The sequence below is a fragment of the Ursus arctos genome, unplaced genomic scaffold (assembly GCF_023065955.2).
Source record: "Ursus arctos isolate Adak ecotype North America unplaced genomic scaffold, UrsArc2.0 scaffold_6, whole genome shotgun sequence".
Classification (NCBI taxonomy): Eukaryota; Metazoa; Chordata; class Mammalia; order Carnivora; family Ursidae; genus Ursus; species Ursus arctos.
This window is the reverse complement of record NW_026623078.1, coordinates 23,969,252-24,028,863: the sequence shown is the minus strand read 5'-3', so window position 1 is coordinate 24,028,863 and position 59,612 is coordinate 23,969,252. Positions and strand designations below refer to the sequence as shown.

Below are 59,612 nucleotides of genomic sequence, written 5' to 3'. Positions count from 1 at the left end.
GGGGTCTGTGCATTGCTCATGTTTGAGAAGCACTATGATAGATACTGCTCAACTTCTTCCTTGGATCACAACGTGGAATACCTTCATCTCAATCCCTTGGGACTCTCTGCTGAGCGCCAATGTGCTAATGCATTAACAAGCTGCTTCCCTCGGATCCTTCTGTAGGTAATGCTTGACCCGACGGGTGGCTTCTGGCAGTGGGGATTTGAGGGCTTCTTGTTGGATAAAGTAAGAGATCATTTTGGCTAGAGGGTTCTGGACATTTATGTTACACAATAGATGCTGAATTTGCCCAAGAGTGAGCCGTGGTCTGTGTAAACTTTTAACGTATTTCTTGGGAGACAGGGTGACCAAATCCTTATGAAGCTCCATGAATGGACGCAGTCCTCATCTCCCTGGACCACCCAACATGAATATCTAGAAGGTTTGTCTATGGCCTCCAATGTAGGCACCACCTAGGCCCTGGTGTCCAATCCCGGCTCCCTCTCAGCCTACCTTGGATATTGGACGTTCTCTCCACACTGCATGACTTAGGGCTGGCAGATGATTTGGGGACTTTATTCTAAGTGAAAGCGGCTGGTCTCGGGGGACCAAGGGAGAAGTCCCTGTGGCTCAGGTCTTCCCCAGGGTCCGTCTTTCCCTCAAGGTGCCATCAGCAAGCGAATGAGCTTAAATTCTGTTGTCAGTGTCTCCGTGAGCAACAGCTCTGGATACTCAAACACAACAAGCAAAGCAAAATAAAATATCCCTTCTTTTATCTTATTATAATAATACGAATTTATCGTGGGTGGTAAAGAAAACACTGATGTAAAAGTAACAAAAGTTAAATCATCCATAATCCCATATTCAAAGATCATATTATGCACGTTTTAGTGTCATTCTTTATCTATTTCTTTTTTTTTTTTTTAAGATTTTTATTTTTTTATTTGAGAGAGAGAGAGAGACAGCCAGCGAGAGAGGGAACACAGCAGGAGGAGTGGGAGAGGAAGAGGCAGGCTTCCAGCGGAGGAGCCTGATGTGGGGCTCGATCCCGGAACGCCGGGATCACGCCCTGAGCCGAAGGCAGACGCTTACCGACTGAGCCACCCAGGCGCCCCTCTTTATCTATTTCTAAATATAAAGTTAGATTACATCCTGTTTCTATTCTTCATTCATATATCCAACAAATACTGGTTGAGAGACTCCTGCGTGCTCTTGTTCTCAGCAGAGTGAGGCACGTCCCGGCCTCTCCGGAATTACAGTTTGGTAGGGGAGATAAGACGTTTCGACAACTATCCCACCCCGATTTCAACAACTCCCGAAGCGGCCAGCACGATGCTCTCTGCCGGGTGGTCGGACACCCACCCACGTCATGAACAAATAGTGTGCTGGGGGATACTGGCTCTGAGAGAGGTCATCCATGTAGAGGGGGATTAATTTGCTGGGGCTGTTACAACAAACCACCACGGACTGGGTGGTTTAAACAACAGAAGTTTGTTTTCTCACAGTTCTGGAGGCTAGAAGTTTGAAATCAAGTTGTCAACAGGTTTGGTTTCTCGCGAGGTCTCTCTCCTTAACTAGCAGATGGCCGGCTTCCCATTGTGTCCTCACATGGCCCTTCCTCTGTGTCTTGCAGCCCTGGTGTCTCTCTTCTTGTAAGTGCTATTGAAAGAGGGTCCCAGCCTTATGACCTCATTTAACTTTTATCACCTGTGTAAAGACCCCATCTCTAAATATAGCTACATTCTGACGTACTAGGAAGTTCGACATATGAATTTGGGGGAACACAATTCCGCCCATAACACATGGGGTACTTTAAAAATTGTCTATCTACTTATTTATTCTGTGAAACCAAGCCTGTGAATTTGCTACAAAAGAGGCACAGTGACTATGGAGGGGAACAAGCACACATGGGGAGCCTGCCTATCTCCACCCCAAATATCTCCTCTACAGCCTGTTACTTGCTCAGAGTTTCAACATTTGACTACAGGCCCTGAGCTGTGGGAAGCTAACAGTTTCTCAGTGTCTAGAAGATTCTCTACAGGGAAACAGAGAAGTTGTTTTTTTAAAGACATACCAGCATTAATGCATGATCCAGGTGTCCTCTGAGTCTATGATTCCTGGGACTTTTCACTGATGACCACCCACTGGCATCGCTCTATGTGACACAGTCTCCCCAGCATATAAATTCTTTAGGGTAATTTTCCTCAAAGTGAAGCCACCAACATTGCCACAAGAATTTTTAAATTCTGTAATTTTATTTCAACAGATAATCTTTTTTTATTTTTTATTTTTATTTTTATTTTTTTAAAGATTTTATTTATTTATTCGACAGACATAGAGACAGCCAGCGAGAGAGGGAACACAAGCAGGGGGAGTGGGGGAGGAAGAAGCAGGCTCCTAGCGGAGGAGCCTGATGTGGGGCTCGATCCCATAACGCCGGGATCACGCCCTGAGCTGAAGGCAGATGCTTAACCGCTGTGCCACCCAGGCGCCCCTCAACAGATAATCTTTTTTTAATTGAAATTTTAGGTAGTGAACATACAGTGCAATACTGGTTTCTGGAGTAGAATTCAGTGATTCATCACATATATACAACACCCAGTGCTCATCACAACAATGGCCCTCCTTAATCCCCATCACCCTTCAAGACCCTTTCTCCACATCCTCGCCAACATCTGTTGTTTCCCAAATGGTTAATTTTAGCCATTCTGACTGGTGCGAGGTGGTATCTCATTGTGGTTTTGATTTGTATTTCCCTGTTGCCGAGTGATGTTGAGCCTCTTTTCATGTGTCTGCTGGCCATTCCTATGTCTTCTTTGCAGGAATGTCTGTTCATATCTTCTGCCCATTTTTTTTAAAAGATTTTATTTATTTATTTAACAGAGATAGAGATAGCCAGCGAGAGAGGGAACACAAGCAGGGGGAGTGGGAGAGGAAGAAGCAGGCTCCTAGCGGAGGAGCCTGATGTGGGGCTCGATCCCATAACGCCGGGATCACACCCTGAGCCGAAGGCAGACGCTTAACTACTGCACCACCCAGGCGCCCCCTGCCCATTTCTTGACTGGATTATTTGTTCTTTGGGTGATGAGTTTGATAAGTTCTTAAAGATTTTGGGTAGTAGGCCTATATCTGATAAGGCATTTGCAAATATCTTCTCCCATTCTGTCAGTTGTCTTTTGGTTTTGTTGACTGTTTCCTTTGCTGTGCAAAAGCTTTTTATCTTGATGAAGTCCCAATAGTTCATTTTTACCTTTGTTTCCCTTGCCTTTGGAGACGTGTCTAGCAAGAAGTTGCTGTGGCCAAAGTCACAGAGGTTGCTGCCTGTGTTCTCCTCTAGGATTTTGGTGGATTCCTGTCTCATATTTAGGTTTTCCATCCATTTTGAATTGATTTTTGTGTATGGTGTAAGGATGTGGTCCAGTTTCAGTGTCCTGTATGTGGCTGTCCAATTTTCCCAACACCATTTGTTGAAGAGACTTTTTTCCATTCTTTCCTGCTTTGTTGAAGATTAGTTGACCACATAGTTGAGGGTCCATTTCTGGGTTCTCTATTCTGTTGCACTGATCTGTGTGTCTGTTTTTGTGCCAGTACCATACTGTCTTGATGATTATAGCTTTGTAATAAAGCTTGAAGTCTGGTATTGTGATGTCACCAGCTTTGGTTTTCTTTTTCAACATTCCTTTGTCTATTCAGGGTTTTTTTCTGGTTCCATACAAATTTTAGGATTATTTGTTACAGCCCTGTGAAAAAGTTGATGGTATTCTGATAGGGATTGCATTTAATGTACAGATTGCCCTAGGTAGCATAGACATTTTAACAATATTTGTTCTTCCAATTCATGAGTATGGAACATTTTCCCATTTCTTTGTGTCTGCCTCAGTTTCTTTCACGAGTGTTCTATAGTTCTGAGTACGGATTCTTTGCCTCTTTTGTTGTTTATTACTAGGTATCTTAGGGGTTTTGGTGCAATGGTAAATGGGATCAACTCCTTAATTTCTTTTTCCTCTGTCTCATTGTTAGTGTATAGACATGCAACTGATGTCTGTGCATTGATTTTATATCCTGCCATGCTGCTGAATTCCCGTATGAGTTCTAGCAATTTGTGGGTGGAGTCTCTGAGTTTTCCACATAGAATATCATGTCATTTGCCAAGAGTGAGTGTTTGACTTCTTCTTTGCCGATTTGGACGCCTTTTATTTCTTTTTGCTGTCTGATTGCTGAGGCTAGGAGGATATCCCTGCTGTGTTCCTGGTCTTAGGGGAAAAGCTCTCAATTTTTCCCCATAGAGAATGATATTTGTTGTGGGCTTTTCACATGTGGCTTTTATGATATTAAGATATGTTTCCTCTATCCCTACACTATGAAGAGTTTAAGCAAGAAAGGATGCTGTATGGGGTCACTGGGCAGTTCAGTCAGTTAAGTGTCTGCCTTCGGCTCAGGTCATGATCCCAGGGTCCTGTGATTGAGCCCTGCTTTGGGAATCCCCACTCAGTGGGGAGTCTGCAGAGGCTGAACCACCCTTGCGGCCCAGGAATAAATCCCACTTGTTCGTGGTAAATAATCCTTTTAATGTACTGTTGGATCCTATTGGCTAGTACCTTGGTGAGAATTTTTTCATCTATGTGCATCAGGGATATTGGTCTGTAATTCTTCTTTTTGTGGGGTCTTTGGTTTTGGGATCAAAGTAATGCTGGCCTCATAGAAAAAGTTTGGAAGTTTTCCTTCCACTTCTATTTTTCGAAACAGCTTCAGAAGAGTAGGTATTAAGTGTTCTTTAAATGTTTGGTGGAATTCCCCCGGGAAGCCATCTGGCCCTGGACTCTTGTTGTTTGTTAGGAGATTTTTGATTCCTGCTTCAATTTCCTTGCTGATTATAGGTCTGTTCAGGTTTTCTATTTCTTCCTGGTTCAGTTTTAGTAATTTATATGTCTCTAGGAATGCATCCATTTCTTCCAGATCGCCTCATTTGTTGACATATAATTGCTCGTAATATGTTCTTATAATTGTTTGTATTTCTTTGGTGTTGGTTGTGATCTCTCCTCTTTCATTCATGATTTTATTTATTTGTGTCCTTTCTCTTTTCTTTTTGATAAGTCTGGTCAAGGGTTTATAAATCTTATTAATTCTTTCAAAGAACCAGCTCCTACTTTCCTTGATCTGTTCTACTGTTCTTTTGATTTCTATTTCATTGATTTCTGCTCTAATCTTTATTAATTCTCTTCTCCTGCTGGGTTTAGGCTTTATTTGCTGTTCTTTCTCCAGCCCCTTTAGGTGTAAGGTTAGGTTGTGTATTTGAGACCTTTCTTGTTTCTTGAGAAAGGCTTGTATTGCTATATACTTCCCTCTTAGGACTGCCTTTGCTGCATCCCAAAGGTTTTGAACAGTTATGTTTTCATTTTCATTTGTTTCCATGAACTTTTTAAATTCTTCTTTAATTCCCTGGTTCACCCATTCATTCTTTAGTAGAATGCTCTTTAACCTCTGTGTATTTGAGTTCTTTCCAAATTTCCTCTTCAGATTGAGTTCAAGTTTCAAAGCATTGTGGTCTGAAAATATGCGGGGAGTGACCCCAATCTTTTGGTACTGGTTGAGACCTGATCTGCGACCCAGTATGTGATCTGTTCTGGAGAATGTTCCATGAGCGCTTGAGAAGAATGTGTATTCTGTTGCTTTAGGATGGGAAGCTCTGAATATATCTGTGAAGTCTACCTGGTCCAATGTGTCATTCAGAGCCCTTGTTTCCTTGTTGATCTTCTGATTAGATGATCTGTCTATTACAGTGAGTGGGGTGTTAAAGTCCCCTACTATTATCAGTATGTTTCTTTAATTTTGTTATTAATTGGTTTGTATAATTGGCTGCTCCCATGTCAGGTGCATAAGTATCTACAGTTAGATCTCCTGGTTGGATAGACCCTTAATTATGATATAGTGCCCTTCTTCATCTTTTGTTACAGTCTTTGGTTTAAAATCTTACTTGTCTGATATAAGGATTGCTGCCCTAGCTTTCTTTTGGTATCCATTAGCATGATAAATGATTTTCTACCCCCTCACTTTCAATCTAGAGGTGTCTTTGGGTCAAAAACAAGTCTCTTGCAGACAGAATATCTATGGGTCCTACTTGTTTATTCAATCTGATACCCTGTGTCTTTTGACTGGGGCATGTAGCCCATTTACACTCAGAGTAACTACTGAAAGATATGAATTTAGTGCCATCGTATTACCTGTAAAGTCACTGTTTCTGTATATTGTCCCTGTTCCTTTCTGGCCTATGTTACTTTTGGGCTCTCTCTTCACTTAAGGGATCTCCTAAATGGAGGGGCGGGTAGCTGCAAGGCTTGGTGCTTGTAGTTGCAGTGATGGAGGCCCTTGCCCAGAGCATGGCACTCAGTGACACCCTGGCCCACGGAAAAAAATGTGACCCCATGGCTGGTTGTGCCTCTTAGTAGAAGAAACTCTGGACAAAGGACATGGAGCCTAATTTCAGGGGAATGATGCTGTTATGGGCTGAACTGTGTCCCCCCCAAAAGTCACATATTGAAGTCCCACCTCCCAGTACCTCAGAATGTGACCTTATTTGGGGATAGGGTCTTTACAGAGGTAATCAAGTTAAATGAGGACATTAGGGTGGGCCCTACTTCAGTATAGCATGTCCTCATAAGAGGGGGAATTTGGACACAATTGAAGGGAAGATGGTGTGAAGAGATGGGGAGGGAAAACCACAATCTACAAGCCAAAGAGAGAGGCTTGGAACAGAGCCTTCCTTCGTATCCCTCAGAAGAAATCGATCTTACTGATATTTTTACTTCAGATTTCTAGTCTCCAGAACTGTGAAACAATCAATTTCTGTTGTCGAAGCCACCCAGCCTGTGGCACTTCGTTACGGCAGCCCTAGCAAACTAACACAGATGCCCACCCTACTGTGGTCCACTCTGCTCCCCTTCAAGCAGTGTTTCTAAAATTTCAATAATGCATAGATTTATTTTAAGGAAGGAGGGACATCCTCTTGCTCCACACCTATCCCATGACAATTTAAATCATTTTGAAATTATTTTGAAAGTAGTGTAATTAGTTACAAACATAAAATCAAGCATAAATTTATATTTTTGCTCTTGTAGAATTATGAAATCAAAACCAAATGTTCTCTGTATTAAAATGATCAGTTGAGAAGATACTTGCAAATGACACATCTGATAAAGGATGAGTGTCCAAAATTTATAAAGAATTTATCAAACTCAACAAGCAATCCAGCTAAGAAATGGGCAGAAGACATGAATAGACACTTTTCCAAAGAAGACATCCAGATGACTAACAGACACATGAAAAGATGCTCAACATCTCTCATCATCAGGGAAATAAAATTCAAACCCATGATGAGATACCACCTCACACCTGTCAAATTGGCTAAAATAACAACATAAGAAACAGCAGGTGTTGGCAAGGATGTGGAGAAAGGAGAACCCTCTTGCGCTGTTGGTGGGAATGCAAACTGGTGCAGCCACGGTGGAAAACGGTATGGAGGTTCCTCAAAAAGTTGAAAATAGAGCTACCCTACGAGCCAGCAATTGCACTACTATGTATTTACCTCAAAGATACAAATGTATTGATCCAAAGGGGCACCTGCACCCAATGTTTATAGCAGCAATGTCCACAATAGCCAAACTATGGAAAGAACCCAGATGTCCATCGACAGATGAATGGATAAAGAAGATGTGGTACATATATACAATGGAATACTACTCAGCCATCAAAACCCCCGAATTCTTGCCATTTACAACAATGTGGATGGAACTAGAGGGTATTATGCTAAGTGAAATAAGTCAACCAGAGAAAAACAAATACTATATGATCTCACCCATATGTGGAATTTAAGAAACAAAACAGAGGATCATAGGGGAAGGGAGGGAAAAATAAAACAAGATGAAATCAGAAAGGGAGACAAAGCATAAGAGACTCTTAATCATAGGAAACAAACTGAGGGTTGCTGGAGGGGAGGGAGGTGGGGGGATGGGGTAACTAGGTGATGGACATTAAGGAGGGCACGTGATGTAATGAGCACTGGGTGTTATATAAGACCTATGAATCATTGACCTCTACCTCTGAAACTAATAATACAGTGTATGCTAATTAATTGAATTTAAATTAAAAAAACCGCCAAGTATTTATTAGGTTCCTACTTAAAAAAAATTATCATTTAGTGAACACCCCCCCCCAAAAAACATGTTAGATAATTGGCTATCCTTACCGTATATATTATTATCCCTATTTAATAGGCAAGTAATCTGAGGTGAAAGCCTCTGATTATCTGCAAAGTATGATCAAGATCATTCTCCGTCTTTCTCCCTGCTCACCATCCCCTCAAGTTCACGTTGACCTGTAGTGTCATTTCTAAACCCCATGACAAAGAGTCCAAACATCTTGCCCAGGAATGCTACCTGCTTTCACAGTAAGAGAAGTCTCCTTGAGCTGGTTTCTTTGCCCTTTCCTTCAAGTTTTTTGTAACTGACTTACCTTTGGAAGGCGCTCAGGCCCTTTCCCTTTCTTGGCAAAACTTGTCCTCATCCTTTCAGTACCCACCTTAAATGTCCCTGACTCCCCTGGTCAGATGCTCACTCCTTTATCTTCCCTTAGCCTCTGAACGCCTCCACTGTGACTTGGATCAGCTGGTTTTTGAACTGGTTTATGTCAGTATCTTCCACTAGACTGCTTCAGTCTTCAAGGGCGGGGACTGTCTTTTTCATTTTTGCATTCTCTGTGTCTGGCACAGTTTGCTGAATGGTCAGTTTCTCCTTTCTGAAATCATCCTGCTTTCCGATTCTAAGCTTCTTTAAACTCCTGGTCTTTCCTATTTTTCTTCCTGACTGCCATCACACATTCTCACATCTGATTCCCTGAACTCACTAGCTCGCATTTCCTAACGTCCTATTCCTCTTGCTTGCCCAGTAATTCCAATACAGGCGCTGGGCAATTTGGTGTTTCCTTAGGATCACTTTTGCATTTGGTTGTCGTACAGGGAAGGCAGAGATGGTACTTCAAAACTCAGTATTAAATTGTAGCGGGGGATGGTGCTTCTTATGTCCCTGTCACAAATCCAAGTTTCATGTGAGGAAGGGGCTTCATTCTGGAGATCCTATGCAGATGACTTGGGTGGGAATTAAGGCCATGGTTTTGTATTCATTGCATTTCCAGGCAATGTAAGGGCCCTAGAGGTGTTCCGAGGCTGGGGAAATGTTCTCACATCAAGAAGCCTACCTGTTTTATTCTGTGCCCTGCCCACTCCCAGCACACATGATACAGGAATTTTATGTGAGGGAGCCTGGGGCACTGACCTGAACACCCTCGCATGCACTGTTTGTGCTGTTGCCCTGGACACTGGGACTACAACCACTGTCTTTCGCAACCAGCTCACCTGCTGAGTAATAGGCTGGAACACCAGGCAGCATTTCCTCCCTCTGAATATTAGCTGTGGTTCTGGTCAGGAACAGTGGAGTTTCTACCCTTCTCTTGGTCCTTAAAATGAAAGACTATCCAACAGAAAAGATGATCAGAAATGTGGAAAGTATCCACGCCCTTTGCCCTGAACCCAGAGAAGCAGGTAGGCGCCGTCTTCATGGTGCGGACGTTGTATAGGGATGACACTTTAGGAGCCAGGACAGTCGCGAGCTGGGGACACCACCGTTAGACTTGGCACTTTTTCATACTTCCCTCCCTCCCCTGACCTTTGTCCAGCAATATTAACTAGTGCTAGAAAAGTCCCCGCCTTTGCAGAGGAAACCCAGAGTACAATGACCATTTCTTCTTTAGAGTGATTGTCTATTGCAATCAATAAAGCGTGACGAGCCCCTGCAGGCAGGAGCCATGGGAGCTGTTTGCTGTGGGAATGGTGGGTAGAGGCAGGGGTGTAGTGTCTAGGCAGTGAGAACCTGAAGGCCAAGGCATCGCTGCTTATGTTACCTTTTCTGCTGGAACTCCCAAGTGGAGGTTGGAAGGTGTGAAGCGACCCAGGAAGCATATATCCACTAGGAGGGAACCCGCCACTCCCCGGGAAGCACAGAGCACCTGGTATTTCTGAACAGTGTGCCTGGGTGTGTCCAGACTCCCCAAAAAGCCTTACTCTAGTGCTTCTAATGGCAGGAGATCATAGAGTTATGCCCTGGGGGCCTCCAACCTAAGAGCAAATTTTCTTTTGCGGATCATGTTTGGTTTGTGTGTGCTGTCTTGTTAATTTTTAAGACATTTTGAAACACTCCCAAACTTACAGAGAAATTGAAAGCACAATGCAAGTAACTTTTTTCCTCTGCACTGTGTAAAATCAATTGCCTATATATTTGTTTTTTTTCAAAAACAAAGTATATTTGATTAAACTTTTTTGATTTTAACAACCAATGTAATGAAAGTTTAATAATAACATTTGTTTTTATAGTGAGAATTCAAATTTTTAAATTATTTTTTTCTTGGCTATTTTTTTCAGTTTTATTGGCATATAATCGACATGTAACATGGTATTTATTTAGGGTGTACAACACAATGGTCTGATATATGTATAAGTTACAAGATGATCACCACAATAAGCTTAGTTAATATCCATCACCTCAAATAGTTATAATTTTTTTTCTCGACTTGAAGATCTAGTCTCTCCCTCACGCATTTGTGTTCTATGAAGATACCACCTCAATAATACTGGTGGCTTCTGAAAAAGGCACTGATATTGAAAGGGAGGGAAGGATGCTTTCATTTTTTAATGAATAGCTTTGGTATTGCTTGATGTTTTTTCACAGTGAGAGCATATTTATGCATTACTAGGTTGTTTTAAAAGTAAATGAAAAGGGGATCTCTTGGCCTTAGCGCCATCTCCTTGGAAACCTCTGCACCATGAGAGCCAAATGGAGGAAGAAGGAAATGTGCGGGCTGAAGTGAACAAGAAGAAAGATGAGGCATAAGTCCAAGTAAACCAGCAGCTTGTGCACTCATGGAAGCCACCGCAGAACTAAGGAAAGCCAGAGGCCAGGGACGCTGGTACAAATTGCTGGACTGCATGCCTACTTTCTAGAGGTCAATTCAGTGGATCTAGGACATCCATCCATTTCTGAGAGGCTCACCTTGCTTACACCAACACAGTGCATTTTGGTCCTTTGCCCTGGACCTGTGACTTTCCGGACTAATTCTGTTTTCATTTGTGGCTGAGTGTAACATGTAACAACAAATCATCTCTTCTGCTGTCTTAGCTGAAGGAAGAAAAGTAAACAAAGAGGTAAAACAAGTAATGAAAAACATTTTAAAAGAGTAAGTTGCTGGCATCATGTGCCCCCTACAAAGACGTTCCCCTATAAAACCCCAACAGGTGCACCCAGTCAGGAAACTCACAAGGATATATGGCTGCCATCTATCTGCATACCCCACTTGTGTTTCTCTAGTTGTCCCGGTGGTGTCCTTTATCTCAAAAGGTCCAACCTGCCTTCTCTCTGGGTCACTGTGGCTCTGCCCTCCCACCCTGCATGGAGGCCTAGCTTGCTCTGCCGGGCCAGACTACCTTAGGACTGGGTTGTCCACGCAGGGAAGAGCAAGAGGAAGAATGAATATATGTAGGGTGTTATTTTATATATAAAATAATATGTTATATATTACATATTTTACAGAATATATATAATGTATCTTGTTTGATACAACCCGTCCAAAGACACCTCAGGCTTTAACTGAGATATTTGAGTGAATTTTGCCTCCTCTGCTGCCCCTTCAAGGCAAGCCGCAAGGCAAGTGTGTTTGTGTGTGAAAGCCCCCGTGCCGGGCACATGACACTTGTCCCTGTTAAGGCCCCTGAGAGCACTGTACAAATTGGACATCTACATGTAATGGGTTTATGTCCAGGCTGGCCAGCCATGGCTGCGAGGTCTCAGACAAGCAATGGACTCTCTAAGCGGAGGGAGCAATTATAGCACTGTTGGACTATTGCATGAGCTCAGGCACTTTAAACACTTAGCACAGTGCCTGGCATGTGGTAAACACCCAAGAAGTGTTTGCTTTTACGCCTGCACTTATCTTAACGTAAAGAAGTCTACCACACCATGCTGGAGGGCCGGGGGAGAAATGTGTGTTCGCCTGTGGCTTCGGGTAGCGCCTGGCACACAGCCCCGGGCAATGAACTGCAAGTGAGTTTCTCCAGTTTCTGAAGCCAGGATGGCTCTCTGCCCTTCCCCTCCTCAGGCTGGAGGAGTAGAGAATAAATAACCAGAGCATCCAGGCATCCCTTCTCCTCTCCACGTCCTACTTCTTTCCCCAGTCTCCACCTCTCGCCACATCCTGAGGAGGAACACAGTAGCAGATGGGAGAAGTGAAACAGGATGAAGCTGAGTGGTCTCAACAGCACCCGGCTCCCCAGAGGCTGTTGGAGCAGAGCGCTGACGGCTCAGAGCCTGGCCGGGGGCCCTAGGAGAGCCAAAACGACAAAGAGCTTTGGCTTTGTTTTGGTTTCTTTATGCTGTGGCAGGAGGGAGGACCCGGAGGTGGAAATCCCCCCTCCCCCTCCCCTACCCCTCTGCCTTGGAAGGTGGTTTCTCCAGACAGCAGGAAAAAAGCTACCTCCCTGCTCCCAGCCCACTTCCAGACTAGCCACCTGCTCGCTCTACAGGGCAGGCCACTCTGGGACTTTTCATGACAAACAGTCTCCTGGGTTGTTTGGGGATGTGGGGTTTGTGTGAGAGACTGGGGAGCCTGCTTTCCTGATGAGGTCACTGTTCGTGAGCTATTACCTTGCTTTTCTTGGCCAGAGCAAGCAGCAGGAATGCCTTGGAGCGGTGTTTGTTTGTGAAACATCAAATCCCTGCCTAGTTACGCCCAAGCAGGCCATCTTGCCTCCAGACCCCAGTCCCTCAGTAGTTCTTCTGTCTTTAGTCCTGTGGGTCCAGGTGTCTGTTACCTGCCTCGGAACAAAAGGGCTGCAGCACGGCTGAGGCAGGATGGGCAGGGGCTGGCTTCCCTCCGGGAGCGGGAGGACATGGGCAGGGCCTATGGTCTCCTGGGCCAGCGTGCTTTGTAGATTTCATTTGCAGGCTAATTTCGCTAGTAGGGAATATGGGCAGGAGGCCAGGGCAACGTTTGGCAGTGAGGGGACATCTCCCAGAGAGGGAGAGCTGTTTGAATTCACAGTGAAACCACTGTGAATTCCTGCCCTCCACTTCCTGCCTGTGAGCCGGTGGCCGTTGGCCGGCACTGACCTGGCCCGAGTGGCCCGAGTGCAGTCATCGTGGGCTGCAGGCACTAACCCGCAGGCCACACGGAGAGGGGGGAGTGGGGAGCAGGTAGCCTGGGCCCCTGCCAGCCTGCAGTTCCTGCCTGCCAGCTGCTGACGGCCTGGCCCTGCAGTCTGGCCCCAGGCTCTGCAAACGATTCTATTTTAGGTTGCTGACTAGCTCTTCAGCCCTCATTCCTGTCTTGAGCTTCCTGAGTCACTTCTCCTCACTCCCCACTCTGCTTCTTTCTGAATGGAGTGGATTAGCATAACACCATATGTTAGAAGAGCAATTCACAATTTATAAAGCCTTTTTGTGCACCAGTTCTCTTCTGATCTTTCATCAGCCTGTGAGGTCCACCAGGCAGGTAATTTTAATCCATGTTTCACGGATGAGCAACAATGGAGGCTCAAAGAAACTCAGGCGGCTTGATGGAGACACACACACAGACACACAGGCACACTGTAAGACTCTGTGGAGTTGAGTCTTAAGAATCAGGCTTCCTGTCTTGAGTCTGATGCTCACCCCCACCACCCTCCATGTCTGGGTTTCCATGGTATAGGGCACTGACAAATGAGACCCTGCCGGACCACCTGTGGTGGCCGTTTCTTTTCTTCTTGATGGAAGACGCTTGCTTCTGGGGAGCATTGCACTTTGAATCCAAGGCATTTAAAATGCTGATGGGGGATAAGTGGAATGCTAGACAAAGTAGAGAAAGTAGCCTGAATTTGCTCCCCAATTAGGGGCCCTTAACCCCCTCCTTTCACCTTATCTCCAGGTGCCTAAGAAAGCCTTTCCTTCATTCCTTGGAGAAATAAAGGATCGATAACAGTTTACACTGTTTAAAGGGCTACCCCTCCGGACCTTAGCTCACCTTACAATTATGTGGTCTATGCGTCAACTTACAAGACAGGCACATCCAAACGCATTGTCTTCTGAGAATGAGTTAAGGAAATCTCACTAAAATGGAGTCAGGAGTTTGCACCAGGAGCTCTCACACCCTTCCGCTCCTCATCTATTGCTAATCCAATAGGAAAAGGTGAGTTTTGCATGTGGGTACTACTTGACTAACCCAGCAAGAGGAAAGAAGGCTTTCTTCTTCCCTCGGCAACAGCCCAGCCAATGAGAGACAGGCATAACTCAGCCAATGAGAAGCCACTATACTTCAAACCCCCAGTTTACTCCAGTGGGCTTGTAGTTTATAACAGCCCTTCCACCTTCCCGCTTCCTCTGTAAAAGAGCGTTCTTCTCCTTTGTTTCCTGGACTTACCTACGGTTTTGATGTAGTTTGATGTCCTAGAGTGCAATTCTCTGCTATTCCTTAATAACCCCATATTTGCTAGTAAAAGAACTGGCAGTTTAATTTTTAAGGTTATTAGCCTCCAGGAGAAAGAACAAATTTTTAACAACTGGCACAGCACGGACAGACGACCAATGAGAACAAACATGGGCCTTAGCACTGAGTGGGTCTTGCAGCCCCCCTGCCCCTCCATAGTGCTAGGCATTACGTACAGCTGCTGATCCACGGGGAGGTCTGCAGGAGTCCCAGGAGGGGCGCTGGACAACCAGGCCAGGGAGGGTACTGTGGGGAACTCTGGGCATTGGCCGTTGCCGGCTAGTACAGAAGCACTCGGACATTTCCACACATGCACCACCACACTCGTGCACACCATTGTCTTGTTTAATCTTTTCGAGGACATTTGGAGGAAGATACTATGTTTTCTTTTCAACGATGGAGGAAACTGAATCTCCGTGACTTTCAACAGCTTCTCAAGCTCTCGCAGCCAGTGAGTTTCTGGTATTTGGGCAAGTTCACCGCATGGGGTACGCAGGGTGGGAAGCCTCTTGTGAGAGAGAGGAGGTGGGCGCCCTGAGCAGGCCGGGGACACCACTGAGGGCTCAGACCCCACCAGATGTCGGGGAGCAGGGTGTGGGAAACAAACAGAAAGAAAGGTGTGTGTGTGTATTGATGCTGACTGGGAAGATGAAAGGGGGTGGGGGGAGCAGACACGGAGAGACTGGGAATAAGGCTGCCCTCCTCGCAGGTTTGCTGTGGCCAGAACTAGTCCCGAGAGAAACAGTCATTTTCATTGTTCGTTCTGCCTCCTGCCCTACATGTGAACATTGTCACCCAGAGAACGTGACCACGTTTGGAGCACTACCTACGCCATTTCGTTTTAGAAATGTGTCTTGTTCGTCAGGGTCTGCCGATGAACAGCTGATGCCTGCCCCCCACCTGCGGCGATTGCCAGGCTGCAGAGAATCCTGAGCTCTGCGGATCGTGATGTGAGCGACACGCTGGTTCTCCCTGAAGAATGCGGGGTCCAGGTGGTCGAAGAGTTGGAAACCCAGTTTGCTCTTCTGTGGATGGAGTCTGAAATGTTAATCAGCGCTTGCCTAGAATTCCGGGTACCCCATCCCCCCACCCTGCTGTTTGGGGCTGGCAAGGATCCAGATCCCTCCTGTTCTTCCTGGAAAAGCACAGACCCTTCTCAGGCCATCAGGCAAAGGTCTGGTGGCTTGCCCCCTGGGAGGGGAGTCCAGCCTCTTGGCAACCTGTGCTCCAACGACCCGGCCCAGGACTCGGGATTTACGAGGTCTCCAGGAGTGGCAGCCCTGTGGGAAGGGCTTATGATGTGAAGTGGTGCGAGCCTCTCTGCTGGGTTTTCCCACAGACGCCAGCTAGGGGCTAGGGACCAGGTTGACATAGGCCCAGCTGCCCTATCAATAGCAGGGCCCATGTCAGGTTTCTTCCGCTGCCGCTCCCTTGACAGCACAGGCCTTTTCCCAAACTAGATGCTCCTTCCCAACAAAGGATATTAATATCCTTTGTGAGTTGTACCAAGTCCAGAGTGACCAAAAAACAAAACAAAACAAAACAAAAACCCCAAAACCCCAAATAACAAACTTCTTTTCTAGGCACGTGGCCCGTCTGCAAAATGAAATCTTCCTGTGCACGTTGGCAATGCGTTCACCACAGACCTCTCAACAGAGGCTGACATTACTTATATTTAAAAAGAAATGCAATTCCCGAGGATTAGAAGCCTTGGGAGAGTGATCTCCTTGTGTTTTTCCTTGCTTGTCCCTAGGTCTCTGCCAATTTAGAGTCAGAGACAACATGTCACATGATTCCTTTTAAAATTGGGCTCTGGCTGCCGCGGCTCTGCCTACCCACTGCCCATCTGCCTACTCCGAAGGCAGCACAAGGATCGGGGTTGGGGGGGGACTGCCAGAGAGCACACAAGTAAGAACTGAAATATGTGACTGGACCTGGTCCTAACAGAGGCGATTTTATTACCCTAAATGTCCTGGAAACCCTGTTGCCTCTGGCGCGAGAAGACTCCAGGCTCCGTCATCCTGGACAGCAGTCTGAGCTAGCCTTGGCGCCCTTTTGCAGTGGCTGTAACGTGAGTCACAGCGGCAGTCTCCAGGGAGGCTGAACATGAGGTGGGCACGGAGGAGAAGGGCTCTGTCTTCCCTGGCCTCAGGGGACAGAGGCCAGCAGGCTGGGATGGCCACTGGGCCCCCCGGGATTTGTGGTAGGGACTGAGGGCTGGGTATCAGGGAGGAGGGGGAGCCCAGAGACGACAGGTCATGCCAGGCCAAGCCCTGTCAGAAATGGCCCGGTGTGGACTGTTGGGCAGGGCCCGTAATATCAAAACCAGACATTGCCTTAGGATGGAAAGAACATTCTGGATTCTTTGTCACAATCCTTTGCATTTAGGTAAAGGAACAGTGAGGTCCAGATTCATAATTCTTTCCCTTTGTGAAAGCCTTCTCTCATTCGATGAGTGAGCCTCATACTTTTGTGGTGGTTTATTGATGTCACAAACAAAGCATACTTTATTTTTATTTGAACTGGTCAGTTAATACATTTTATGCAAGGCAAACACTTTGTCATGAAATATTTAAATTAAAAATAAATAAGTTAGTTCCATCCTACAGAAATCTCCAGGTGCCACATACAAATGGAGGATATCAGCTATAGACTAAATAAGTTGAAATAAATAGTTTTAGGATACTCTGATTGATAGGTCCAGCATAAATCACCTGCTTTGTCCCTAACTGTGCTCCAGGCCCCATTTTCTAGACTGTGCAAGACTATTTGTCCGTTGAGACTAGGCCCTCATTGAAAGAGCACTCGATGTCCGAATCTCCAAATCACATTCCAACGTGAGGGTTGGGTGCTGAGCATCTAAAATAATGGCTGAAGGGCAGGGATCAACAAGGCCGAAGCCCAGAAGCCCAGGCCTCTTATCTCTCCATGCCTCCTTAACGGTTCACCTGGAGATGTGGAAACGGGTAACTTAGCAAAAGGCGACACGTGGCCAGAGTGGTAACCTATGAATAACGGTTGAGACTGGTAACGTGGCCGAATTCTTCATTGTACCAAGACGTGGCGATTTCCAGCTGAGTCTTAGACTAAGTTCCACCATGGAGTGTTTGATTTTGCTAAATGGGTTAGATTAATTTAAGCTTCTGAATTAGAACACCAGCCTTCTGGGGGCAGAGTTGAGGCTACAAATGACAGATATGCAGGACATGTGCCACTAATGACCTCCACAGGCCGGCATTTCTAACTGACCACTAACTGACCACGCCTGCATCTCAGACTCCACCTCCACACAGCCCTCTAGGCGGCCTCTGCCAATCATCTGCGTTTAGCATTTGAGATGAAAGTTGTTTACTAACCTTGATCCTCCTCTGTGTTCTGAACTATTCTGTGTGAAGGAATAGATACACACACCAGGCACTGAAGCCTGACGCCCTGTGGGTCAGGCACCTTGAGACTAATCATTTAACTGCCTTAAACTGTCATCTATGAAATGGATCAGGACACCTAACTCAGAGCTGTTAGACAGGGAGAATGTATGTAAAGTGCTCAGTGTCATGTCTGACACATGGTAGGCATTTAGTAAATGAGAGCTGTTATTATATTGTCATCATGAGTCTATTGATGTTAACGATGGGACGGATGATGACATTTCCATTAAAAGAAGGAAAGCACGATATTATATATTAGGTTAAACCATATGAAATTGTTCGATTGTTTCTGACCTACAGAGATGGCAATTTCTCCAAGTTCAACCCAATACGTAATGGTGTATTTCATTCAAATCACTTGCTTTTTCCAATTTTATCAAATTTTTCCTTTCAAACATTGCCCCCAGAGACATACTCCTACCCCTCAAAACCTTCCTCAAATCAGTTGCTAAAATAAGCAGAGCAAGGAGTCTGGTGGACTTGAGGACCTAGTATTCAGTTCCAGTAACTGTATCTCCTAATGCCTTGGCTTCTCCATCTATAGACTGGGAATAATTGTGCTTTCTTTAACAGGGGTAATGGATAGGAAAGCACTTTCAAAAGTTAAAATCATTTTGCCAATGCAAGGTATTGTTAATTTCACCAGACTATGCCACTTCAGAAAACATTAGCATTCCACATTTAATTTTTAGTCATGTTTCTCTATAGAAAAGCTGCACATAAAAGAATAGAATTCATGCACTCATGCCAAATGATCGATACTGATCTTGACAACACTGTCAAATGGATATTAGAACTATAAGTAAATATATAGCGCTTTGTCATTAAAAATTGTACCTTGTTAAGATGAAATCAATGTGATAAGAGGAATAGTAAGAACCACTGTGTTTACAAGTGCCTCAAACATCAAGCTCTTATATTTATACCAGAAATCACACACATTAGAACAACTCACAAGGAAGACTGAGGGATTGCCTGCTTCCTTCCTTGGAGGTCTTTAAAATGGGTTGAGAAAGTTTGATTGTGGTGTGGTTTTGCTTAAAGATAGGGATATAACCGCTGTGACCTCCCAAAGCCACTTTCAGACCAATGGCTTTATCGATTCTAAGAAGGCACACTTTTCTTTTGCCTTCCAGGGGAGTTCCTTGCCTGTACCCTAAGCCAGGGCTATTGGTGAGTAAGAGATGGTGACGTGTTTGGACCCGCTACTAGCAGACGTGAATGTGGCTCAGTTCCAATCTGGAAGTTTTCTCCCCCATATGCAGTGAACTTTGGCCAACGCAGGGCACCTGGGGACGGTCACCTCTAGTCAGCCTCAAAGGCACTGTTGGTAGCTCCCACATATTCAGACTTCTTCTTGTGCCTTGTCCACATTTTCCGGAGGATGCTAGGCACACCGCAGGAAGCACTTCCTGTCAGCGGTAGGGAGGCTTCTGCTCCCTGGGGAAGGGTTGGATACTCCTCAGTCATCTTCTTGAGATGTCTGGATCTAAAGAAAAGCCAGGGGTAGGTAGGGAGGACAGTCATTTCACAGAGCCAAACTTTTAATTTTCGCCGTCAAGGAGTAGACCGAGCTCTTACTTCTCCTCTGCTCACACATCCTGTGACCAGGATGGAAGGGTCACTGTTGGGACACACATATGGATGACTTCTTTTGGAGGATCCTTACATGGGGTGAGGGAAGGAGGTGGCTCTGGGCACAGTGGTTCATGGCTCTCAAGTTCTGCTGTTGTCCTAAGTTCTCCTTTCCCACCCCTCCCACTTCTAGACCAACAACCTTGATGGAAAGGGCAAGCTTCCCCCAGCGTTAAGCTATTGAAAGAGTCTGAGCCCTGGGGATGAATCCTGCTGCTCACTGACTGGCCTCAGGCAAGTGACTTAATCTCAGCCAGCCTCAGTTTCCTCATGTACAAAAGGGGGGTAATTTCATCTAACTCACAGGACTTGGGAGGAGAATGAAATAAGAAAGCATTGGGTTCATTGTAGACCTCAATACATGTTTATCTTTCTCCTTACTTCCTCTCCCTAGGTGAAAGAAATGGCCTTACTTTTCAAGAGCCAGCCTCCAGGAACACATGGCAATGGGAACGTCTGAGCTCGGAGAGAAAGGAACCATGGAGAACCCTCTGGACACAGCTACGTGGAGCAGAAAGATTGGTGTGTGCAGCTCAGTAAGCTGTTGAGGGCTCACTCCAGCTCTCAGCAGCAGCTACTGATGGTCAGGGGCATTTGCCGCTAGACCTTCAAACAATTTACATGCCTTTCTGACTTTTCTCCAGTTAGGGCCCGGTCCATTGAGTGACTTCGTTTTTATAATTCTTTCTAGATTTTCTTTTATCTAGAAGAGCTTCACATTGGGCTCTTCCTCCTTGGACTCTAAGCTTCCAAGGCGTGCACCCCTTGGGTTGGTGTTTTAGCCTATGGTTCCTCCAAAGTGCACGTCTCATGTGCTCCCAAGGATGTGTCTTTCCAACTGCTAGATTGTAGGTTTCTTGAAAAACAACAGCCACAGTTTGTGCTAAGTTCTTCACATATCCCATTCTGTTCTCACCATAATACTTCAAAAGGGGTACTATGATCATCCCCATTTTTTGGCTTTTGTTTTGAAATAAGTGAGGACGTGGAGGTTACGATAACTTGCCTGAAGTCATAGCAGGTAAGTGGTGGTGCTGGGCAAGCAAGCAGCTGGGAGCCCAGAGGCCACACCCTGCATCACCCCCTAAGCCACTTTTCTGCTATGTGCGGTATGGACAATAGTGACGGGGGCATAAATGTACATGTTGACTTGAGTCGCAGACGCTTGCTTGCCTTCTTAGCGCAGCCTTGAAGGCAGTGAGGGAGTTGCTGGTGCTGGGGGAGGGGTCTATTTACTCCTGCTACTCCAGCGGCTGGTTCTGGATCAGAGTTAACAGTAACATGGAGGTTATACATTAGGTTTGAAACTTTTGTATCTTGCATATTTCTTTACCTTTGGACAGGAGCCCTTCACCTAATCCACAAGGCATTTCTGACACCGCTGTGCCTACCGGGAGGCTCTGATAATGACCTGTGATTACGTTTATCTAATTAACCAAAAACCCTCCCAAATGACACTTCTCCAAGTCTAAAGAGTGGTGTTAATGAAGTGGAAACCATCAAAAACACTTGAGCTTAATCCTGGGGAAACAGTTGATGAGGCGCTCCAGAGACCCAGGATTATTGCCCTCATTAAAAGGTAATTTAAAGCTGGCATGGATTTCGTGTTAGCATCTTGAGAGTCTGTAAGCCAGGCCACCTGTTACTCTTCTGCGAAGGACCAGGAATGGGTGGTGAGCCCCGCCAGCAGCGGGTGGGGAGACACGGCACTTACCCTCTTGTCAGAACACCTCCATTCTCCGAGCCCGCGGCCGCCGCCTCCAGCACACCAGGGGCTTTCACTGAGATCCGGGCCACCGGAGGAATCTGGGTGGTGTGGGAAGGGAGTGGAAGGTGAGGATGTGGTCATGGTCCCACTGACCGGAGCCAGCTGAAAGGGGGATGGCTCCATCCATCCACCAGCTAGGACAATAGTCCTCACACTTTGGCAGGCATCAAGACTGCCCTGCGGGGCTTGTGAACACCGTGCTGGGCCTGCCTCAGTTTCTGATTCAGTAGGTCTGATGTGGGCCTGAGAACCTGCATTTCTAACGAGGTCCTGGGTACTGCCAGTGCCCGCTCTGAGAACCACCGACCCAGAGAACTTGAGAGAGAGCACAACTCAATCTTACCTGACTACTCTGTACCCTCCCACTCCCCTTGCCTGTGTTCACTTTGTTGCCAGATCCTGCAGATTCGTGCTTTGAAAGACTGCCCAGGTTAGGGCCATCCTCCCCATTTCCTCTGCCCTAGTCTTCAGATCCAGTCACCCGGGACTTCTTTGCTTCCCGCCAGACCCGCCACTAATCCCAGCCCCTCTGGATTTGCAGCCCCTCCCCACTGCAGACTAGACTGAGGCCAACTCTGCAGCCTGTGCTCCCAGGCTCCTCAAAACCCGGCTCCCCCTCACTATGCAGCTTTACTCTGCATCCGCCGTGGCTACTGTGACAGCTCCCGTCCCAGCGGGGCTGGTCCCGCCTCTCCTCATGCTCGTGCTCATCCCCACACAACAACGAATCCTTTCCTCAAGTGCATGCACAGCTCGCATCTCCCCTCGGCTTTTCCTTCACCCTCTGGATGGAGCCTCGTCTCTGCCTGCCCTTCAAGGCCACTTCTTCCCAGAGGCCTTTCCTCAGGCTGGTGGCCTAAGTGGATTTCTCTGCCCTCATGTCCCTTGTCCCCACAGCCGTGAGTACCTACGTGACATGTTTCAGCATTTCACCGGTTCTTTCTATGGTTCTCTTCTTTTTTTAATTTATTTGTTTTTTTAAAGATTTTTATTTATTTATTTGTCAGAGAGAGAGAAGAGAGACAGAGCACAAGCAGGGGGAGCAGCAGGCAGAGGAGAAGCAGGCTGCCCGCTGAGCAAGGAGCATGATGCGGGGCTCGATCCCAGGACCCTGGGATCATGACCTGAGCTGAAGGCGGATGCTTAACTGACTGAGCCACCCAGGCATCCCTCTAGGGGATGTGGTATGGACATATGGACATTCTTGTTTCATATGCTTGTCTAGTCTCCCAGTCCTCAGAAAGGTGGCATGGTGTGTGTCAGGGTCTGGCACTTAATCCCTTTGGTGGCCCTCTGCAGCCCTCCTCAAGGAGGTGATGAGTGCTCAAGAAGCATGTGCTGAATGGAAAAGTAGCTGACGCCCTAGCCAGGGCTAAACCCAGAGTTTGCTTAGTCAATGGGCATACGCTATGCTTTGTTCCTTCACCCCAACCCCATTGAAGGTTTAGGGTCACCACATTCCTGGAATTGCTGGGAAAATCCAGGTTGAGGACATCATGATTAACTGTCCCCTTCTCTCCCTAGCTGGCCAAAGGTTGTGGGCAGAGTTACTGTGCCACCTTGTGGCCTCTCGGGAGCTCTCCTTCCCCATCGTGCCAACAGCCCAGCCCCGGGAACATACGCCCGCCTCTCCTGCTCCAATGTCCTTGGTCCTCCTCCAGTGCATGTCAGCACGGAGTCAGAATTAGCTGTGTAAGCTCTGAATCCCTCTCCCACCCTGGGATAAGGGGCCTCTGATGAGCTGCAGGACCCCAGCATCACTGTCTCAGGCTCAGGGGAAAGAGTCAGTCTTGCTGCCTCTTTGTCACTGTGTCCTCATGACCACCCTATCCCATCCCAACTCGTTCTGCCCTCCCAGATGCAGTTACTTCTCTGCCAGGGGTACTGTGTGAGCCCAGCCCAGAGGTTTGGGGCAGTTAATCCAAGGCTGTGAGTCACCCTCTTTCCCTTAACCTTGGTCTTCCTCCGGCCTAAGCTGCGGGCAGCTCTTTGAGCTGTTACAGCCTGACAATCTGCCTCAGTTTCTCTTGAGTACTAGGTTGGGGCAGGGGACTCCTGATAAAACAGCGTGACCCATCCCTGCCCTCTGTGTGGTTCTCCCAGCACAGGGATGACCTACATGAGGTATTTGGATTAGATTTTCTGCTCAGACGCGGAGTGAAGTGCTTACTGTCCAATTTGTTCCAGAAGGAGGAGGCTGGCCCACACAATCTCCAGGGGCTTTTCTAGTCCTCCTGTGGCACGATCTGCCAATCTGGAGAGCTGTTGCTCACGGAGACCAGGATGCCTGAGCTGACCTCACCTCTAGCCATGATTCTCCCCTTACTGTGCCAACCCAGAGGGTACCCACATTCATGCCCAGAGGAAGGCGCAGGAGATGTGTTTCTTTTTTTTTTTTTTTTTCTGAGCTAAGTCTGGACGTGCACCCCCCTGATCTCCCTTCAGGGAAGGACTGCTGCCCAACCGCTGGGGTTCAGGCAGCAGATGGCTCTCGGCTCCTCCAGGCATGCGTCGGGTGCAGTGGGCCCCTCACCAGGTGACACCTGGGCTGGCGCAGGCCACGTACCATGACGGAGCGAGGAGGAAACAAAGGTTTGGCCATTTGGGCCCATCTCAGGGAGGCTCCCACCAGGAGGTATCTGGTGCGCATGGCAGTTCAGCCTCTGCGCAAGCTGACCTCCCTCCTCCTGCCACAGGTACCAATCCCTAATACAGATCTCATACCCCCTACGCCACATCTCAGAGTCTGCCTCCAGAGACCCTGACCTGGAGCACATGTCCTCCAGAGCTTTCCCGACCAGAGATGCCTGGTGCTTCATGTTTTTACAACGTTTAAGGCCCTTGCAGCTCTTTACCCCCATAGCTGCCCCTGGGAATTAGTCAGGCGTTTCCACCTGGCACGTGCCTACCACAGAAACCACTTCTCTCCCCCAGTGCTTGAGATGTCCACTAGGTAATAATACCTTCCTCTGTCTGCCTAAGAGTTGACTTTCTGGCAAGAAAGAGAGCAACGCCCAGTGGTGTGCTGTGATCTGATAGACTTCAAGAGCAAAGAACCTTCAGGCTTGCCTTTCTGATAATCCTCAGGCCTGAAACAAAGGACTGGGCGAGAAGTCTAAAGCACCACAGATAGAACTAACCAGGCTTATTTTACTTACCAAAGACTTTCCATATGCTCGATTCCCACACAGATTTGATGATTTGGGTTCTGAACTCCCCACTGTAGGGTTGAACAGAGGAGGCATTACTCAGTAGTACTCTGTGTTCTACTTCCCCCCGGCTTCTGCGTCAATGATCTCATCAGCTAATCAACCACAAGCTGGGAGTTTCTAAAGGCCTTTGTGCCAAGCAGCAAAATCAGGCAGTAGGGTCAGGCAATGGGGCAACTGTCGGGTGGGTCACCTGCACCCCTGGCACTCTTCTGGGCGTGTGGTGGGCAGGGAGGGTAGAACTAAGGTCTAATGAAATCATGTGTGTGGAAGCAGTTAGTACTGCGTCTGTGGGCAGTAGCTGCTTGGAGAATGTGCTCTTAGCTTGTCCTTCCTTCCTAAGGAGCTACATTACAAGAGGTTATCAGGAGTTCAGTCTTTACTGCAATTTAGCTTGCTGATCCTGGACACTCGTCTGTGGAAGGGAGCAGAGAAGTCTGCCTGTGTGGTGGGAAGCACAGCTCTATGATGGTCGAGGGTTGGAGATTAGCAGAGTCCTGAGACATTGGCCACAGGAGACTTACGTGAGAACCTTCTTGCTATGCCTTTATTCCTGAAGCCCGACCTACTTCTGAGTAATCTCTACCCTGAAGTCTGCAGCTTCTGAGAATCCAGGTGTTGAGCTGAGGGAGCTGGCAATAGGTGGGGGAAAGCTGGCTTTCAATATAGTCTTTCCTTGGGCAGACATTCCAGAACAAGCCCCATCCTATCACACTATAGCAAATAGAGATGAAACACTCCCCAGCCCAAGGAAGAAAACATTTCAATGGCAATAAAATGAAGTTACAAGACTACCAAGATTAAATCATAACTTACAGTGCTCTGGCATAAAGAATAACAGCAGCTCATAGTTTTGAGTATTTACTGTGTCAGGCACTGTGCTGAGTGTAAAACACATAAGCATTGTCTCATTTAATCCTTACCATAACCCTGTTAAGTAGATATCATAATAGGCCCCTCTTTTCAGACGAGGAAATCGAGGCTTTGGAGATACATAACAGAGGAAGCCAGGTAAGGATGATCTAGGGAATGGCAAACTGCTTTGGGGGTCTTGTAGGGCTGGAGAAACAAGACTGAGGGACACCCTAACTCAATCTGGGAGGTATTTGCCAGGTAGAGACAGGGCAGTCTGCAGGAAGAACAGGGTCAGGGAAGGTCTGGGAAACAGAATATAATGGAGCAGTCACAGAACTGCACTGCAGCTCAGGATTTCTGTGTGTATGGACGGGCAGGGACAGGAGTGTGTCACAGGAAGTGACCCTGGAGAGGTCAGAAGAGAATGGATTCCCGAGGGCCTTGAACATGGTCTGGAGGGCAGTGGGGGTAGGAAGGGGGTAGGAAGGACACTGAAGCAGAAGGATGGCAGAGGCAGATTTCTGCTTTAGATGGACTGCTCTGGTAGCCTTGTAGAGGGAAGAGGGACTGGAGGCTGAGGGCCAGGGTTGGATGCTACACACCAGGGGTGAAGGGGGCCTGAGCCCGGGTAGCCTGAGGTAGGTACCAAGAGGGAGCGATGAGACATATCCAGGAGTTGACATTGTCAGTGTTTAGTATGTGACATGGTGGGTGGAGTGGGGGTGAGGAGGACAAGGGGGTGTTAAGGAAACATCCCAGCTGAGAAAGGAAGACAGGTTTGAAGGAGGAGGACGCATTCCATTTGAACATGTTGATTCTGAGGTGCCTGAGGACATCTTGGTGGAGACGTTCCACGGGCAGCCAATTATCCAGGGCCCAGGAGGTGGTTGTCCCCATTCCGGGCATTGAGGTTCACCTGTTCAGGGCCTCGTGGTGAGAGAGTTTCTCAGCTGGTCTTTGCCTTCAGAGTCCCTGCAATTTCCAAGATTCCTCACAGAATCTTTCTCCCACATGAGAAGGCTACATCATCCAGGAGCCTTCTCCTACAGCTCAGAAAAGAAGCAAGCCCCCAGATCTGAGCTCCCTGGAGACACACATCCTTCTAATGGGAGGATGGAAGACTCCGTGCCCAAGCCTTTCCTGTGGAAAGTGCTGGGTCTGGCTTTGACTCAGAAACCCCTCTGGCATCTATCAGATTGGGGGAGCTGAAGGAATTGAATCAATGCCCAGCTCAATCTTTTTTTTTTTTTTTAAACCTGCCTAGCACATTCCCTGCATGAGCTGACTGTCACATGTTGGGCGGATTCTCTCCATTTCATTACTTACTGTTCTCTTAAACAATAAAAGACTGACTTGGACAGTCGAGCTCCACAAACTACTTAGGAAGGAAAGTGGGCCCTAAGACTAGATGGTTGGAAAGACATTATTCTCTGGGGGGATGGAGGCATTGGCTAAGAAATTAGCAGAACCAAGATTTAATTTCTGTTCTGTTGCTAATAAGCAGTGTGACTTTGTATCAAACAGCTTCTATGGTATCTGTTTCCTTTTCTGTAAATGGGCCTGGGGTGCTTGCAGGTCAGTGGTCCTCTACTTTCAGTGTGCATTAGAATCACTTGGAGGGCTTGTTAAATCAGAGATTGCTGGGCCCCACCCCAGAATTTTATTCAATAGATCTCAGGTGGGACCCCAAATTTACATTTCCAGCAAGTTCCCATGTGATTCTGCTGCTCTGGGGACCCCACTGTGAGAACTACCTGTTTGTCTCTAAATCCTTGCTAATCAATATATTGTCCTTGGACCAACATCATCAGCATCATCGGGAAGCTTTTTAGAAACATAAAATCTGGGGCCCTACTCAGTCTTACTGAATTAAAATCTGCATGAAAACAAGATTCCCAGGAGATTCTTTTGCACATTAAAATTTGAGAAACATGACTGTAAATCCATTTTATGGTTTGTTAGTGAAGATATTCTCTTTTTCTCTTTCTACACACACATGCACCCACCCACCCACCTATATATAGATGCAGAGAAAAATTTATCTCCTCTTAATTTGCAAGGCAGATTGTGGTTTTCCTTATGCTTTCACTCTACATATGTGTATATGTAATCACTTAGCTAGAGAGTATAGCTTGATTTATGCGTTATTATACATCGGATCATAAAAAGAGGATCAGGATGTTACTGATCAAAGAAACCTTAGAGATCCAGTCGAGCATCTATGAAGAAGGAGAGGAGATGGATGGATGAAAAGATATACTCAATGAAGTATAATTTCAGTTCTTACAACAGACAAAATTGTTGACACCCAAATGCCTTCAGAAGGACATCCCAGACTTTCTACTGTGCATTTTGGAGTTAAAATATCACTTACTTTAGGCTGTGGACATAACAGAAATAACCTAAACCGGCAACTAAGGGCAAAATACCATCACAGACTTCAGCGGGCGAGGTGCAGATTCCCATGGAACTGCTTGGGGTGGAGGCCATTTTAAAAAACAGTGAAGGTGAGACTACAAGGTTTCCAGTTTTCAAAACAAATTTGTCCCTAAATTCTTTTTAAAGATTGTTCAAATAGCCCTAAGTCATTCACATTTACAATGGTGAGATCGTAAGATGGCAGTTTATGAAGAGCCTGTATAATTACACACACAGCCTGTAAAATAACGTAAGCTTCTGTCTTCATGAGTCATGTCTACACTAGTTTTCTCTCCCCCAGAACATAATGATTTTCATCTCTCGGACCCAGCAGGGCTTCCTGGGGAGCAAGATGGTGAATGAAAGCGTCCATGCTCGCCCGGGAGTGTTTTTCTGGTAGGTGTTCTGTGTGGCTGCTGTAGGTGGGGCCCGAGAGCAGGTGCACTCAGAGCAGTGACGGCCCGCGCCGAGCAGGGGAGGGGGCGGGGCGGGAAGCGCACGCCCCAGCCACAGGTGCTGCGCTCACCTGGCGGGATGGAGGACGCCAGGGAGGAGCGTGAGGTTGTTGGAAAAGACAAGCCGGGCCGCAGACCCTGCGGCTGCTGGGCTAAGCGCGTCACTGCCCCCCCCCCCCCACGTCCCAGGCAGGTTCCGGGGACTCGATCCAGGTCGCACGTACCAGGTCTGGCCGGGGCTTTGGCAAGGTGGGTTCCCTGCGGCCGCGCGCCGTGGAGCCGGCCGGACCTGCGGCCCTCGCCGTCGCGGCGGTCGCTGCGGTGCGGCAGCAGCTCCAGTGGCCGCGGCGTGTAGAGGTCTGACTCGATCACCACCTGCCGGGAGGAAGGACAGTCAGCTTGTTCCTCTCCTTCGGATCTTCAGATGTACCCTGGGCACACAGTGACTTACTGGAGTTTTCCTTACTCCAGCGAATGCTAGCAGCAGTGGGAGAACTTGGGTTAACTGGCCCCCAACAGTCAACTGTTTTATTTAATTTCACCAGGTGCCGTGGTGCAGGAAGCTGAGGGTCCCCGGGGGTTCCTCACCAGCAGCCCCTTCAGAGTCAGGAGCCTGGGCCATCAGGCCAAAAATGTCACCTGCCCCCCAGGTGCCTGTTCTGTTTGGCAACAGAACAGGCTATTTGAAATGATGACAGTTCTGGAAACCAGGGTCATACAGTCTTTGTGCTAAGTAGACACCCTCGTTTCACCCAGAGGACAGCTTTTTGAATGCTCCAGCAGAAGGAAGACCTGGGGAGAGGACCCAGGGCCCAACTAATTCCCAGGTTCTGGGTGGCTCAGTCGTTAAGCATCTGCCTTCGGCTCAGGGTGTGATCCCAGCATTCTGGGATCGAGCCCCGCATCAGGCTCCTCCGCTGGGAGCCTGTTTCTTCCTTTCCTACTCCCCCTGCTTGTGTTCCCTTTCTCTCTGGCTGTCTCTCTGTCTGTCAAATAAAAAAATAAGATCTTTAAAAAAATAAAAAGAAAGAAGCTGCTGGCAAGACAGTGCAGACAGAGCTCCACATGCTCACATTTCCACCACCTTGCAGAACTCCTGAGTCAGGAGGAGCTGGGAGATGAATTTCCACTATGTATGGTTTGCTAAGTGGAAATTTCAGAAACCCAAACAGAATGCTAAGAGCTAAGGTGTTTTCAGTCATGATCACCTACTGAATAGTTATTTTGGGAAGTATATTAAAAGGAAATACCCCTTTTGTCAGGACCCACCAAAATGGGCCTTAAAAGTTATAATAAACACACTTAAATCATTGAAATGATTTAAATGTATAAACTTGAGACAAATAATACCATATTTTATCTTAATACCGGGAGTGATGAGGGAATCTTAGCAGTTTTGGGCTCATATCCTGCATATTTTTATACATATCCAGGACATTAGGGTCATTCATTCTGAAATTCTTCACTCCTTTGAAGCTGGTTAGGATCTGTATACCGTAGCTTCTCTGAGGTTTGCATTGACTCATTTGCTTGCTCCTTTGGCGGATGTCCTGCAAGGGCACGTTCTGTGCCAGGTCCTGGGCGCTGGGTGCATCTGTGAGTTCGGTGGACCCATCTCAGCCCTTTTTCTCTAGCCTTTGACGGATCCCCCGCGTTTATCCACATAGAACACTTGTGTTGCTTTTGGAGGGTGCTGAGCAAATAAGACTACATTTCTAAATATTAACATAGGGTGGTATTTCAATTTAGTGGAGAAAAATTGGATCTTTAATAAATACTGTTATAATAAATGGCAGGTAACTGCAGGAAATTGATTTGTGTTCAAACTTCTCACACCAAAATATATACCAGACAGATCCAAGATACATGTTAAAAACAACAAACACAAGAAGTGAACGTGGCTCAATACAACATTTGTTACGTATGATGGGGAATGATCCCTATGTATAGAGAACACTTACAAATCAATAAAGAGGAAGAAGACAAAAGAAAAATGGGACAAAAACTAGGAGCTGACCATTGACAATAGAAATACAAATGGTAAACATGACACCACAAACATGAAAAGATGTTGAACGATAATTAAATGCAAATGAAAACGAAGTTGTGTGTGTGTGTGTGTGTGTGTTCGTTCTCTTCTCAGATTGTCAGTGGTGAAGAAGGGAACTCCATTTGCGGTCATGCAGACCTGAATTCACGCCCCAGTCGTGACACTTGGTGGTTCTGTGGAAAGGAGATATTCTTGTGTGTCCTTGCTGTGTGGGGGCAGAGTAAATGCCTATCACCTGTAGGGGTTTTAGTAGCAGAGCTTGCTCTTTCTTCAAGCTACATATTTATCTGCAGAATCAGAGCAGTTCATGTCTCCCAAAGAGGAAACTAGGAGAAGCTGTCACTCTTTGCTCAGTTTACCACAAATAGTCCTTTGCTTAGAAAACTAATATATCCCCAATTTGGTCTTATCTGGGTTAGGAAATTAACTCCTCTCAAGCCCATTTTAGGGCCCAGACTCATTCACCCTGTGCCTTTGGAGAAAGCTGATCATTCAGGAGCGTGTAGGATTAGTACCTTTTCTCCTCTGGGCACTGCAGAAGGTGGGGTTTTTTTTTTCCCCCAATAATTTAAAATATTTATTCCTTTTTCCTCCTAGCTGAATTGAGATATCACTGACACATACGATTTGGTAAGTTTAAGGTGTACAATGTGTTGCTTTGATACATTTATAAACTGTGGTATGATTAGAAGGTGGTGGTTCTGTTGGGCTGGGGCAGTGCTGGGTCCACCCTGTGCCAGCTCAGTGCGGGGTCCAGCACTGACCACCCAGCACTAACAGTCTCCTCTGCGATCCTCCTTACCTTCCTTCCCCGTGGCCCCGTTCTCTGCCATGATGTTGCCCAGAATACTGGAATTTCCTAGATTAATGGTAGTTCGGAGCCCTGTTCCCCTGGACCCTTGTAATATTTGGCCTAAAGGGCTCTCCCCTGGAATGTGACTCTCCAGGTTGAATAGGAGAGACCTGAGCCTCATTATGATACAGAGCTCTTGACTGTCACAGGTATTTCTGATTTTATTTTCATTCTGTCAGCATTCTTCTGAGTGAGGAGGAGTGAGACTGGTATGTTTTCAGACCTACTTTGTACAAGGAGAAAGTAAAGCAGGTAATGAAAGCCTGCGGAGTCCATGAGGGAGACCCGGCATTTCCTCCTCTGAAAGGGAAGCAAATGTTCCCTTTCAGGAACAAGAAACTCCACCTCCGCAATCCTTCTCTGTGCTGTGGGGTGGGAGAAGAGAACCAGCAGGGAGAGAGCCGAGAGGCATTAGCTGCTCAGCGCTCTGCTGGTTGGAGGAGGCTCCCTAGGGATGGGGATGAGGCTGGTTACTTCCCAGGTCATGACTTAGGGCCAAGTGCCCCTTCAGGGTATCTTCTCCAGTCCCCAAAGGATGCCAATAGCAGGAAAGGAAGGAGGAGAGGTGCCCAGTTCAGATTTCCCTTTCTTAGCTGGTCTGGAACTTGTGGTTCTCATTTCCCACAGTAACAGAGGCTCTGAGAGGGCTTAGGGAGGGGGAAGGCCGGGGCAGGGGGGGCGGGGAGCACGTTGGGCCCACCCCAGGAAATGGACACCTGAAAGCCTGGGTTATTTTCTGGTCTCTAGGACACAGTTTGGGGCAGCAGCTGCTGCTGGGCTTAGAACAAACTGGTCTGAGAGTAGGTTGTTTAGCGGCCCCCCCCTCCCCCAGTACAGGAGTAAGCGGGAAGGGAGGGGAGGGTTTAGTGTTGGACTTGCCTTTCCAGCAAACTGCCTTCTGAAAGTAGGGGGGATAGATTAGAGCAATAAACTGCCGCTCCGCTGCTGATCTCTGGTCAGAGCCTGGAAGCAGGGAAGGCATGGGCTAACGCTCAAGCCTCAGGACTCCACTCACTGACCTCTTCAACTCACACTTCTGTTTGCCGGCCTCGGGGGCCAGTAGGGAGTTGGAAAGACAGGTGAGACCTAGGTGATGGAGAATCATCATGATTTAGGGCTGATGGGATCCATAACAACGTTCTAGCCCAACTCCCTAATTTTACACATAGAGAAACTGAGGCCAAGAGAGGTCATGTGTCTACAGGGTCACAGAGTTATAAGGGGCAGAGCCAGGATGAGAGCCATGGTTTTAGGACTTCTAGGTGAGTGCTCTTTATAAGACCCAGAGAAGTGCCTACATCCAGATAAGAAATTTCAAGTGCCATCAATCGCATTTTGAAAAATCAGTAAATTTCCCAATAAGATGGAAATCTGAGGAGATGTGACATTTACAATCCCATATCTCCATCTTTCCTGGCGGTGCTACCACTGCTCATTATGATGGGGCTGGGAATCGATGGCCCCTGGGGGCCTGACTCCATCGTAGAGGTGCTGTGGCACTAAGGATGGTTTAGAGAGGAGAGATCTTTGTAAAGGAAGGAACCTGACTCCACATGGTAGCCCAAGGACAACAGACACAAATAAGAATTTCAGGACAAAGAAAGTCATAAACATTTGTAGATTCAAGCAGTTACAAAATGTAAATATTTTCCTTGGGAACTCAAAGGGAAGCCAAGAGCCAGTCGGACGAGGAAACAAATAATCAGAGACGATTCTTTCTGTAGGACTCACTTCCCTCATCTTAGGTAGACTAAGACCTTTCTTGTCTTTTCTAATTTGAATGTTCTGTACAGCTGGCATTGAGGTTTGCTAGCAAAGGATGAGTCAGGCTGTTAGGGGAAATGAGAAATTCAGAGGAGAGCTCAAAGGCCAGAGGGCATTACTAAGTTGTCTCACCTGGGGGAAGACTGCATCGTTGAAGACAAGACCCAGCTTCTAATTTTTTTTAAATCAAAAGCAAATTTTAATATGTATTCATATACTTGAGTCATTTTTTTTCCCTCTGAGTAAAAATATTTTGGAGAGGGAAAGTCATAAACCATTAACATAACTGTCTTTCTCAAAAATTTCCACTCCCAGGAAACCTGAGAGCATGGTTCTACAGGGCTGCCAGAAGTCAAGTGGCTGAAGTTCCAGAAGGCTGTGCCCCGTATTTTGGTTGGTTTGATATCTCATCCCCTGTGGTTTCATCCCCACCACTGAGAGTTGTCTCCTTTATTTAGGTTCGAAATCTCCTGAGGATTTTCTTCCCTAGAACTTACTTAACTATTAGAAAGTATGGTGATTTAGTTTCCATTTTAAAAGCTTTTGTAAATATTGTTCTGTCCTTACAAAGCCAGTAGATATTGGTATTAGTGATTCAGACAGGAACATTGTTTAAGGTTAAAAATTTAAGGGGCGCCTGGGTGGCTCAGTTGTTAAGTGTCTGCCTTCGGCTCAGGGCGTGATCCTGGGATCGAGCCCCACATCGGGCTCCCTGCTCGCTGGGAGCCTGCTTCTTCCTCTCCCACTCCTCCTGCTTGTGTTCCCTCTCTCGCTGGCTGTCTCTCTCGGTCAAATAAATAAATAAAACCTTAAAAAAAAAAAAAAAGAAATTCAAGGCAAGAACTTGGTTGAGAACTAAATATTCCCAATTCCCAAGGGATCTTTCTGGAGTCATGAATGATTTGTGGCTCCTTCAAATCCAGAGTAATGCCAGACTCAAGCCCCTTGACCGAAAAGTCTGTCGTGAAACTTTTCTTAAACTGTAATCACCTACAAAAAACCCCTTTCCTTTCCATTTTTAAAAAGATTTATGTATTTATTTTAGAGTGCAAGTACAAGTGGGTGGAGGGACAGAGGGAGAGAGAGAATCCTGAAGCAGCCTCCCCACTGAGCACAGAGCCTGAGGCAGGGCTAGATCCCAGGACCCCAAGATGATGAACTGAGCCGAGATCAAAAGTTGCCTGCTTAACTGACTGAGTCACCCAGGTGCCCCTCCCTTTCCATTTTTGGTAACACCCACTCCTTGAAAGTCAGGAGCATTTTTATTGTAGACTGTGGGCTTCAGTTATCAGGGACCAGGAGAAAGGTCAGAATTTCTTGCCCTACTATAAAGAAATTTTCCATCCATTAAAAGCCCCTTTCTTTCCTTTTCTTTTTGTTTTTTGTTTGTTTGTTTGTTTGTTTTTAAGTAGCCTCCACGCCCAGCACAGAGCCCAAGGCAGAGCCTGAACTCAGGACCCTGAGATCAAGACCTAAGCTGAAATCAAGAGTCAGGTGCTTAACCAACTGTACCACCCAGACACCCTCATTTTCTTTCTTAATGTAAAATATTCTCAAAAGTCACTAAAAAAATACAATGACAGAAAAATGTGCCAAAGACATGAATTAGGAACCTATAGTGAAAAAATATCAAAATGCCTGAAAAGATGAAGAATGATATTGATAATTAAAGAAATGCAAATTAAAACAAGATATTTTCACCTATCAGATTATCAAAGATTAACAACACTGATGATGTACAGTATTGGCTTAGGTGTTTTGGTAAAGGTGCTTTAAAACACAGTTGCTAAGAATTTGGCAGGGGATATACATTTTTTTCAATGTTCATATCCTTTGAGCATTTTCTTTTTTTTGAGATATAATTGACATATAACATTAAGGAGTACAACGTGTTGATTTGATGACCAAGGATTTTCATATCTGTGAATTTATCTTCAAAAACATTTGCTTATGAAAAATATGTTCAAGGATATTCCTTGTGGCATTGTTTTAGTAGAATTTTGTTAAATAATCTAGAAGACTTCAGATGTGATTTGGGTAGAAAATTATAGTACATTCATATAATGGCATGGTATGCAGCTTTGATGAAGAATGAGGTAGATCTATAAGTATTAGCTGGCATGTAAAAATGTTCAAGACTTACAGTTTAGTGAAAAAAGCAAATTGCAAAACAGTACATTATTGAGCAATGGAGCACAATAATGATACGTTAGTGTATGGGAAAATTTCACTTATAAAGCGCCAATACTAATTGAATGCTTGGTGTGTGTCAGGCTCTAGACTAAGCACTTTACATGTGTTAAATCATTTGCTCCTTCCAATGGTTCTTGAGATAATGTGCTCCTATTATTGCCATTTGAATACTAAAGAAGGTGAGTCCCAGTATGGTGGGCAACTTGCTCCAGGTCACCTAGCTAGAAATGGATAGAACTTGAATTTAAGTCCAGGCAGTTGGACTCTTAAGTCTATATACCTAACCGTTATGTTCCACAGCTTCTTAGAATTTTCTGATACTGTATTTTATATTGTCATAGTATTTGAAATTTCATAACGGGCACATACTACTTTGGGAATTTAAAAAAAAGTAATGTTTATGAAAACAACAACGACTAAAACCCCATATCATTCCCAGGACGCTGAAAAAAATTCTTTTTAATGGTGACTAGGCCTTCAAAAACTGAAATACTTAGAAAATCAAAATGCTGTTCCACGAAAGATTGTGATAGAAATTGAAACTCCAACATAACCAAGAGGAAACCATTTGCAGTTGAACCTTTTTAGTGAAAGTACGAAGATGGATTGACAACTTTTGTATAAAGAAATCTGTAAGTAAAATGAGAAATTTACAGCATTCTTTGGCTCTAATGACATGTGACCTAATTTTAAGGTAATGTGAATGCTTATAGAGTAGCAAAAGATAATGTAAAAAAATGAAAATTGATGTTAGTAGGGTTGGAGGTAAATGGAAAAGCATTGCTGGAAGCCTGGCAACTGTTCAGAATTCCTGGTGATGTGTGACAAAGCTGTAAGCAGAAACCATTTTTTTAAAAAAAAATCACCATTCTCCACATCTAGCATAGTGTCTCTTACACATAGTAGGAATGAAAATAGTGGATGGATGAATGGATCAAGGGATAGATGAAACTATTCTTATCCTTTTACTTGTTAATTTACCCTGGAATTAATCCAAAAGATTAGTATTTTGTACAAATTAATTGCAATGCTATTTATAATAGTGAAAAAATGGAACCTCACAAATGCCAACAATAGGAGAACACCTAAGTCAGGGATACTATACTCATCGTGGACTCTATTTAAATAAGAACACAATTTTTTTAGAGAATGAGATTTACTCTATGTGTCTGGGGAAAATGGCAGAATAGGAGCTGTTTGCTGTCTGGTAGACATTTGTCAATTATTTTGGTGAAGGGGAGGACAGGAAATCGAGCAGCCGCAACATGCCATAGAGAAAAACTTCCTGGCTATTGAGAGCAGGGGAGAGGAAGTGAAGAAGCTAGATGATGCTTTTGTAATGAAAACCAATAAAAGGGATCAAAATTGAAGTTGTCCTTACATTCTTGGTCAAGAGGTGTTGAGAGCTTTTGACTCTTCTTCTGGCTGGACTGGACACTGCAAAGAGAGAGAAAGGAATGGTTTTAGAGAACGTTGGTAAAGCTGATGTAGCCTCAGAGAGCGTTGCACCTGGAGTGGGGAGGGGTGCGGAGGAGGGGAAGTGGGGAGAATAGGCAGGGTGTAATTACAATTTTAGATGTTACTTGGCTGAGTGCACCAAAGTTCATAGCAGTATTATTCACAATAGTCAAAAGGTGGAAGCAACTCAAATGTCCACTAACAGATGAGTGGATAAACAGAATATGGTATATACATACAATGGAATATTATTCAGCCTTACAAAGAAATAAAATTCTGATACATGCAGTAGCATGGATGAACCTTGAAAACATTAAGCTAAATGAAATAAGCTGGACACAAAAGGACAAATATTGTATGAGTCCACTTATATGAGATACCTAGAGTATTAAACTCAGAGACAGAATGTAGAACAGAGGTTACAAAGGCGTTGGGGGAAGAAGGTCATGGGGAGTTGTTATTTAATGGGTAGAGAGTTTTGGTTAGGGATGATGAAAGTTCTGGAAACAGATTGGTGATGTCTGCACAACAATGTGAATGGACCTCATGCCACAGAGCTGTACATTTAAAAATGCTTAAATGGTAAATTTTATATCATGTATGTTTTACTACAGTAAAATCTTTAAAAAATCAATTAACTATTAAAAAATGTTGGTTGGAAGAAGGTGTATATTTTGTTGAAAATGGAGTTACTCAGGTATCTCTTTTCCATATTGCTACTAGAATGATTTACTTGGAACTGAAATCCCACCACGTCACTGCCCTGCCTAGAACTGAGATGACTCCTTGTCACTTATCAGATAAGTGATCAGATGAGTGCTGGGTGGTGTTATTTTCTTCAGAGCACCTACAGCCATGATACCTGGGGTACAGTGTGCTAGTTAATAGCCAGGGTTCCCAAATCCTTTCACTTGAGTGTGAGTCAGAACTGGACCACTTGCCACTTATGTGACTTGGTCAAATTACCCATCCTCTCCACACTTTCCTCTCCTCATCTGTAAGACAGGGGGAATTAATGGCACCCACCTCAGAGGTCTGTGACAAGGATGAAATGAACTAATATTTATAAAGCCCTTGGTCCAGTGCCTGGCAAAGAGTAAGTTCCCAGGAATCAATGGTGGTTATTATGATTTTCCTCCATCTCTGCAAGCTGAAGGCAGGTAGAAAGAATAGGTGATAACTTTTAGATCTGACAGCATTCCATTAGGATTTCTCTTTCTGGAGTTTTCTGCATTTCCTCCTGCTCTTCCCTGATCCCTCTCCCCAACCACTCCCCATTGCTGTTTATCCTCAAGGGAATTATTTTGAATGCTGTGGTGCCCTAGAATTAAACCCCCTCTGGTGTGTCTCAGGAAATAACTTCTGGTGTAACTTCTTGGTAAAACCACAGCTTTTATCTTTTGTATTTACTGTGAATTGTGTCTATGAATTTTTTCCCTTAAAGGGCTCTCTTTCTCTCCAGAAGGTAAAAATCCACACTTGTCCTCAGTTAATAGACTTGATATCTTTGTCCCATCCCTTTAAAATATTTCAGTAACACTCTAACACTTGCTGCTGCCATATTTTTGTGAGACATTAAGACGGCTCCGCTAAGAAATACATATAAATATTAACTTGACCCCAATATATGTATGTGTGTGTGTACGTTGGAAAGAAGGATATAACACAACATTAGAAAGGTAATAATTGCTCACGTTGAGCTTTACCAGGTGATGGCTTACTTGCCTTATCTCATTCACTCCTTATAGCAACTCTGTGAGCCAGGTACTCTGCTTTATCTCTATTTTAGTGGCGGGGATACTGAAGTTAGGGGTCACACAGTTGACAGTGGAACAAGGCCCTATACTCTTAACCATTGGCCACACTGCCCACGCTGCTGAAACTGTGCCCAGAAAATGTGTTGGCCATTTTGGTCATGCTAAATGATAGCGTTGGGAAAAGGGCAACCCAGGGAGAACTATAACCTTGTTAGATAAAATTAAGCCACCTTCTACTTCTGTAGGCAAGGAATGTGGGGATGTATTGAAGAGTTACCAATCTCTCTTATAAGCAGGGACTTAAGAAGAGCTAGCACTGTCTACTCTCACTGAAAGCCCTCTGCTTGATAGCTTTGGAGAAAGCAAGAGGAGGCAGAAAAGGAAGTAGGAAGAGGTGAACTTCTTCCATTCATGGTCTAAGGTAAGACTGCAAATACTCCTTTTCTAGAGAACAACTTCCTGAGCAGTGAAGTGTCCATGAATACCAATGAATACTTGGTTTATGACCAGGAGATGGCCATGAATGAAAATGGCAAGAAAGGAATACAGGATTAAATATTGATCTTTGACTGAACATAATCATTGCTCTAAATATGGAACAAGAATAGAAACCATTTTTTAAGTGATGTATTTAATGGTGCTTACTACATGCTGGGTACTGTTCTATATGCTTTATATGTTTTATCTGTATTTCCATCCCCCCCCATAACAACCCTGGGAGGTAAATTCTAGCTCTTTCTTTTACAAAAGTGGAACCTCGGGCCCAGAGAGATGAAGCAGCCTGCCCAAGGTCACACAGTGCAGAAGTGGCCGCAGTCTCTTGACCACTATGCTAAGCAAATGGAGTCACAGGCCCTGTTTTAAATGCTTTTATTCAGGTGAAGTGTGACATTGCTCCTGAATTGTTGAATAAGTTTTTAATTAAAAAGGGCTATTCGGCTTTGAATTTTTTTCTTCCTTTAAAAATTGCTAACTGGAAAAAAATGACCGGAAATAGAGACATATTTTAACATTTTCATATTTGCTTCCAATTTGTTTTTTCTCATGTAAAAGAAATAAAGAATTAGGCAAATTTCAATTCCCTTTCTATTCTCCCCTAATTCTTCTTCTGTCCCTCTCCAGGGCTAGTAAGATCACTAATTTTATCTGCATCTTTCCAGCCTATGTTTTCATACTCTCTCTGAATATGTATCCATAAGTTGTTTTGTATTGCCAGATATAGTAATTGTTATCATACATATAAAATTTCCAGCCAGCCTTTTTCGTTCCCACTCAACATTATGTTTTTGAGATCTGTGTCCATATACATAGATCTACTTCATCCCTGTTGACAACTGTGGAATATTCCATAGTACGATGACACCACATTTTACCCCCTCCCCTCCTCAAGGACACTGAAGCTGTTTTCAATTTTGTCCTCCTAGAATCAATGCCACTGTGAACATCTGTGAGCAAGAACATCTAGAAGTGGAACTGCTGGGTCAGAGGGTCAGCTTTGACTTTCCAGGTACTTTTCAGAGGCTCCAGACAGACTTCCAACTCCTGCACGTGGGCAGACTCCTTGCTCTTTTTTTTCTCTCTCTCTATGTGGCAATAGATGTCAAAAGCTTTATTTATGTTCTGTTGGTGTCTCTTTGTGACCAGGCGGAGTCTCTCCCCTCCCCCCTGAGCAGTGGCCCTGTCAGTGGCTGACACGGGAAGAAGAAAGGGGTTGTTTGAACAGGGGGTCACAACACCAGCAAACATCCAGCCCCCTTCATTCAAGTCTGACAATGAGACCAGGGCTAAGCCAGAGTCCCAGGCTCTTCCACCAAGGCAGGGACTGTGGGGAGAGAACAGAAGGAGCAGGAAAGAGGACTGAGCTTTGGAGGGGGCGAGGGAACTGTCCAGTAACCAGACACCTGCCGTCCGCTGAGCTCGCACACAAAGCCCTCCGTGGGACTTGACACCATTCACCCCGAGCACAAGAGCTGACAGAGTCACACGTTTTGGCGGCGCGAGTTCTGGGTGAAGTTTGGGAGCAGGGGCCCTGGGATCTGTGTTAGAGGCCAGCCCGGGTCAGGGCATTATCTGACCACTTTATTAGATTTCAGGCCCCTGCCGGGAGTATTTCTCCTCACCTTTGATGGCATCGTTAGAAATCCTACTTTTGAGCCAGCTGGTTCTCATTTCAGAGCCCACTTGCTCATTGGAGAAGAAGAGAGAATCTCTCTAGCTGCCCTGGGAATTTTGTTTTCATCTCTGTTTCCTAAAACAATGGCTTGCTGTCACTTTCACTCGGCATATTGGGTTACCAGGACTGAATTAAGTGGAATTGGGAGCATTTAACTGCCCTCATGCCCCCACCCCTTTGATGGATTGTTTCTCAATGACTGATATTTATCCATGTACCTCCTTTTCCGAAACAAGCACAACAATAACAGATACCATCACAACAGAGAGCCCATCCACCCCTCCGAGAGAGACCCGAGGATAAGCCATAGTAAAACAGCACGTGATTGTCCTTCACCTCCGGCAGAAGGTGCCGCGGTGAGGAAACGTCAAGGGCAATTTCACTCACCCTTGGAAGGGATCACGGTGGTGAAAACTTCTATATTTTCATCACTGCAGCTGTAAATCTGATGCATCGTTTCAGCCTTCTCTCCCCCAAAGTGCCGGGAACCGGAAGCCTCTCTCCGAACCCCTAGTCGCGAGGTTTCCTAATCCAGTCTGGCTCGGGGATCATTGTGCAGGTCCACAAAAGACAGGCTGCTGCTGTGATCTCATCTCATTCCAGAGTCTTCACTGCAACATTTTCTAATCCCATCTGTCTTTTTTTTTTTTTTTTTTTTTATGAATCCTATTATTGTAAACCTTTGATTGAGCGTGGAGGCTTCAGTCCCCTCCCAGCCAGGACGTATTTAACATTTTTATTTTGCCGTGTCTGCCGCAGTGATTTTGGAAGTCTTTTGTGAAGTAACGATGAAGTGAAATCGCCGACTCGGTTAGCGCCAAGCTTGGCTGGAGAATCTCACCGAAAAGGAAACGTGAATTTTGGTCCCAGCAATTACCCTTTTCATTTCAGAAACGAAGGGGGCTTTTTTTTTTTTTCCCCTTCCTCCAGAAGAACTGGATATTCAATAATTTGTTGTGTGTTGATTTGGCTTCCTTCTAAGTTTCTATTTTAAACAAAAGGACTGTTTCTCCAGAGCATTCTCGCCTCACGCCAGTACATGACAAGGCTGACATTTCTAGAGAGCGGTCTATTTTGCGTCTCCTTGTACAGCCCTTCAGGTGCTTGCAGAGACATGGTAACAGCAGTGCCCTGACACCCAAGGTGGCACAGGAAGATTCGATTTTCAAGAAGATTGTATTTTTATTACCCTAAACACCCTAGTATATATTATTCTATATATTCTATTATCCTCTATTTATATAGAATAATATGTATCCTATATTTCGTTTTATATATGCTATGTATACACACACAAATAAGGTATGTCTGAAATTATGTCAAACCCACTGTCCTTCATTATGCCGTGTCAGACTTATTTCTTCATATTGATAATGATGATGTAATCATATTAACACTGATAGTTGGCATTTATTAAATGCTTGCTAAGAGCTAGGAAGCGTGATGTATGATCTCATTTAATGTCTACAACCACCCGATGACACTAGCCATTATTTTTGCCATTTTGTAGGTGAGGAAACTGAGGCATGAAGAGACTGAGTAATCTGCCCAAGATTAAAACACCAAGTTCATGGCAGAATAAGGATTTAATCCCTAATTTGACTCCAAACTCTGTACTTAATCATTAAATTATACTCCATTCTTTACCTTTGAAGCCTTGCCACCTACTTTGAACCTGGGGGTTCAAAGGCCCCCTTAAACTTGGACTTGGTGTCCACTGCTATTTCTATGATAGACAAATTTGGGGCATTTATTCATCAGTTAGTTGTCAGTATTACACTTATGTCTCAGAATTGCACCTAGCCATAGAGGATGGCTCTGGGAATCCTTGTCTATTCTGCCTGAATTTGTCCCCTTGACACTTAGACACTTAAACACCTAACCCAAACTGCTGCCTCCTGGGAACAGAAATTGGGCCTTAGACTGGGGCCAGAGGGAAGGTATATGCTCTCAATATCTACGTGGTTTTCGGGGCTAATGGGGGTGAAATTGAGGGGAAGCCAGTGGAAATAAATGGAACCGATGATCTGGATAGGGCCTGAGGACTGAATGTAAACCCAGGGTGACGAGTTTTAGCTGGGGGAGGGGAGCAAGCGCTTTCACCTTGACCCATACTTGTTGGGTCTGTGGTTACTTGTACAGGTGGGCGAGAGGCAGTGCGAGGGATGGAGGGTTGGGGGTAAGCGAAGTATTGGAAGAGTGAGGGGTGGGTGTGGAGAATTGAGAAAGAGCATAAAGAGGCAGAGATAAGGGAGGGATAGAAAAATGGTCCAATTTGATAGTTTTCAATGAGATACCTTGGTCTCTATCTGATAAGTGTCCTTTTTGTTTAAGTAGGTTTTGGTCATTGTCAGTTAAAAAGAGTACTGTCTAAAAACACATCTATAAATTTTATAACCTCCACAGTGATTAAATTTTTAAATAATAGAAAATTTAGAGGAATATCTAAATAGAAAGCAAGATCCAAAATTATGTTAACAGACTGAAATTATGTTAACAGACTGTAGGTAATAAAACATACATGGAATTTAATAAAACTAAGTATAAACATTTACTTTTACATTAAAAAAAACTATGTAATACAAAATTGGGGTGACCTGGTTTAGCAGCATTTTATTAAAAAGAAACCTGAAGTTTTGGTTAACCACACGCTTAATAAGAGGTAATAGTAAAGGGTAGGAGCTAAAAGACACAAATGTAGTTTCAAGGACCTGATGCTAAATTAAAATTAAGAACCTTCTAGGGTATGCAGAAGCCAGTCAAGGTCACCTGGATTTAATCTCAAGGAATCCAGGCTGGATTAGGTTTTTTCTAAGAAAGCCCAAATTTAATCAATTAGACTATATTGTATTACATCTAATGAATCAGCCTGAATACAGAACTAAATGAGCTAATGTAATGAAACACACCCAGAGAAAAACAATTCTTAAGAAATCATTTTTACCTGTTGCAAATATTTTTGAAGTAATAAAAATAATACACGCTTATTATAACACATTCAAAAATTATAGATGGGTATACAGAAAAAGTGAAATCTACTTCCCCTATTCTAGCCTCACTTCCTAAAAGCAATCATTGTTTACAGATTGGTGGTGCATTTCCAGATTTGTTTATGCTTATTTATATATATAAGTGTATATATATAATTTAAAAAATAGAAGTGGAGTCCTACTACACATACGCACGCATATGCATGCACTCATTCATGTGTGAACACATATAGTTCCCATTTTAAAAATAAATGTGCAGAAGACTACTACGCTATAAGAATTTATCCACTCCTTTAAAAAAAAGATTTTATTTATTTATTTGAGAAAGAGAGAGAGAAAGAGCCTGGGGAGGGGGAGGGGCAGAGGGAAACACAAACTCCGCACTGAGCAGGGGCTAAGCCTCCCTTAGGGCTTGATCCCAGGACCCTGGGATCATGACAGGAGCCCAAGGCAGACACTTAGCCCACTAAGCCACCCAGGTGCCCCTAGCTACTCCTTTCTTTCTTTCTTTCTTTCTTTCTTTCTTTCTTTCTTTCTTTCTTTCTTTCTTTCTTTCTTTTTTTTTTTAAGATTTTATTTATTTATTCGACAGAGATAGAGACAGCCAGCGAGAGAGGAAACACAAGCAGGGGGAGTGGGAGAGGAAGAAGCAGGCTCCTAGCGGAAGAGCCTGATGTGGGGCTCGATCCCATAACGCCAGGATCACGCCCTGAGCCGAAGGCAGACGCTTAACCGCTGTGCCACCCAGGCGCCCCCCTAGCTACTCCTTTCTTGATAGACCTATAGCTTATTTCCATTTTTAAAAAATTAGAAACAGTGCTGCAAAGAACATCCTTACGTATGTATCTTTATACATGTCTTCTTTTTTGTAGACTGTGTTTCTAGTGGTGAGAGTGTGGGTCATAGCATATGGGTATTTAAAATTTTGAGGACATTTTTCACATTGCCTTCCAAAACTTCTGCCTCCATTGACACTTTCGCTAATAGGATATGAAGGGCTTATTCCCCACACCCTAGGCAATAATTATTATTAATATTTGCCAGAATTATACTGTTTGGCTTTTGGGCTCTGAGCCAAGAATCTTGATTGTATTAAACAGTTACGGGGCTCCTAGCCCAGATACCTTATAATCCATGAAGGGGTGGATGGCTGAGATCCCGTTTTGGAATATAAACGTTATAATCTGTACGCAACAGTGAATACACACCACACCTGTGAGTCCTGACGGCAGCCCCTGCCGGGGCCAGCTGAAACATAAGTCAGGCAGAGTCTGTCCTGGTCTGGGTTCCTCTTCTCTCAGGATCTGGGAAGTCAGTGATGAGGATTCCACACTGTTGGCATGTGGAGGACGACTTACTTTCATTTTAAAATTTTGTTTCCACCCTGACTCTAAGGGCGGGCAATTAATGTCAGTGGAAGACTTTATTTATTTATTGCGTGTTTGGCTACCTAACTGCCTCACTAATGGGGAGGGCTGAGCGGTGCCACCTGTGTTTCTCCAACCTCAGAGTCCCGGAGATTTACCCTCACAAAGACGGTAGGAGGAGGCCTCTCAGAAAAAGTTTCATTTCGGTTGAATCTTAAACATGCTTCTCATACTTTAATGTGGTATGAATTAGTGCCTCGTTAAAATGCAGATTCTGATTCCATGGGTCTGAGGTGGGGCCTGAGAGACTGAATTTCTAAGGGGCCCTCCTGTGAAACCCTTGTTGCTGGCGCCAGGGCACACTTTGGAATTAGAGCAAAAAGTTCACTTTAGGAGAGCAGACATTCCTGACCCAGAGGCACAAGCATTATGCGGAGCTCAGCTCCCTCACCAGACTGTTTAAATAAGATTCTCCAGGACTAACGCATAGGTATTTAAAAATATCCCTGGGGGCGCCTGGGTGGCTCAGTCGTTAAGCCAGTCGTTAAGCGTCTGCCTTCAGCTCAGGGCGTGATCCCACCCTGGGATCGAGTCCCACATCGGGCTCCTCCGCTTCTTCCTCTCCCACTCCTCCTGCCTGTGTTCCCTCTCTCACTGGCTGTCTCTCTCTCTGTCAAATAAATAAAATCTTTAAAAAATAATAAATAAATAAATAAAAAACACCCCCAATGATGATAATATGTGGCCGGGGCTTGGACAGGGAACATGTTAGTGTTAGACATGCAAATTCTCAGGCCCACCCTGCTTCCTAAATCAGAAACTCTCAGAGAGAGCGCAGCAATCTGCATTTTAAACAAGCTCTCAGGGCCTCTAACCTTCCTAAAGTTTGAGAACCACTCTTGATAGAGCCATCCTCCAAGATTTGGATTCGTGGTTCTTAACCCTGATTGCGTAGCAGACCTGCTAAGCGGCTTGATAAAGCCTGGGCCGCACCCCCATTTTTTCCTGATTCCAAAGATCTGGAGTGGTTCCTAGGAGTACATGGCTTTAAAAGCACCCGGGGGACGTGGATTTAGTGGCTGAGCAGAGGGGTGGTAGCCGCTCAACATGAATGGTGGTCTATGGCCCCAGCCTGTGCGGTACAGCCTTCGCCCGTTCCTCCCGCATTTATGGAAGCCCACCATGTGCCAACACTATGTCGAAGACCTACTAGGTACCAGGCATTTTATACGTCAGTCCTACAACAATCTGGCCAGGTGGACCTACTACCACTTTGCAGGAGAGAGCTCCTACCCCAGGTCCGTCATGACTCCACGGCCGGGACTCCTTGCCACCCCACAGGGCTCATCTGTGCAGACTTGGGGGCGGGCTCTGTGTTCAACCTGCGGTGGTTTATTTTGTGAAATTGGAGATCCATTCGTAATTTTAGCGGATGCAGCATTCACCTTTCAGTTCCTCTGAGGGAGAGAGAGATGGTTTCAATCTTTAACTTAGGCAAATCGATGTTCTTTGTGTGTGAAAAAGACTCTACACGTCAGAGGGCAGGTGCTTGGAGGGTAGAGGGATCAGACAAATACAGGTTACCCAGTTACATCTTAATTTAAGATAAATAACAAAGAGTTTTTCTAGTGTAGTATAAGTAGTGGTCTCTTAGCATAAGGTCTGCGCCCCATATATCGCACGGGGCATACGTATATGAAAAACTATTGTTTACTGGAATTCAAATCTAACTGAGCATCCTATATTTTTATTTTTTGAATCAGGCAAGCCCACTGCAGTGGGTTTTCTGGCCCAGGTGATGAACACGCTTCCAGCTCCTTGGGATCAGTGATGTTCCCGTGTTAGAAGCTCACAGCCGAGGCTGGACGAGGGGCAGAAGACAAATTCACCTGGTCTTATTAGGGGCCACAATAATCGAGATAATCAGACACAGGCTTAGTCTAATGATACTTTAAAAAATAGCACTTACTATATGCCAAGCACTATGCTGTGAGCCTTTTGCTCACTTTTTATTTATTATCACAACCCTATAAGTAGGCCCACTGCTAGTACCACCATTTAACAGATGAGAAAACTGGGGCCCAAAACAGCTTGGTGACTGGCCGAAGACAGGGTTTCTCAACAGTGTCATCATCAAAATCTGGGACCAGAGAGTTCTTTGTTGTGGGGACCGTCTGTCCTGTGCATTGCGCGATGTTTAATGGCATCCCGGGCCTTTACTCATTAGCTGCCAGTAACATTCCCTCAGTTGTCCCCTGTGGGGCAAATTCACCTCTGGTTGAGAACCACTGATCTAAGGTTTATACCTAACCCTAGCTGTTAGGGTGTTGAGCGAGGATCAAAACCCAGGCAGCCTGCTCCAAAGCTTATGCTCTTAGACATTGCAACAATTTCATCCAGTAAAAAGTTCGGGAATCAAAAGGAATTTATCACATCACATTGATTTGGAAGAAAATCATTGGAAAATGACATGCAGAGCTTTTGCACGGCCTATTACTGCAGCTTGATTTCTGCTTTGGATGCTATCACAGAGCTCTGTGAGGTTCACAGTGGATCATGCCTGGACCTCATGGGCGTTGAACATGGTTGCTGAAATATGGCAAGAATGAGAAGGTCCCGCTTGCTGTGGGGCAGGTTCTCCCTGCCTTAAAAAGAGAATGGGCTTGACCATGGTTCTCAGGCTGTCCTCTTGTAGCCTGAGGAACGCATAACACCCCTCATTCCCCACTCAGTACTGAAGACAGCAAAGCCCTGAACTACCAGACCTCACCTTTCCATAACTGTTTGTTCATTCATATTTGGTTTTTTATTTGTTGAGGTAAAACTCACATAACAAGAAATTAACCCTTTTAAAGCATACATTTCAGTGCCATTTGGTGTATTCAGTGTTGTGCTACCATCACTACTATGAGCACTACCTAGTTGCAAAATTTTTCATCACCCCAGAAGGAAACCCTGTACCCATCAATCATTCCCCATTCCCCCTTCTGCCAGCCTCTAGCAATGGCTAGTCTGCATTCTGTCTCTACAAATTTATGTATTCTGATATTTCATATAAATGAAGTCATACAATTTGTGAACTTTTATGCCTGGCTTCTTTCATTTAGCCTAATATTTTTGGAGTCCATCCATATTTCATTCATTTATTTTCCCAGCAGTTATTTATTGAACACCTACTATGCGTCAAGGACTGGGGATGATGAAGTGTAAACTCATGGAGCTTATGTCCTATTGAAAGAGACAGATGATAACCAGATGCTACGGTCTGAATGTTTGTGCCACCCAAATTCATATCTTAAAATCCTAATGCCTGACGTGATGGTATAAGGAGGTGGGGTCTTTGAGAGGTGCTTAAGTCACAAAAGTGGAGCCCTCATGAGTGGGATGAATGTTCTTATAAAAGACACCCCACAGAGCTCCTTAACCCCTTTCAGCACGTAAGGACACAGTGAGAAGTCACCAGCGATGAACCAGGAAATTCACCAGAACACAGACAGCAGGTGCCTGGATCTTGACCTTTCCAGCCTCCAGAACTGTGAGAAATTTCTATTGTTTATTACTTTTATTTTTAATTTTTTATGAGAGATTCTTTTAAAAAATAGATTTTATTTATTTATTTGAAGAGAGAGAGAGACAATGCCCATGTGCGCATGTGCACGGTGTGGGGAGGGGGGCAGAGGCAGAGGGAGGGAATCTCAAGCAGGCTCAGAGCCCAGCGCAGGGCTCAGTCTTATGACTGTGAGGTCATGACATGAGCCGAAACCAACAGTCGGACGCTTAACCAACTGAGCCACCGAGATGCCCCTCTCTTGTGTATGAGCCACCAGTTTGTGGTTCTTATTGTAGTGGCCCGAATGGACTAAGACACCAGAATAAGTAAGTAAAATATTTGCAGTTTTAAAAGGGGTGGCCAGGGAAGACATCCCAAAAAATGGTCTTGAATAGCCTGAGGCACATGAGGAAGTTAGCCTGCAAATAACTGGCAAGGGGACAGCAAGTGCAAATATCCTGAGGCAGAAGTTTGTCTACTGTTTGCAGAGTATTGTGGAGTCACTGGAATAGAGTGGACAAGGAGAGGTTAGGAGATGAGGCCCAAGAGGCGGCAGGAAACTACATGAAGGGCCTTATAGGTCGGGTAACTGTGTAATTTATAATTCAAACCAGGCTGCTTCTGAGGGGGAAAGCAATTGTTACTAAATTATTCTGGGCAATCAGGCATAAACTGGGATTGTCTTAGGCATGCAGGATCATAGCAAGGATTTAGCTTTTACTCTGAGTGAGATGGGAAGTCTGCATGAACAGAGCTGGGCCATGACCTGGCTTGAGACCTTCTCTCCGGTTATTGTGTTAAGAGGGACTGCAAGGCGGCAAGGGCAGAAGCAGGGGGAGGCAGTGAGAGTCCCTTGCAGTACCGCAGGTGAGAGGTGGTGGGGGCTTGGATCAGGGTGACAGTGGAAGGGGAGGTGAGAACTGGTCATTCTGGATATAATTTAAGGTAAACCCAACAGGATTTCTGACCAAGACGCTGTGGGTGTGACAGAAAGAGAGGAGTTAAAGATGGCACCAGGAAAAGGCTGAAAAAGGAAGCGATTTGGGGGGCAGATCATGTTGCAGATCCAGTTCCCAGGAAGCTGACTCGGAGATGAAATTTGCAGGGAACAAGTTTGCTGGTCAGTGCTTGCAGGATCAACACCTGGGGTGAAGTGAAGGAAGTGGGGTCAGGCAGAGGAAGTTGCTGGGATGCCATGTAGTCCCAACGAGGAGCTCAGCCAACCCCAGGAAGGAACCTGGAGGCTGGGCAGCCTTCAGACTTACCCCAATTGGGTCAAGGTAGTCGGTCAGGTCTCCTAATTGATCTCCTACTTGCCTGGCAGCGGTTGGAGGCCACCTTGGGAAGCGTGTGATCTTGGGCGAGGTAGTTCTCCCCAGCGGAGCCAGCTCTGGCGGGGAGTCAGCAGTGAGCTGTCAGCTGCCAACACTCAGCAGCTGGGGGAGGAGAACCTGGTCAGGAGCTCAATTTCAGACCTGAAGTTTGATATTTAAGGGAGACAGTAAATGACTCTTGTTCCTTTTCTGATACCAGGGGACTGTACCGTCTCTCAGTTCCTTCAAGGTGGCTCTCAACCCACACTGTTCCCACGCTTACCCTGAAGCAGTAGAGCAGTGCTGTCCCATAGAGATCTCATTCTAGCCACACATCTAATTTAAAACATTGTAGTAGTCACGCTCAAAAAGTTCAAAGAAATAAGGGACATTAACTTCAATAATATCTGTTATTTAATCTAAAAGATCCAAAATATTATCATTTTAATAGGTAATCAATATAAAAATCCTAATGAGATATTTGCCTTTTTTATGCTAAGTCTTCAAAATCTGGTATGCACTCTACACTTACATTGCAGCCCATTTCAGCTTGGACGGGTCACATTTCAAGGGCTCCGTAGCCGTGTGTGGCTAGTGGTCACCATATCAGACAGCACAGTTCTAGAGGTTCTCCAACCTGCTAGATCTCCACTGGCCCTTGTGCTTTGCACTTGACATTCTCACTTTCAGCATCACTTCTACTGGAAGATTCCCAAGGCAGGTCAGGGGGCCATATTCCATTGCAGTACTACGCTGAGGAGTGATTGCTTGTTTATTTGTCTGCCTGTCCAACAGAAGCCGTGTGCCCTGCTCATTGTGGCAACCCCTGTGACCAGGAAAGTATTGGGCACAAAGTACATACCCAGTGATTTTATTATGAGTAAATGATAGCAACTCTATGTGTATATAATTTGGGAGTCAGGAGGCTAATAGAGGCACAGATTTTTCTCTCTTTCTCTTCTTCCGGCCTTGCAACAATATCAGGATTGATGGAGACGTACCTAGACCGTCCTCTGGAAATCCAGCTGAACTTGAGACAGTGTGCCGTGGGTGGCATTAAGAGGCTTTACCTAACAGAAATGAACTGAACAGTCCTTTGAACAGAGCACTATCACTTTCCTTTTGTTGTTTTCCTTTTCCTTTGTTCTTTCATTTTCCATCTCTTTGACAACAGCCCCCAAATTAAAGCACCCAAGACTGAGCATCCATGAAAAGAAGCCACAAGATGCAGAAGTGATGGTGATAATAGGTAACTCACTGCAGTGGAAAATCAAAAGGGTGAGGGGTGGAGAGACTCTTGGGACTTCACAAACACAATAATCTCCCGGCATTAGGGTTTGGGCTGCAAGTGATGTGGGTTCTTGAACACCCGTGGCGGGTGTTGCCTGATCTCCCTCTGAAATGTGTTGCTTTCCTCTTTGGTGATAATGGCTTACTTGCCTTGTTACATGCTTGAACTGTTGTGTGAGCGTAGCTTCTTTCTTTTTCTTTAAGAGAGAATTTGGCAAAAAATGTTCATGCTAAATAATGGAAACTCCCATTTTCCAGTTATCTTCAAATTTAAAAAAACCCTTTTCATTATGAATAATTTTAAACATCCAAAGGGAAGGAGATCGTATAAGGAACTCTCAAGTTCCCATCACCAAGGTTTAACAAGAATCAACACATGAGCAATCTTTTTCATCTATATCTCTGCCCACTACTCCCCCCACCTATCCAGTGTATTTTGAAACCAATTCCAGATAGCATAGATATGAGATATCATCTACAAATATTTAAGCATGCATCTGAAAGAGGTTTTGTTTTGTTTTGTTTAAGCTTGGAAAAATGACTTTGGCTTCCCTTGCTACCTCTGTTTTTTTGGTGAGATCAGAATTGCAAATCAGGTATCTATGCTCAACGTTATGGTACATTCTTAAGTATTTAAGCGGCTGGCGAGTTAATGACATGAGCAACCAGAGTTGCTATTAGCCTTGATTTATGAAGCCACATGTTCACCTTGTATGACGGATGTCATTAACATCGGGCGTGGAGGGCTCATTCATCTGTCTCTGCCCAGCGCTCTTCAGTCATGAACGCACTCAACAGATGGGGAATTTCATGGCCACAAATGGAATTGTTTATCCTCTCATTGTTCCCGTGTCAGCAATCAAACTAAATCCATTACCCACCAATAAAAAGATCAGCCTGCTGCCAATTCAGCCATGGAAGGAACGGAAGCTATGTTGAAGGGATTTAGAGTTTTAGAGGGGATAAAAAAGTAATAAGCCCCATAAAAGTTAAGACCCGAGAGAAGAGTTTGAGTCTCTCATTCTAAAGCTGAAGGTTTTAAGGGATTTAAAAGGGAAGGCCTAGAAATTCAATCTTTTCTGTAACATAAAATATACTCTGGAGACCTCTTATTATAAATATTGCATAGCTTTTATTGTGTGTTGATGGCTTTATTTAATTTAAAAAAATCAAAAGCACTCAAGTTGGGCTTTGAAGAAAAAGGAAATGTCAGATTCATAATGGAAAAGCTGCTAAGAAGTTAATGGTGTTACTAATGGTAGGAAGATTTTCTTTTGTGTAGATAAATAGTTGTCTATTCTTTACAAAGTTGTCCCTCATTGGCCTAGATAGGGGGATTCTCTGCGCATTGATCTGTAAGAGGGCGCCCCTAAATTCTGTGGACCCCCCACGCTGCTCTCCCAACATTCTTAGTGGACCAGGACTTTAAAAGTCATATCCTAGAACACTTTTTGCTTTTTGCCAGGTTGTTTTTATATCAGTACATAACATAACGGACAAGAGATGTTTGTTCTCCTGGTCATTAGTTGTAGCGGAGGATCTGGGGCACGTAGGCTTTGCATTTATTTAGTTGAAAAGTTTGAGACTTTGGCCAATGAAAAATCAGATTGTCTGAGTAGGAAAAAATCAGACCAGTTGTTTCATTCTCTCCTTCCCATTCTTTGCTGCCAAGTTATTGATAACTTACTGCTGTATATGCCAGCTTTCATGTTAGGTGATAAGGATCTAGAGAGGATTAAGGCAAAGTCTTTTACCCTCGTCAACAGATTAGAGGGGGAGCTAGACAAGACAATAAATGATTGCACAAAGAATAAGACGTATTTACACCACAGAGTGATAAGTAGAGGCACGCAGAGAATGTCATGGGCAGAGGAGACCTCAACGAGTGTTCCTTGATGCCACTAGGGAGGAGGGTGAAGCTGCAGTGAAGGGTCCACATGGGGACAAGAGGCTGGTCAGGGAGGCAGGGGCAAGATCCTGCCAGCCTTGCCAGTCTGCTATGGGCTATGTGCCTTCTCTTGAAGGAGTTTAATTAAAGGAAAGACATGGTCAGACAATTTGGGTTTTACATAAACCATCCTGGGTCCAGTGTGGAGAATGGATTGCAGGGGGTTAAGAAATGGAGGCAGGGAAGCCATTAAGAAGGTAACTGCAGTGGTCTGGGGGGGGTGGGTGGTGGTGGCCTGAACCAAGGGGGCTGTGTATGTGTTTGGGGTGAAGAGGAAGGTGTAATAACGACTCATAAGGTTGTTGAAATGACAACATTGAAAAATATATAAAGTGCTTAGAATAGAACTTGTATAATCTACACTCAGTTAATGTTAACTCATATTTCTTTTTCTTCTTTGGGAATGAGTAGTTCCCAGTGGTCATAACATCACACAGAGGAAGAATAGAGAGAGGGGTAGGAGGAGAAGGGAGAATCAGGGTATTGGAAGAAAGGGCACTGTAGTGAGAAGAGAGTGTTTTCCCCAGTGTCTCCTGGAGTCTCTGCCCTGCGGGGAAACCTTACCTGTGGAAGAGACTTTATGATGAAGGAAGGGTGAGCTTGGTGTTGGAGGTGTTGGAGGTCTTGTGAGGTGGTAGGAGGTGATAGGAGTTTGGGGAACCCTGAGGTCAAAGTTACTCAGACAGGAAAGCCTACCCTCCCTGGGCAGCCATTGTGGCTGAGTCTGTTTATTCCATTAAGCAGTGTGTGAAGGATTTACTCTTTTTTTTTTCTGGATGACCAGCTTCTGCCATTTTTTCTGTTCTGATATTCCATGATATTTATTTTTGATAATTTTCAGTCAATGTTACAGTCTGGCTGAGGCAGGTAGATGATTTGGTTTAAGGAACTCTTTCTACTTCTGGAAAGTAAAAAGTACTTTCTACTAGAAGCTTCTATATAAGATACAAACAATGTTACAGTCTGGCTGAGGCAGGTAGATGATTTGGTTTAAGGAACTCTTTCTACTTCTGGAAAGTAAAAAGTACTTTCTACTAGAAGCTTCTATATAACATACAAGCAATGTTAGATTTGTCCAAGAAATCAGGATAATGGTTTCTTTCTTTCTTTCTTTCTTTCTTTCTTTCTTTCTTTCTTTCTTTCTTTCTTTCTTTCTTTTCTTCTTTCCTTCCATTTAGCCATTTAATCAACAAATATTATTGAGCTACTCTAACATTGGTGAGATATTTTACCAACCTGTGGGCTGTGGCTTCTTCAGGAACCAAGCTGCAAATGCACTGATCTGTTTCCCCTGCTGAATTATGTGCTTCTTTGGAGGCAGGGGACTCTCTTCTATCCATCTTTGTATTCCCAGAACCTGACACAGGATTTCACACTGAGTGGTTGTTAAGAGGGAGATCTGTGTCTATGTTCAAATTACTCACTACCTCTTGCTAGCAGTGTGACCATGGTCAATTATACAGCTCTCTGAGGCTTGGTATTATCATCTGTAAAATGGGGATAATAACAATATCCACCTCATTAGGCTGTTTTGAGCAATTAAATAACATAACACACCTGAAGCACTTATAGTGCCTGGCCCTGAAGGGTTCAACCATGTTATCAGTATTAGTTTTACAGTAAATGTTATTGAACTGATTCCCCAGGGCTTAGTGTACATCTATGAGTTTGCGTGGAAGTTTAGGCATGACAGTTTACCTCTTGGAGTCTCTAGTTTAAAAGGTTTATCTGAAGACTGGAAATTATAATACCCGCATAGGTACTTTAACAGGATTATAATGGAAATGGAAAAGATTGCTTTATCTATTAATTATGAAAATAACATAACTCCAGTAAATTATCTAAGCATAAACATCAGAGAAAAATAAAAGCTACTATGTTATTATATTATTTTTAGAAGATGACACAGATTCTTTTAGCTCATAAGGAGCACCTCTAAAACTCTACAGCTAACCTTATGGTTATAGTCTGGATGCTTTTCTCCTAGGATCAGGAACAAGGCAAGGATATCTGTTCTCATTGCTCTTATTCAACATAGTACTGGAAGTTCTAGCCAGTGCCATAAAGCAAGAAAAAACAAATAAAAGGTGTACATATTAGAAATGAGGAAATCAAACTGTCCCTATTTACAGATAACATAATTGCCTATGTAGAAAATCTCAAGGAATCAGCAATGTTGCAGGATATAAGATACACGTGCAAAAATCAATCACAGTTCTGTACACTAACAATGAATATGTGGAAACAGAATTTTTTAAAAATGGTGTAAAGAAAATGAAACTTAGGTATAAAAGTAACAAAACATGCCTATGAACTGTGTCCTAAAAATTACAAATGCTGATGAAATGAAATGCTGATCTAAATCAGTAGAGGGGCACCTGCATGGCCCAGTCACTTAAACATCCGACTCTTGATTTTGGCTCATGTCATGATCTCAGGGTCATGAGATCAACTGCATTAGGCTCTATGCTGGGCATGGAGCCTGCTTAAGAATCCTCTCTCTCCCTCTACCCCTGCCCCCCAACCCTGCTCACGCTTTCTATCTCTCAAGAAAAAAAAAATTAACTCAAAATGGATCATGGACTTAAATGTAAAACTAAAACTATTAGGGAAAAATTTAGGGTAGTATCATAGACCTCTATGGCTAATCAGAGTTCTTAGACTTCACACCAAAAGCATGATGCATAAAAGGAAAAAAAAAGATACATTGGATCTCATCAAATTAAAACTTTTTGCTCTGTGAAAAAGCTCCCTGTAAGAAGATGAAAAGACAAGCAGTGGATTGGAGAAAGCATTTGCAAACCACATATTTGTCAAAGGACTTATATCTGGAATATATGAAGAATTTTCAAAACTCAACAGTAAAAAAAATAATCCAATTAGAAAATAGGCAAAAGACATGAACAGACATTTTAGCAAAGAGGATCTACAGATGGCAAATCAGCACTTGAAAAGATGTTCAACATCATTAGCCATTAGAGAAATGCAAATGAAAACGGCAATGGGAGCTCACTACATGCCTCCCAGAATGGCTAAAATATAAAACAGTGGTAACAGTGAATGCTCGTGGGATGTGGAGAAACTCACACGTTTCTGGTGGGAATGTAAAATGGTGCAGCCCCCTGAAACAGTTTGGCAGTTTCTTACATAACTAAACAAGTGCTTACCATATGGCATTCTTAGACATTTAACCCAGAGAAACGAAAACTTATGTTCATCCAGAAACCTGTACACGATTTTTCATAGCAGCGTTTATTTGTAATAGCCCCAAGCTGGAATCAGTCAAAATGTCCTTCAGTGGCTGAACGGTTAACTGTGGTACATCCACACCGTGGAATACAACTTACTAATAAAGAAGAAGGAACTATTGGTACACAGAATAGCCTGGATGAATCTCCGGAGAACTATGCTGAGTGGAAAAAAAGCCAATCTCAAAAGATTTCATGCTTAAAATGCACAAAGTTACAGAAATAGATTAGTAGTTGCCAGGGACTGGGGAGGGAGAGAAGTGGCTATGGCTCTAAGAGGGTAGGTAGCACAGGGCATCCTTGTGACAGAACTGTTCTGTATTTGAGCTGTAGTGGTGGTCATGCGAATCTGTGCCATGTGACAAAATGTGATAGAACTGAGTACACACACAAATGAGCTCATGTAAAATTGGTGAAACTGAATAAGGCAGAAGGAGTGTATCAGTGTCAGTTTCCTGGTTGTGATATTACACTGCAGTTGTGCAAGGTGTTACCATGGGGGGAAACGGTGTGAAGGTATACGGGATCTCTCTCTGCGTTCTTTCTTTCAATTGCATTTGAATTATTTCCAAATAAAAGTTACAAAAAATACTGAGAAAGAAGGAAGAAATATTAGCTTATTTATAATGATCTTTTTTATTATTCTATAATTGTTATCAGGAACGACTTAATCTAACTTCTTGTCCAAGTGACCGATCTATAATACAGTTCTGTCTCTGGCACCCCAGCTCATCCCTGATGGTTTCTACCACCTTTCTGGGTACGTTCCAAGTTCCAACAAGGCACCAGGATTGCGCCATGTTTACTTCTCCAGCCTCAACTTGCCATGTCTTGCATCTGATACCCAGCAATACTGAACTGTGGAAAACTCTCTGCTTACTCCATTTTTACTCTGTGTTATCGTTCCTGCTGTTCATTGTCCCTGGAATGTCCTACCTCCCATCTAACTCCGTCTTTCCTTCACAGTTCAACACAGGAGTCACCTCCTTCATGAAGCCTTTCCAATTTGTTTTTTATCACTGTGCTTGCTATACTGTTTTAAAATTATAATCTTAATTTCCCGTAGTTTGAATCAGGCTTGGTTTGGTGTTGAATTTTGCAAAAGCATCACAGCAAAAGTCTGACCTGCAGAAATAATTTTAAAACAATCTATGTCATTATTGCCATCCTAAGAAACTCCAAAGGGGATTCCATTCATAACACACAGCCAAACTTTAAGAACCAAACCAAACCACTCTCTCCTTATTTATTTTCCAGTGCCCTGCTTGTGGGCTGCCCCTAATCTCTCCCTCTCTGCTCACCTCCCCTAAGACTCTCTCTACACTCAGCTTGCTGTCTCAAGCCTTTTCTTCTCTTTCTTGCCTCTGGATTTACTACTTCCTTTTCTGCTAGTGGCTCTTAGCCCTTTCTGATGTAAATCCTTCAAGACTGTCATTGGCCAGCAACTCCTAGTTTACTAGGGTTACCATAACAAAATCCACAGACTGGGCAGCTTAAACAACAGAATTTTATTTCCTCACAGTTCTGGAGGCTAGGAGTCCAAGCTCAGGTGGCAACAGGTTTGGTTTCTCCTGAGGCCTCTCTCCTTGGCCCACCTTCTCACTGTGTCCTCCCATGGTCTTTCTTCTGTGTGCATGCGTCTCTGTATTTCTTTTGTGTCCAAATTTCCTCTTCTTAGAAGGACACCAGTCAGACTGGATTAAGGTCCACACATAGGACCCTTTTAACATAATACCTTTTTATAGGCCCTACCTTCAAATACAGTCACATGTAGAAGGAGTTAGGGCTTTAACATATGAATTTTGGGGAAACAATTCAGTCCATCACACTGGGTAACAATTCAGTCCACCCAAGAACTGTGGGGGAATCCAAGCTAACAAAGATAATATTCCTCCTATTGGCCAGACTGGGGCATAGAGGGTAATCAATGAAAGTTTGGGATGTGCTTCATCTCTCTCCCTCCACAAAGTTAGGGAATATCTTTTTCTACTCAATTTTCAGTCAAACATTTTAAATCTATAGATTTTGATGTTTCGGTAGCATGACAGGGGACCAGCCCTCCCGGACTGTGCTCGCTCATTTCTGGTGAGATCATCCAAAATCCTTTATCAAGGGTGTGAAAATTAACGAAAGGAGAGTTCATTTAGAATAGACTTGGAGGCCAGCAGGGGGCGCTCTTAGGCCCCACCCCGTGTCAGTTGCAGACCCACCAGGAAGCCTCAGACCTCTCAGTGAACACTACTTTACTATCCCGGCTGGAGGAGGAGAGGTTTTCCTCCTCCCTCAGCAGCAGCCCAGCCAATGAGAGACAGTTACAACTCAGCCAATGAAAAGCCACTATCCTTTAAACTCCCAGTTTAGCCCAATGGGCTTTTTGTTCAGAACAGCCCTCCCAACCGTCCTCGTCTCCGCGGGTCTGCGTGCATGCTCACGCCTGTGAGGTAGCGTGCTTGTCCTTGGTGGCGCTTCTTTGCCATTTCGAAGTAAAACCATGTTTTGCGGGTAGAATAACTGGCAGTTTTATTTTTTAAGGCTAACAAGGGCATAAGGGAGGGAAGTAAGGCTGAATGTCAACAGGAGAGCCGGAACGGGGAGCCCCGTGGTGCCGGGGAGTGAGCGGCAGGACCCCTGCGTGGTTTTTTCCTAACTGGATGTAAGTAGCTGTCCTTTTCTTCATCTTGGCGCTTTTGCCCTTGAAGCACCGTTTGATTTGTATCCAAGGAGCTACTTTACCAATAATTTCAGGCATTACCATATATGTATTCACTCTTTCTACATCCCCTTTCCCATAAAAATGAAAACTTTTCACAACATAGCTTTTAAAATAGGAATATAACGAGGAGTATTTTTCTTTTCTTTTCTTTTCTGTTTTTTTTTTTTTTTTTCTTTTCTTTAAGTAGGCTCCCAATGCAGGGCTTGAACTCAGGACCCAGAGATCAAGACCTGAGCTGAGATCAAGAGTTGGACATTTAATTGACTAAGCCACCCGGCACCCCTAGTTTCTTTTCTAAGCAGATTAGACAAGACAGTTTTAGCGGCTTGGTAACCTAGTAGCTGGGGGTCTTATAGCCTTTATACTGATTATACTGAAATGAAACTTGGTATTCTGGTACTTGGTATACTTTTTAATGGTCTCGTCATGGTTGAAGCAAATACCATCAAGGCTAGAGTCATAAGCAAGTGTCTCCTTTTTGCTCAGGCTTCGATGGGCACATCCTGAAAGGTCTCAGCCTGAAACGGAGGTGGAAACGAGAGGCGGGAGCTGCAGGGCGAGCCAGTCCTGGTGGGGAAGAGGCGCGGCAGCGCTCCGGCGGCAGTTCCCAGGCTGGTGGAGAAGTCCCGAGGTAAG

The 59,612-nt window shown here is 44.7% G+C and overlaps 1 protein-coding gene across 1 annotated transcript; it reads right to left on the bottom strand.

Moving 5' to 3' along the window:
• Positions 1 to 17,034: 17,034 nt before the first annotated feature.
• On the bottom strand, positions 17,035 to 41,408 carry VXN (vexin). Its single transcript, XM_026516403.4, has 6 exons — positions 40,945 to 41,408; positions 36,551 to 36,606; positions 28,534 to 28,684; positions 24,531 to 24,592; positions 21,319 to 21,410; positions 17,035 to 19,458 (listed from the first exon to the last, which is right to left on the bottom strand). Exons 1-6 carry the CDS (start codon positions 41,009 to 41,011, stop codon positions 19,275 to 19,277), a joined length of 612 nt encoding a protein of 203 aa, XP_026372188.1. The 5' UTR covers positions 41,012 to 41,408; the 3' UTR covers positions 17,035 to 19,274.
• Between the last annotated feature and the right edge of the window lie 18,204 nt (positions 41,409 to 59,612).

What these genes read in the sequence shown, in the direction of transcription:
- VXN (XM_026516403.4), bottom strand. Translation starts at nt 41,011, where the DNA reads ATGCATCAGATTTACAGCTGCAGTGATGAAAATATAGAAGTTTTCACC. An exon ending in CACCGTGATCCCTTCCAAGG is followed by an intron (nt 36,607 to 40,944) that starts GTGAGTGAAATT and finishes CTCTCTTTGCAG; the next exon opens with TGTCCAGTCCAGCCAGAAGA. An exon ending in AACACCTCTTGACCAAGAAT is followed by an intron (nt 28,685 to 36,550) that starts GTAAGGACAACT and finishes TCCTCCCGGCAG; the next exon opens with GTGGTGATCGAGTCAGACCT.